Here is a 65,928-nt window from a genome sequence, read left to right on the forward strand (position 1 = left end):
AATCCTAAAACTCACAGTAAACCATTATTTTTTCATACTTTTAACATTGCTTTTAATGATTTTTCTTATATAATGTTTATGTCTGATAGATATCCTCAGAAATAATGCAACATCTTTTAAGAATCATTTATTGTTTGCTAACATTTTGAGATCAAAAATATTCAACTGAGAAAAAATCTATAAGCAGGCTAAATTTTTTTTTCTAAAAAAGTTTCTTCTTGGTAAAGCTATTAATATTTTATAATAAAAACAGTATTTCATACTACTCACTGAATATATTTCCCTCTGTAAAGATCTACAGGAAGCTAAAACTACAAATATATGAAGAAGATCTTTATGCTAGAAAAATGCAGAGAACTTTCTTTTCTAAGTCAAGTTAGTTAAAAAACAGAAAACAAAGACAATTTCTTGATCATGGCTCCATTATCAGTTTCACGTAGCCTGAAAAATGGACGCTAATCCTGTGACTGCGCAGTATACTTTTGTTTCTCCCGCCCTCCTTGCCCCTTCCTGCTGAAAACAAACATGGCTTGAGAAAAATGCCTGAAAACAGTGATCTTATTGTATGTGTCTTAGTGGAGATAGATGATTGAGAAGCACAACATGCTCTGCAGATGTGGAAGCCGTGTAATTCTGAGCTTCCTCCAGGAAAGAATGAGTTTTGATAGGCTGGAACTAAAGCTTCTCAAAAGGTGTAAAATAACCATGAATTTCCTATTGCTATGGACAACTGTTTCAGACATTTACAGCCAATTTATGCATGGTGGCTAACAGCTGTTCATAATAGTCCTGCCTTAGACTACATATACCTTCTAATAAGAGTAAAGGGTACATTCTTTACTCTTTCTCTTTTTTCAAGAAGAGAAACTATATTATAACCATGTTATTTTCGCTTAATCTCTGATTCACTAGTTAATTTGATGAGATTTGAAAGTTTAGATAGACCTTTTATAATGGATCTATAGAAGTACTACATACTTGTTTGATAGAAGTTTGAATTTGCCTCAAAAATTCATTTTATATTTTAGAAATTTAACACAAATTTGTATTATTTGCAAAGTTTGAGAACTATTCCAATTTTGCCTAATTGTAAAACCGATAATTTTAATTATATAGATAAATATGTCTAGAGATGTAACCTATATAAATTAGAACACTTGCCCAAATTTAATTATTAACATTAACAGAATTTTATTTCAAATAGAAAATTGAACACAATGGAAATGGAAAGCATTTTTATACATTCTGTTAATATATATTGTTGTTGAATGTAGAATGTCTTTAATATCTACATGGAAGCTATGTATATGTTTTGATCTAGAGAATAGTTTTATAATAAGCATACTAAAATATAGTATTAATTCAGATCTGTGTAATTGGCTTCCATCTGAGAAATTTCAATGCCATAAATAACAAAGGTCTAGCATATGTTATTCTATACTCATTGCTCAATAAGTGTCAATAGAAGATGATAATGATGATGATAGTGATGATGCTGATGATGGAGGGGTGGGGTGGTGAAATTCGTGTGCTAGTTAAACTCACTGTTTTAAATAATGTGTACCTGGTTGCACACTGTAAGGTCACATATTACCAAATTGCAAACTGCCATAGGTTTTGAAAACTTGGAACAGCTTGCTGGCAAAAAGATATAGTGAAGAGACTATTCTGTCTTCATTTTTTTATTTTTTAAAACAAGGTCTCTTGAAGAGGAAATATGTATTTAAAAAAAAACAATGTGGAAGTAAAAGTAGTTTTTTACCTTCTCTTCAGAAAAATGCTGTTATTGTGATAAATTATGTCTTTCACTGTGCTCAGTGGTATTATCACAGGGGAGAAAAAAGGCCTGAAAGCATTAAAAGAAAATTTTCAAAATTTATATATTTAGGAGAGCATGCATTTAGACCAGACCACAGACCGGCATGTAAACCATTCCCTCCAAATGAGTCATTTCAGATGACGACATTTATTTGTTGAAATCAATGCTGTTCTGGAAATCAGTGCTACCTTCACAATCCATTTTCTAAAAAAGAAGGCCTAATTTATGAGTCCTGTTTTCATCCCCAAAGTAAACTCTTTATATATTAAAACACGACCATAGTATTGATTCTCTTTACATGGTAGTTTACTTTACAAGTATGGACAAATAAGAGATGATAGCAATGGTAAAAATGGGGCAGTGGAATCCAGAACTCTATGCCTCATGCAGCCTTATCTTCAATAAACTGGTATAATTCACATTTTCCAGGAATTCCTGATAATCTTATTGTATTTCTCCATTATCCAAAATGGTCACCTCGGCAGAAACGACACAATCCAGGCTCCAATGAATCTAGGGAAGAAATGGTAAATGTTGTAAGAAAGATTAATTGATTTTTATTTTGATAATCATTGATAAGTTAAAAATTAAAAATCAATTATACCAATAAAAAGGAAAATGAAATTCCACAGAGTTTCATCTATACACAAACTAATAAAACAGCCTAGCCTAGGCAGCAGAGAAAATTAAAAAGCAAAGATTAAAAACAATATCTACAGAAAAGATGGTTGGTTGAAAAGCTTATCTGGAAAGTGAATTAACAAATAACAGTTTAGGATAAAGTACAATGTGATGAGAAAAACCTAACCAGTGAGTCAGACAGAAGACATAATTCACAACCTGGATTCTAAACTTGTCATCTTTTCAGTTCCTGGAAATAAGGTAACCTTTATTTCAGTCTTGGAATCCTCATAAATAAATAAATGATAAATCTTTTTTAGGATGATTACAATAATTAAATAATATTGGGATTATAAAAATCTTGACATAATGTGGAGCAGTGTTTGGAGAATTTTGTTAAATTTGATCATAGGTGTTAGGGCTGAATTGTGTCTCGCCCAAATTCAAAATTCATATGTTAAAGTTTTAACTCCCACTACCACAGATTGTGAGTGCATTTGGAAATAAGGCTTTTAAAGAGGTGATTAAGCTAAAATGAGGCCTTTGGGGTTGGCCCTAATCCAATCTAACTTGTGTTCTTATAGGAACAGGAAATCTCAGGAGAGACACCAGGGATGCTTGTACCCAGAGAAAAGACCAGATGAGGACATAGCAAGACAGCGACCATCTGCAAGGCAGGGAGAAAGCACTCAGGAGAACCCAAACCGGCTGACACTTCAGTATTGAACTTCCAGCCTGCTCAACCGTGAAAATGTAATTTTCCGTTGTCTGGTGTTTTGTTGTGACAGTCCTTGACAACTAATACAACATGCATATGCAGAAGTAGAAAATTATCCCAGTGTAAGCATAGGTCCATTGCGCTATGTTAGTTATTTTAAAATATCTAAGTTATATATTGTCTTAACAGAAACTTGTTTGATAATTTAAATTATTATTTTATTTGCTTTTTTGAATTTTTTAATTTGTTTTTATTTTGACACTATTACAGATGTCTCCATTTCCCCTCCCTCCTGCCTCCACCCATCCCCTACCTTCCCTTATTTTTTTAATCAAGTATTGACATGGAGAGGCCTTAAGGGATATAAAGAAAAGATACAAACGTTTAGCATTAATTATTATAAATAAATTTATCTATAGAACAAAAGCATTTTTACTTATAAAAATTACTTATTACCAGTTATCATTCACATTCCTAGACCCTGGATATCTCAATGAACAAGACAAAAAATGTTTTCTATATTTTTTATAAATGTAAAGAATGCATACAAAACGCATTTAATAGCGTCACTTTTCATTGAAATGTCTTTTTGTTTTGGATAGAGCAGGAGGTAACTTCACCTGATGATCTTATAAACATAATCATAAAGTTCTAATTATTTAACTCTGCTAAAGCATTATTTTTAACTTACCAATCTTATTCTTTATGGGTCTTAAAAATCTAAGAGGATTAAATTTTAAATATTTTCTCTGGCCATAAGAGTACAGACATTTATTAAAAATTTAAATAGAACAAACAGTAGTTTTCATCACCCCTCCACCAGTGTGGTTCACTGCTCCTGAGAAGTGAATGCACTGCTTTCGTTCGGTAAGCTCCTACATGTATCTGTGTCCTGAACATTTCATTCATGTATTCTTTTGGTCATTAATTTAACACATGTGTACTAAACAACTGCTCTGTGCCAGAGCGACATAATACACGAACCATAACTCTATATTTTGTTGATCAGAAGAAGGCAAAGTATCTGATTTGAACATGTTAGGTGTGAGGTGTGTATTAAACCCTAAGATGAAAAAGTTGAACAGGGATTTGTATATAGAGTTGTGCAGGTTGATGAAAAGTATGGTCCAGATATATAACATTTGGGAGAAAACAGTATTTTAAACTATCATGCCAGAAAAAAACCAACAAAGACATTAGTAACACTAGAAAAAAAGAAGAAGCCAAAGACTGAACCCTGAAGCATTTCAATATTAAGAGGGTAAGGAGAAAAGAAGGACCAGCGAATGTGACCGAGAAGAAGCACTCAGTTAATGAACAGGAAAACCAAAAGAATGAAGTGTCTAGAAGCCAAACAAAGGACATTTCATCTACTGGGAGACAATTTTAGTTCTGTTAAATAGTGCAGATAGATTAAGCATGATTGATAAGTACAAAGTGCCTCTTGGACTTAAATTGAAGAGGGTATTGGTGATCTTGATGAGAATAGTTTCATGGGGTAGTAGGGGAGAAAAACCTGGCTATAGTGGAATTAAAGGAGAATGGGAGAATTAGAGTGAGTATAGGCTACCGTTCCCTGGAGTATTGTTAAAGGGGGAAAAAAATGAGTGCTACTTCAGAAGGAGGTGGGAAATGAGGCCAAAATGAATTTTAACTTTTTTTTTTTAAGTGGGGAAAAACAGCATCTGGTTTGAATGCTAGTTGAGATGATCGAAAGTAGAACAAAAATTTGAGGGGAAAAGTATGATACCCGAGAGAGAGAAAGGGGATGGGACATTCTTTAGTCAGATATATGAGAATTTAAGAATAGGCTCAAGGACAGAGGATATGAGGGTAGGTGTGGAGAGGTAATCAACACTGGTGACAATCTGAAATGATCCCTTTTTGTGGCTGAATGAATGCACTATGGCTAGAATAAGACAAGTCTGGAAGATCAAGACTGAGAGGCTCATCAGTTTAACATAAGAACAATTAGTGTCTGTTTTCTCCACTCATGTTCAGCTGATTGCGTACAGAAAAGGAGTAGGAGAAAGTTTGGATTTAGGTGGTATTTTACTAGGCCATGTAGTGGCCAAGAAAGCAAAATAAAGATTTTTATCAAATTTTTCTCATCTAATATTAACCCATGAACCCCTCTGCTGTGTTATCAAATATTTTTAAACATTATTTCAGTGCTTGTAAAGAAGTACATGCAATAATATATTGAAATATTTCTCCATTGTTGAAGTGGTTTTTACTAATTATATACAACATTTTACTAATTATTGCATTTGAGAATCAAAATTGAGAACCAATTGATAGAAGAAAAGTGTCCAGAAGAGCAAAAAAAAATTGCAAAGGGATTTCAAAGGAATAAACTGTTTTAATTAAGATCTGTTGCTGTATATTATAATAAACCACTCCTGAAATTCAGTGGCTTCAAAACAACAGCTATTTATTATATTTGTTCCAACTTCTGAAATTTAGGTAGAACTTATTGGCAATATTTTGTTTCTCCATTAAAATACAACAGCTAAAGTAACTTGACTAAAAAATTACCTCTAAAATGCATCATTTGGCCAAAGATATTTTAAAGATTATAATATTTAAAAAATGAATATCTCATGATAGATATGAGTTTAAACCAGATTGAATGAGTTTTTATATATTACATTGCTTTCCAAAAATATTTCTAAAAATTATTAATTATTTTATTGAATAATTAATTTTGTTGGAATTGCTTTCCTATCTCCTTTAGGTGCATTTTGTACTTTGAATGGCCTAGTAGTGTTAATTTTTATTTATTTCCCTTTTCTTTTTTATTATTATTAAAATATTCTAAATTGTGGTTGTACCTCTGAACATAGTCTTGGGCATATCATGTTTTACAATGATATTGGTTGCTAAACAATCATCCATAGTGATTTTCTTTTATTTTAAGCTATAATTTTACACGGATATTTGTTTTGCTTTGTTAACTTTCTGTGTTTATTTTCCACATGTTGAGGGTTTTTTTAAAAATGTTTTGTTGATTTAGTTAAAGAATGGGGACTCTAAAATTTTTTTTGATAAATATACTGAGATTTTCCTTGTGACATGATCTAAAATCACTTTATATGAGGAATTTTTTAAAACTCTCAAAATAGAGTTGTATTTTCAGTGCTTGCATGTTAGGTTTCACTTTCCCCTTTAATTTAACCTAAAGATGAATTACTCAAATATTTTGCTTTATTCTAAGACTATTATACCAGTTACTTGATGAGATAAAGTTTTTACTATATAACAAAATTATTGCACCAGATTCATTGCTGAGAACCGATGTATAGCATCATCTCTTTTGTAGAATGCAATATTTTCATTTAAATTAATGGTCTGTCATTATAAAATTAATTTTAATTAAAAATATATAATTTGAATAATTCATTCATTGTAAAGCAGTATAAGTGACTTGAAAGATTATTCTATGATTTCATTGTTACTGTGGCATAGACAAGATATTAGTTTCTTAAACCTAGAATGACTATACATTTTATGTGTTAAAAGTTATATATCAGAATTTAATTTATTTTTCACTAATACTTAAAAATATTTTTAAAATGTATTAAGGCCAAAAAAGACAATTACACTCATTCACAGGATTCCTCTTCATACACATGAAGAGTCTTATGTTTAATAATGTAAGAAGTCCCTTGTGATAAAATAAATTTTTAAATATTCATGTTTTTATGACTTCATAAATTGTGCTTATCATTTTATCTACATGGACATAAAACATAGAGAGAACTATATTAATCACATAGTTAATAGCATTGCAGTCCGAGGGTGTTTACTCAAATCATATATCTCCTCCTTTGACTTTCGTTTTGCAGAATAGAGCTCAAGATTTATTTTTACACTGTTATTGTAATGCCCATTGAAGAGTATTATTTCATTCAGTTACTAATTATATTTTTTAAAATTCTTATCTAATAAATTAAATCATTTAAATGGTATGCTTGTATGCAACATTAAAAATGTCACAACTATTTGACTTCCATCATTTGCATACTAAGAAAATGACCCACAGTAATATTTCTAAAGAACAGAAGAATATTTTCCTTGTGAACATCATTAACATAGATATTTTTCTGTCTTCTTAGTATGGAATTACACTTGTCACAAAAAAAACAAATTCAATGTGAATTAAATACTTCCTCATAATATAAATAAATATATTCCTGCAGGCAAAGCTAATAGCTAATTATTCTTATAAACAAACCTCTATGATAGGATTTGTGAGGCTTGTAGGTATATTTTAATGCCATTTCAACAAACATGATTCTGTAACAAGAGAATATGCCTACACTGTGGAGATGGTTTGCTGAGTTTCCCAACTATTTGAAAAGTGAAAGATGTTTTGCTGTCTTCCATGAGACATGTTCATATTTTAACTTTACTATTATACTGTTATTTGTGAAACCCAGAGTCCTATGGTGTTGATTAAATGTAATTCCTAATTCTAAAACTCATCTCTTTCCCTCTCTATACTCCTCAGAGACCACGCCCTTCCCTCATGTAATCAGCAGTCCCGAAGGCAACAGAAGACAAGTAGTCCCAACCTGACTGACGGTCACATGGTCTGGACCTCTGGAAGGATAAAGATGACATCTTGATCTCAATTATGTTGCAGTTCCCGAGGCATAAGGTGGAACAACCCCCTGGCTACTTTCCCATGAACCAGACACTGCACCAGACGTCACAGCTGCCCTCAAGACCTAAAGAAATGACACATTACCCTTACCTCACCTCTGACCAATCAGCTCCCGGCATAGCCCTGACCTCCTAACTCTTGGTGCCTTGTGATATTGCCATGTATAATCTCTAACCTACATGCCATTGAGGAGTTCTGGCTTTTGGGCATTAGTTTCCCTTTCTCCTGGAAGAAGCCATGCATCAAAAAGTAGCCAAAATTTCTCTACCGCAATTCTCAGTATTTAGCGTTTGGCTCTGCTAAAGTCCAGTGGAGGAACTCTTTCTGTCCCATAACATTTACAATTTCATTTTTTTTTTATTCTAGTGCTAAACATCATTTTTGTTTTCAGTCTTGAGGCAAGTAGTCTATTCCCTTTAACTACCTACTACATCAGAGAGTGAATAATTTGTATTGCCATCTATAGGAAAATGATGCACTACATTTAATTTCTACAGGTAGAGAAATAAATCATACAGGAATAATAAATTTTATTAAGCTTTCATTCTAGAATTGTACTTTGTTAATATTATTGCCATTGTTTTCATCTCTTTTTAAAGACCCTACATCCACATGGACTTTTTTAATGTTATTCCTATAATTCTTTCAAAAAATCTACACATCTTGCAGATTATGTTGCCTGAAGAAATAGGCTTCTTCCACAGTATTGTAGGAAACGCATTTCAGGAACACAAGCATAGGAGGATTTGTGGTATAGTGGCAAGATTTATTGGAGCAAAAACAAAGGACTGGCTTAGGCAATTTCTCATCCCTGACCAGGTGGCTCCTCTCCATCTCCTGTGGAAGAAGTCCAGCCTCTGGGGCTGCAGGCCCACACTTGTCCCCACCAAGCTCAGAAGGAGAGCCAGGACCCAGAGCTGCCGTGCCATTAGCCCAGCGTCTGAGGCTCCAGTAGTCCATCACCATGTCTGTTCCTGTTCCACCAGGAAGCTGCGTTTTGGCCCACAGGGCTGCTAAAGGGAGAGAGTGAGACTCCGTGACTAGGCTCCTTGATAAGCTTCAATTATTTTCCCTTGGGCTTGGGAGAGATTAAGCTTTCTTTCAAACTATCCAGTCTGTCTTCTGGCTTCCCGTGGGCTTGTGTCTGTGCCCTCCCCCATCCCGTCTCTTTACTGGATCTTCCTGGGATTTCTGCCTTTATCCTATCTGATCTTTCTCCCATATTTTCCCAGGCTAGAATTAACCACTTTGTGTGCCTTTGTGGGTCCTACTGTACATGTCTCATAGTTTTGTCTCATCACCTGGCTTCTAATGTGCATGCACCCAGTAAAGGAATTCCCTCCTTATTGTTTTATTTTTAGTTTATTGATTTGAAAGAGAGAGAAGCATCAATTTGTTGTTCCTCTTACTAATGCATAACGAATGTTGGTTGCCTCCTTTATGTGCCCTGACCAAAGATGATCACTCACAACCTTGGTATATTGGGATGACACTTTAACCAATTGGAAACTGGTTTTTCCTGCCTATTAGAGGATTAGCATCCTTTTGTTGAAGGATGCAACTGTTCCCTGGAGGGCTTGTGAAACTGCCTCTTCCTAGTTAATTAGACGTCTGGCCCCACTTGCTCTATCTATGTACCTACTGTAATAATTATGTGTCTCAGTAATTGAAATCCTAATCTAAATGTATGTCAGCATATGTTATGAGCTAGATCTGTGACAGCAGATTTCTTGACAAGAATCTTGTGTTCTCCATTCACTACCTGTTTATCTTTTTGCAGCCACTAAATCTCTCCAAGTTTTGAAATTCATATCTGTAAAGTGAAATTTTTACCTAGGACCATTGTGAAGATTTAGAGAGAAAATGTATCTAAAAGATGATGTTTTCCTACATAGTAATCATTTGCTATATATTAACTACTACTTTTATTGTGGTATTTTTATATCAATAGAATTTTAAATGAAAGATAAATATACGCACATATGTGTCTTTGTAAAAAAAAAAAACAAACCACAGTTGAAGGCAATATATTCTGGATGTCACAAGAAACATCCAAACAGGCTTTACATATTTCAAGGAAGGATCATTTCTAATTGACATTTTCACAAGACTCCATGAATGAATAATACCCTTCCCAGTCACTGACAGAGATTTACAATTTTTTAAATTAAAATAAACTGTATAAATAATTGATTGGGTGACACAGGTGCACTTTCAATAATATTATTAGTATATTTTTAAATTAAAATGGATTTAATCCAACATATAGAAGACTTGTAATTTCATTCTTATTATATTCGAGAACCTCAGGTGTGTTTGAGAAGCAAAATACAATTGTTTTTAAAAGTCACCAGTTAAAAAGTACATGAAATACTTTTAGAAAACATTTCAATTGCTTGCCGTACAGATAATAACCTTCAGCATGTGGTCATGAATTAAACGCAAAATAGCATCAGGAGTCCTGCTTCAAGAAATAATTAGACCTTCTGCAGAGTCATTCAGTAAAATTACATTATTGTGTTCAACTGAGAGGAGCTGTGTAGAATTGTATTTGTAAAATATAATTCCAGGGACAGCTGGCCTGAAAAAAGGAAGAATCTTAATAATATATGTTGCTGAGGTGGTTGGTTGTTTACTCCCCATTATGAGGGTAGCTGATAAGAAGAATAGTCACTGTTGCATGGGGAAGAGAGATTAATTCAGGAAAGTAATAATGTAGCTTCCCATGCAGTTTAACTAAATTTTAAAGTGAAATGTATTGTTAGGCACGCAAGCAACAGCCTGGAGGATTTGTGCTCCCTGCTCGTAGTCCTGAAGCTTCAAATATATGTGGCCTTTCTCAGTTGGCCTCTTTCATTTTCCTAACTTCTCTCTTGTAATGTAAACATGGGGAAGATAAAGTGATTAAAAAAAAAGTTAAGCATACAAAATACTTCCAGCCCCTCTGCACAAAATATTAATCGGGGAATGGTACCACACTGAGATGCTATGAATAGATTGATAATAGCCTGTTCATATAAACCAAATGGGGAGAGATTGTATATTTTGCCATTTCAAAGTTAATTTCATTTTTTCTTAAAACCCTTCTAAATGTTCCTACCCTTTGTCAAATAGGGTGATTAATTTTATCAACATAACCTTTCAATGTATTGTAAACTCACATGTGCTGAAATAAATGTCTTAACACTCTCATGATCATAAATTATACAGATAATCACATGAAATATATAGGCTAGTGTTTCATCTATGATTTATTGTCATGTAAATTAAACAGAAATCAAGAGAAGAGGAAAAAATTATAATTGATTATTAATCCAGAAGGACTATATGTTTTCATACAATAGACAAAAGTAAGTTATTTTCTAAATGGCTTTGGTTATACAAATGAATACCAAATAAATATTTGTAGTAATCCCTAAAAATAAGAACATTAATAAATGCATATTCTACTCATTTCTTGAAAACTAAAAATATTGGGGTGCTGTACTTTTATATGTAAAAATAAAATTTGTAATTTTGAAGTAAAATACCTGAAGACAAAGTTTTACTTTTTCAGCAAATATTTTGGAGGCTTTTATGTGCCAGTGACTGTTCTATGCAGAAAACAAAATAGAGAACATTCAGGGAAGTGATATGCTCAAGTTGGGGTGAACATTGTATATTTAATATAATGTGAGCAGTGACAAGTATAATAAAGAAAAATTAAGCAGATTATGGAGATCAGTGAAGGATAATGTACAAGTAGGTTAGCTAGGGAAGGCCTCTCTAAGAAGGCCACAGCTAAGCAGAGACCCATCTTTCATTCTGTTGTGTCTTGGGGTTTTTTTGAGAATTCTGTAATATTTGTGTTACTTTGAAGGAACCAAAGCTGCTGAAATATTATATATCTGTCATTGACAGAAATGTTTTTGTTGGCTTTACTTATATAGAAAGTATGATTAAAATGAAGCAGTGGAAGATATTTAAAACACATCTTTATCATATCTCATGATCTTCTGGGTCAAGAATTCAGGCAAAGCTCAGCTCAGCTGGGCTATTCTGTTCCATGTGGCTTTGACTGAGTCCACTTTGGTATCCAGAGGCAGTTGGGCTGGTCTGGAAGGTCCAAAGTGGCTTTACTCACACACCTGGAGCTTTGGAGGGGATGGCTGAAAAGCTGTGCTTGGCCGGGATCTGCAAAAGAAGGTACCTGTATGTGCCAGTTAGACTCATAAAATCTCAGGATAGTCAGAATTTTTATTTTGCTTCTTAGGTCTTCCTGAGAGAGTGTTTCAAGAAACAGGAAGCAGACATTCTTAGCTTCTTACGGTTCAGATCCAGCACCTGCCCACAGCATCATTGTGGCTGTACATTATTGATAGAATAGTCACAGCATTCCCCCAAATTCAACAGGGTGTCATAGGCTCTACTTCTTCATTGGAGACAAAGAGTTTGAACTGCCTTTAATCTGCATGCTACTAATAAAATATTACAAAATTTACTCAAATGCCATGATCATAAGCAAATTCACCTAAAGTGTTTTGATAGTTCTGTAAGATTTGTTGCATTAATGTGTGTGTTTGTATGTTTGCGTAGTGTTTGGACCAAACCTAAAATGATATATGTGTCATAAGAATGTGTCATTTTCACATATTTTCAATAGGAGTTGTATACTCTACATCTCATAAATTAAAATCCACTCAAAGTAACATTATTTTAATTATACTGGAGGTGGTGACATGAATCTGAAATACAGCAGAAGTTAATGCGCTGTTAGTATTTCTCTTATAGAAAAGATTTCATGGGTAGTTTATTTTTATTTCTGTATTGATTTTAATATCTTTTATGGTAATTCTCACAAAAAAGATATAATGACCAGTCATTGTGACATAGTAATCTTCTTTATTTTTAAATCTCCACTTAAAAATTATAAATAGAGATCTATACAATCAAATGATGATGTCCCCATTTGATGTAAAGACTAATACATCTGCTTGAGAATACATTTGCAAGCCATCCTTTTGGTATCTCCAAGCTATTGATCCAGTCTGTGGTCTCTGTTTCTGATGGCAACTTCGACAGGCAAGTTCTAGGCATATGATTCACTCAACCAGTTTCACTTACAGTAACAGTAAAATCATCTTAATATTCTCTCTAACTGTTGTAGACCTTTTTTTAATTCACCTCCACCCACTAGATCTACTTTAATAACACAGGAAAGATCACCTAGAATAACTGCTATAGTCACAGAAATCAGTAATTTGGGGAATATTAAGGAGTTGTAATAATTAGAATCTAATGGTAGTTATAGGTTAGCATAATAAATTAATTTTACTTTCTACATAAAAATGTTTCCTCTATAATATTTATTGCCAAAGTTTGTTATGACTTTGTTAAAATAACGTTTGTTAAGTGTAGCACAGGGTACCGGATGGTAAGCCATGGTTCAACTACATACCACAAAAGAAAATGGCATAGAGAAGTGTATTACTCACATGTCTTGTGGAGGAAGTACACGGCAAGTCCCAAGGGGTCACAAGGGGAGATCAAGGCATGGCATAGGCAGGGAAGAAGTGGGGACCTGGACTTCACTGTGTTAGGGTGCTGTGGAGTTTCTGGCCTAAGGCCAGGTTGGTCAATTCAAACAAAAACACTGGTATCCTCCAGGGAGACTTATCTAAGGGGATCATTACTGGAAGGCCCTGGGACACAGGGAAGATGATTGATCCCAGTGGCTGATGGGGAAGTCACGTCAGAAACTTACATCTGCTTGCAACATGGAGGGCTGTTATCCAGGGAACGCATTTCCCTGAAGACCCAGTGTCCGTTTAAGGTGCCCACATGTTGCTTGGTCAAAGAAAATGGATATAGAGGTGGCAATACCAAGAAGTAGCTTAGCTTACACCCTGACAGATACGTTAAATAAGAACTTGTGAAAATCTAGGACAGTGTTGGGTCCATTAGAGCAGTTCTCTGAATTATCGAAATTCTGATTTGTGTGGAAAGTAAGATTTACACTTTTCCTGAGTTCATTTGAGGTTTAATGGGGATTCTAATTCCTGTATATTTAGGCAAGACTGGTGATAGCTATGTGCACTATTAACCTGGATGCAACATACTTGCTTCAGAGATTCCTTTTATTTTATACATTTGAAGTCCCTCTGGCACTAGGATCTTTTTAAACCTAATTTCTCATAATTTATTCTTAAAGTAAAGAATCTGGAAGATATATATCTGCAAAAATTGGAAAACAAAAATTCCCCCTGCATTTTTACTAATTAAACATATTCCAAAACTGACCCAAGACACTGCCATTTAAAGTAAATTTAAAAAGAAACTACTTCTTTTTCTCCTTGTGCTAGTCTCATGGACAGTCCCATTAATTCTTTAAAATATGTCTCTAAAGTGTGACCTTGGCAAGGAAGGTAAGGAACATAATCACAATCTGTTCTCTTTGAATTGGGTGGGTCTGCTGGCCAACTGTCTTTTTGGCATTCGCTGTCTCATAGTAGCCATGTCATTAATTAATAATCATTTTGTTTCTTTTCTTGAAAAGCATGATAAAAATAATATCCCTACATTTAAATGTCTGTCTATGTAATTTCCTGCAGATGAGAATAATATCTGCCTGGCTTGATTTCACTATTATGGGGATATCTTAGGTCTAGATATTTGAGAATATTTGAAAGCTTGACTAAACTTTTTTATCTTCTTTCAAATTGTTTCTCTTTTCTCTGGGCTTTTAGCATTAGGTAAGTCTAACTGGAGGTTATTTGATACCAAACAATTTTTATAGGAGGAAGTCACAGCACTGAGCAATGTATAGGAAATACTCACAGCACTGAGTGACCCTTTCAATTTACCAATTTTATTTTCCATGAACATTGAAAAATCGAGCTAACTCTCTCTGAGTGTTTCTTTGTGCATTAACTCTTTTAATCTTCATGATACTGCGATAAGGAAGATACTTTTTTTGGAGGAGGAATCATCCCCAATTATAAACAGGGATTTTCACCCAGAGAAGTTGACAAAGCCAGTAAATGGTAGAATCAGGATTCGAAGTCAGCCTCTTCAAAATCTAGCTTGCCTGGTCCTTATCTGCTATGTTGTTTTTCCTCTCTAAATTAGATTTAGGAAGAAACTATTTGTAAAGGTTTAATGGCCTCAAGATCAGACACAACAGAACCAACACATTCAAAATCGCTTGGTGGGAGTCATGATGTAGTTCTCAAATTTTCACGTCTATGAATTTTGTTTATGCTGAGCTCAATAGCTTAAACCATGTAAGAATATCTAGTGATAACCATTTTTGGTGATAGACAGTCTTCTTCCTTCTTCACTTCCAATGTGCAATATATGATTAAAATTTGGACAAAAATGTATACAGATATGTGTGTATATGTATAAATGTATGTGTATTATATATATATAAATGTATAGGTAATACATATATATTAGGGAAAATGTACTTATTTTTAGACTTTGGAATCTAATTTTCCTTTTAAGTTTACCTTGTTCTCAGGAGCTTCTAGAAATAAAATATGAATAAAGTTACATTTTGGAATTTCTTTTTTCTAAATTAATGTTCTACCCTCAGTTACTTCATAAAAACACTCCAGAAAGTGAAGAAGGGCATCCTTAAAAGGCATCTCATGTATTTCGATGTTCAATAACATGAACTGCTAAGTGGCTAAAATGTTACTAACAAAAGCAAAATTCTGATGTCAAAACAATACTTACTTTTCTTATGTTTAAAACTGGTCATAATATTTAAGTGAATTTTGACCTAACAGATATATCAAACACATAATCATAGATGTACAGTTTAATTCACTCTAGGAAATTTCCAAGATGATTTTAAAAAGTAGTTAAAGGTGTGAGAAAAATTTTGCATTGGCAGTTATTGACCATGAAAATATTTTTTAAATACAGTGATATACAAATATCAAGATAAAGTATTTAAAAATGGCTATTTCTTGTAACTTGTTAAACAGAACCTTTCTACTGGATTAAAAACTTAACACATCAGCAATATATGCTTGTTAACTGCTAGTGTGTGTTACCACACTTTACTTAAATTTCTATTACACAGTGTGATTTTTGTGCTCTAACTTCTAGAAGATTCAATTTGAAAAACATTATAACTAGATTTTTTAAAAGATTGGATGCTAGGTATGGGTGTAAAAAAGCAAGAATTTTAGAGACATTATCTTGGCAGAGCTTGCTTTGTAAGAACATTAGACCTGAGTTTGAGACCATATGTTTCTCATCTTGAGTCTAGCACAATTTCTGACACATAGTAGGCAGTTAAAAAATATTTGTTGAGTGGAAAAATGAATGAATAGCTGAATGTGCTTAACTGTTCCTGCTTAGCATTTAGAGGTTATTTTTAAAACTGTTAAAGTGACAAATATATTCATTGAAAACAGCAGAAATATTTTCCTTTCACAAATCTCCAAGGATTTTTGATAGGTATGCTAGTTCCCCAGTGTGCCAAAAGATTAGTCACTGTTTTCTTTTTAATGCAAGCACCATGGAAGTCTTTGATTGAATTTTAAAGAATTTAAGTTTGTACTTCCAGTTGTTCTTTTTGTAGAAGTGTTAATGTAAACATTGAATTTTCCATTTTTTAAATATCACTTATAATTTTAATGTGTGATGCCTTACAGTTATAAGCAGTGTTTCTTAAAAACAATTTTCTCTATTAAATACCATTTGAAAATTATTATACATAAACTTCATAACAACCTTAAGATATAGGTATTATAACTACTGCTCTTATTAAATCAGCTTAGATATGTTAAAGATCCTGCTCCAGTTTATTTGATTAAATACAGACTAAACTGTTGCCACTATGCCATAGTCTTTGGCAAAGTTATTTTTTGTTGGCACTGTAGCATGTGTACCACATTCATTGCTTTAATATATCTTAATAATTGATGCCTAAGTTATACATAATCAATTTAGAGTTCTTTCGCAAATTAATTCCTTTAAATCTAGAAGTGAAAGTACATGGCTTAAAATATCAATTTTTCAAAGTATTTTACAAAAAAATATATAATTTATTTTTAATATTTTTAAACATATAGTATTTTCTTTTACTGTATTCTTAAGAACATTTTCCCAGAGACATAAAAACCTGAAGAATAATTACAAGCTAATTTATTTTTAAGCACCAGATTTTTTTAATATTGTAAATTCTTTGATTTGTTTTGTTTTCCTGCTTCCCGAAATGCTTACATAGTCATGCCTAGATACAGGTCTAGTTGTTTATGCTATTCTAATCTTTTTTCAGGCAAAGACAAGTAACTTTTATTTTTATACTTTTTTTATTAATATAAATCTTTATACCACTAATAATTCTATAAAGAAGACTGAATTAAGGAGGAAATCTGAAACCATTATTGCTCAGAAATGACTAGAAAACACATGTATTTAAAGTACCAAAGGAACACAAAAAAAAGCTCCTATTACTTCTTCAATTGGTACGATTCAGATATGACTCGTAATGGAACAGGCCCTCCTGGAGCCATAATTGTATTCCTATTATGCCATTTGGATGCTCTTAGCTGCTTGTGTATCAGTGAGACACATCATAGCCACAAAACACATTGTTTGTTGTTGAAAACAAGAATAGTTCTCCGTAAAAAAAAGAGACAAAGGACTGCCATGTTCTCCTTTTTTTTTTTTTTGCATTTTCATCATTTTTATGAGCTGTTTCTATTTTAAAGTTGAACATTCATCAGGATGATTATTATAATCAAAACAACTGAAACAACTATATAACTCAGAGGTTACTTTTAGAATTATGGAAATGTAACAATTAATTTAGGGGGTCAATAAAAAATCCCAATTCTATTATCATACTCTTAGTATCCATGTTTTTGCTTTGGATTGCAGAGATGAATAAGTAAATTGGACATTTTAATCAATATGTAACTTATTTATGTAAGTCAATAAAATCCATAAATTTAGATGAAAGAATTTCTCTGATTGTGAATAGAGGCAATCAATCTGTATCTCAGTTCATTTACATATTTTTTATTAAATTAGAGAATTAATGTGTGATCTAAGCCCACCGTAGCTGTTCATGAGGAAAGCCAAACCACCAAGGCCATAGTAGGAGACCATGGATGCCCACTTGAACATTATGGATACAAAGGGAGAGATAATTCTTCCCTAATTTTACTTATTGGTGTTTGTAAAAGTATGACTTAAAGACTGCTGATTTAAGAGTCAGAGGCATGGATGCTTATTGGTTCTGCCATGTAATTTTGTGTGACCTGTTGCCATTTACTTCACCATATGCGGTCATAATTTCCTCATGGAGGCTATCTCATTTCTTGACTTACAACTTTGCAGTGACTATCAAAAGAAGACACTGCAAAAAGCCAAATAAATGAGTGAACAAAACATTATAAACTGTAAAGAGCTTTACTAATAGATATTTCTTATTAATAGAAAATTAAAAATTGTCTTGAGTGTATCTCATTTATACAGCATCACAGCCCCCAATGACTAATTCCTTTTTTAAACCTTAGAATTTTTCCATGTCTACATCAGGAACAGCAAATGGAATATTTCCTTGTTAAATTTATAGTTTATAGAGACAAACAAGAAAAATATGCATCTGTAATTAAATCAAATGATAGAACAAAGCCACCACTCTAGATTACCTTGTGATCTCATGTAACCAAACCAACATCAATAGTCTTATATGTGTGTGTGTATCTGTATTTGTGTGTACGCTCTCCACAGACAAGGGAGATTGTCTTTGTTTTTGTCTTTATAATAAATATTTATTACCTATTTAACAAAATATACAAATTTCCAACTCCTAGATAATCCATTGCATGTAGGAACTAATCTAAGTCAATGCTCTATGTCTTAGAGGAAACCTCTCATGCAAAGAAAATATATTTATTATCCACAGGACAGCTGAGCAGGAAGACATTATACAGAAGAAATAACTAGTTTGTCCAAAAGGACAAGTCTTAAAAATATACCTGCAATGTTATCTTATAGAAATGATGAATGACACCTTTTGTAATGGAATCAGAAGGCCGTAAGAGGACACATATCTCATAGCTACAATTTTGGGACCTATTGGGACCAGTTAAACAGAAAGGGCCAGAAGCACTTAGTGGACAGCATATGCTGTTTGTTACCACATGAAGTACTGCAAGGGATTTGAGGCTTACGCAGAAAGAGTAGAAAAATTTCACACACCTTGACTTTGTCACTAGTTGGTATTTCAGCTGCAGAGACCCCATAAACCTGTTTTCATACTACAGCATGTAAAAAATCTAAATCTCATTAATGAAATGTGACATTCAAGAAAGAAAATGTGGTATTAAAGAAATAACTGTATTTTCCAGTAATTAAATAAAATAATATATACTATTTCTTTTGCTGCAGAAGTTGAGTCAGTTTTTAAACAGAAAAATAAAATTTAGTGAAACAGATGACAAGAAACTAATTATAACTACCACATATATAGGTATTCTTTTTTTCTATTAAGAAATTGAGGAATGACAGGGTTTAAACAGTACTGAGCTTCAGCTGCTATAATGTATTACTGTCACTATCATCAACTATCTATTTATGTTGGAATGGTGTAAATTTTCTTTACCTGTTTAAAAGCTCACCATTAAATATACCCAAAAATAACACATTAGAGCTTTGAAAATGAAAGTAAGTTAATTGAATATTTCTCAGAAAAAAATTTTTGTCAACTGATTTAGTATTAATCTATTGTTGAGTTTTAAACACAACTACCTACTTTCCTACTGAAGAGTTTTGACTAAAAATAAGTTAATTTTCCTTTCTTCTATCAGCTCACTTAACACAAAATGTTATAGCGTCTAGGTTTAAAATAAGCCACATGAAATGAATAAATAGGGTCACTAAGCACAGAACCTATATTCTCAAATCTCTGGTACATATTATTCTCTGATGTTAAGAATAACATAAAACTTACATGTAAGACATATACCAAAAATTAGATAACAGCATTTTATTGCATAAACCTATCGAGTAATGATATTTGCAAGGACACCAATAAAAGCATTTGTTATTATCCCCATCATATAACTATTTTTTCCCTTATGCTTTCAAGTTCCTCTAACTCACACACGTTACTTGGAAAAGACAAACATAGTCTTAGTAACACATAACCAATACTATTTAAGAGGGAGCCTGCTTTTGCCTTCGGGCTAGTTGACAGCAGGATGGCAGGGATGAGGGTGACAGTTTGGGGGCAGCTGCCTTTAGGCCAGCACTAGAAGAAGAAGTTTTTGGGGGGAGGTCACAAAGGTAAATATACATATATTGGTTTTTCAGTGCCACTTTGCATTGTGCCATAGGTTGTTAATGACTTAGTTCCCTTAGAAATTTAAAATTTTTGAGGGCCTTGGGAGAAAAAAGGAAAAATTACCCAGTGCTAAAGTATTTAGAAGTATTAACTGTTTTTTTTTCTATATGGCTCAAGTGATTTTCCCACTGTTGTAGCTTATAATATTGAGCTAAAATACACAAGAACTTCCACCGGTATAATCAACAGAGACAGGAAAACTCAGATATGATGATGATGATACATCTAGCATATACACAGGACTTAGCATATACACAGTACTTAGCATGTGTCAAGAATTATTCTAAGATACATGGGTGGATGGAATGATATATAGATAGATAGCTTGATAAATGAACAGAAGGATGGATAGATATGACACATGTAAATATATACGTGTGTGTATATATATATATGTAGATATATATATACACACCCATGTATATATATATGTAGATATATATATATATACACACACCCATACAGATATCTACGTACATAGATGTAAGACACATGTTGTCTGAAGGTAGATTAGAGGTATAGGGAACACCAAACCATATAATCATCTTAAGAGGGAAAAACTAAGCAGGCAAGTCCATGGAATATAAAATAATTTATTATAGGATAATTTATATATAGGAAGGGAGACTTATGTCAGAGCAGAAAAGATAACACAGCAGCTGTGCAGATTATTCTTCACTACTAGACAGTGGTTACAGTATATATTTTATAGTATAGCTGAACTACCAATGATTCATAAGACAAAGGAACAAAGAATACAGTATGAGCCAGGAACCATACCTCCCAGTGGTCTTATGATGGATAATTGGTTAGGCATCACACCAACACCTAGTGTGATATTTGTTGCCATGTTTTTCTGGCTGTTTAATGACAGGAATTTTTATGGTTACATTGTGTAAGCTTACAGGGCACAGCTAATCAATAACAATGAGGTGTTGGTGTTGGCTTAGACTTGTTAGGTTACAGTCTTCAGAAAGAAATTAGGGGCCAAAGAGAGAGAGAGAGAAGCAGGAAGGGAGGGAAGGACAGAAGCACAGAGATAGAGACAGTGAGAGATAAATACTATTATTATGTCAAGTTCACAAACAAAAGACTGGCACCAAGAATCTAATTAACTTTCCCAAGACTAAACAGACTACAATTGTGGAGAAGGGATTCCAAATAAAAAATAGGAAGGCCTTAGAGTTTATATGCTGAATCTCTACATCAAATGGGCTTTTACTGCTCATTAAAACCCCAAACTTTTATAAAGAAGAAAAAGGTCAAGCTGTATTACTAACTGCCTACAAGAAAAGTTTTTGGTAAAGTTGTCATTTATTGCCTCTCATTCCAAAGTGATTCAAACATTTGATAGGCTTCAAAATCAGTTGTTGTTGAGCTTGAATTCTGACCAACATATCGCTTACTGAATGTGTGGTTTAAGATTAATCATTTAAAATTTCTAATTGATCCTCAGTTTACTCCTTTCTAAACAATAAAGAATAATAACTTCCTGTTACTATTGTATATAAAATTAAGCAAAGATTAATCCTATTGTTTGGAAAAATAGAAGAATGATAATAAATGGCATTATTAATAATGTTACTATCATCATTGTCATCTCTTTTTGGTATAATATGTGCTTTTTAAAGACAAGTTAACAATTTTTAATGAGAAAAATCTAAATATATATTAAATAATGAATAAATATACCTGCTATCTTGCAACATTTAAAGGATATCAACACTCTTACTGTTTTAGAGACTATTAGCCCTATATATTGACAAAATATGTTTTTGACCTGGCTTCTAAGCAGTAGAATTTTACAGTACTTGCGGAGGTAACTTAGAAATCACTAGTAAATAAGTAATTTCTTGAGATGCTCCATTTAAATTAATACATCCATTTTCATTGTAACCCACCAAACAATATTTCTTCACTGAGCCCAAAGCTGTATTTATGATGATATCTATTTGGCTTCCATTTAATACCTGATAAACTTTTTTCATTCAGTCCACATCTCAATTTGAATCTTTGGGTCCATCTTTAGAGACCTGATAACTTCAGTAATTAACTGTGCTTAAATATGTTTAAAGAAAACTGACATCCAGCACAAGAAACACCTTGCCTTTGAAAGATTTTTGAGGAGAGGTCAGTCTTCAGAGATTTCAAACTCTTCATTTAGATAGTCTCCAAAATCTCAATATCTCTAAACAATGTAATGTTTAATATATAAAAAGTTCACCATGTCTGATGATCTTATTTGAAAGAAATTTAATATTAAGATTACATTATAAATGTAGTAACAAAGAATCACGTTTTCTCTCATAAGAGAAAAAATTTCTCCACAGGTTCCTTACGATTTTTTTCTTGTCTTTTCCCATTTTTTTAATTAGTAATAAGAAGGATACTTAGAGCTTGTATACTTTATATGCAGGTATAAGGGTCTTAACATTTCATTAAGTTGAACAGTTATATAGTTTCTACTAATAATATTATTAGCTATCACTGATTATCTGTTTTACATTTGTTATACATTTTAATTTTGGAAAAATCTCATAAGGTAGATATTATCTCCATTAAAAATAAAGGGAAACTAAGACCAAATAGAAGTGTACTACAAAGGGCATTGTGTTTGCCCTCAGAATCCTTATAGTCTGTTAACATGAGACAAACATGAGCACAAATAACTTAACACAGGCATGCCACAAGCTAGTTCTATAAAACCCCTATATAAGAAAAATACTTTGAATGTTTAGAGTGAGGAGCACCTAATGTTGATCGGATAAAGTTGGAAGTAAATGGGCTTTGATAAAACATTAAAAAATAAGTGAACCTCTTTAAACGAGGAAATGGACAACCGAGGCAGAAGAAAGAATTTAGGCAAAAGCACAGTTATCGATGTGTAAAGCATGACTGGGAATGAGTGGATCATCATGTATAGTTTTAGTATGCAATATTTGAGGAGATCTGTTCTTACACTTTAGCACACGTCATAATCATTCAGTAATGGGCCCAAGAATTTTCATTTCTTAAACAGGTTATGTTAATGCTTCTGACTTGGGGGGCACACTTTGAGAACCTCTAGTTTAGGGTCATACAAGTTGTTAGTTTTACTTCTGAGTTACAATTAATAGAAGAGTATAAAAAAGTTTATGTTTAATAAGGCAAGATGTCTAATTTTGGCATACAAAGTTAAAGTCCTCTGAGCGAAAGGGTAATTGCTAAGCCTGGAGGAACTACAGAGAAAGTATTTATTAAAATGGAGCCAGCAGTTCATATGGCGGTAAAATGGATGCTGAGTTCTAAGGATGAAAACACTGTTGACATTGACATAAGAACAAGCTATGTGTAAGGGTTTAGTGAAAGCAACAATCAGTGCCCTAGTTGCAGTAACACATCAACAATATATCCCAAATGGAGACTAGAGCGGCAAAGCAACACCATCTGACATATGCTAGGGGAAGACCATATATAATAAGAGACCAAAGAAGAGCTTGAAGTGTCTCTATATGAAGAGCTAGTGCAAATGGTCATAAATTGGTAGAGTTCAAGGGTGTCCAGCTGAAGCAGACAAGGGGAGTTAAAGTCCACCTCTGATCCTTGTACCCTGATATCTGAAATTGAAATGAGACTGCAGTTTTTTGGAACTACATAATCACTTGTCCAGGTGGTGCATCCTTTTCTAATTCATATTTCTAGTTCAGTAGTTTATCTTTTCATTCAAGCCCATTAGGCCAAAGAATTTTATATTTCCCAAAATACGGAAAGAAAGCAACAACAATCATAGTGTTGGTACTATAGTAGCTGGTTATGTGAGCTTAAGTAGATAGTCTAATTCTTCTGGGCTGCAGTTCCCCAAAACATAGTAATCTCAAACACTCCTTCATCTCTGAAGTCTCATAATCCTGTGTTTTAAAATAAAGGAAGAGAGTATGTGAGTAGAAAAAGTCATGAGCATTGACATTGGGCAGATCTGGGTTGAAATCCACATCCAGTATTCTCTTTTGCCACATGGTTTTGAATGAACCATTTAATCTCTCTGAGCTTCAGCTGACTCATTTGCAAATAGGGGCAATAATTCTTATATCATAAAAGCGAGTGAAACTGAAGAACAATGAGTTCCAGTGTAAATATTTTCTTCAAGTCATTGAAGCAAAAGTTGTTTGTCATTATTTTTCTTCCCTTAGTAAGATAAAGAATCATACCCACCCCCACATCAAATCTCCCCTCTCTCAACCGTATAATGTTAAATCCCATAGCTAAATTTCTTTTAAAAGATAGGAAAGAAATAAAGAAAGGATGGGAAGAAATAAAAGAAGGAAAGGAGGAAGGGATGTAGGTAAGGAAGTTGTCTTAATTCTAGTAAAGAACTTTTTTTCTTTTTAATCAAAAGTGACTAAATCAAATCTTAGCAGTATATGAATATTTAGAATATATTGAGAGTTACTATAAAAACTTGTCAACAGCCTTATATAAAAAGTATGACCACCATAAGAAGTACAGGAACATTTAAAAGATAGCTGTATAAAGATTAATCGTTAAAATGTCAAATTCTCAAGAATACCCTTAAAGGTTAAAAAGTGTAATACTTTTTTTACTAGGGATATTGGAAAAATTGTGGGCATAGTGGTTCAAATTAAATTCCATTTGACTCTTGAGTCCAACAATCGTACTCCAGTTATGTAACTTTGAACCAGTTATTTGTACTCTCTCAATCTAAATACCCTGATCTATCAAATGTAAATAATACTACCAACTTCTCTAATGTGTTTGTTGCTTACTAATTGGGTGACCACGTAACAAAATCAAATTAAGTGCTCTCAGCTCAATTTTAGAGCTATCTCTAAGTATTGTCTCTTTTGAAGATTAAGACAATGTAATTAAAGTACTTGCAAACAGTAGTCATTCAATAAATATCAAAGTTGTCAATATCAAAAGATCAGCATAAAAGCACTCAGGTTACATGAACTTAAGATACTTACATGTAAATAATGTCATTTCAATTATGTTAACACACCAGGATTTTTAGCTGTGTCAAATTTATCTAATATATTTATGTTTTGTTCAAAAACAGATTCAAGGTTAAATGAAGATAAAGAATTGATTTTCTACAGATTTTGTAACTTTTGATGTGACAAAGGAGAAACATGGCCACCTCAAGAGTCACTACCACTTCTGAATGTTGGTTAATTTATCCAAATGTGTGAACACAATAACACAAGCAGTACGTACCTAAAACACAAATAAAAGTCAGCCATCTATGTATGGTCCCTGAACATTGTTTTTCAGAAATCCCCAACAGATGATAACATCTAACAAATATCCTTTTATCTTCTCAGTACTTGAAATGCAAAATTTTAGCACTTCTTTAAGTTAAAAACTATGATCCTTCCTACCATATACAAGTACCCCTGAAACACATACTTTTTAATAGAATATTGGCTCGCTCTACTTGTTCTCATTTACAGTAATGATTTTGATCACCTGCCTCTCCTGACATAACTGGCCCCATGATCCAGGAGATCTTTTTATTTTACATCATCTTCCAGAGTTTCAAATGGAAGATTTTTATAAGTTAAAGAGAGAGCATCTTTTGTGAAAGAATGTAGGGTCTCTTTTGTTGCCACCTACTCATCAAGTTTGTCATCCAAAGCTACATCATAGCAGAAGGTTCCAGTGATTGCAGGAACTTCTGGAGCTCTGACCAAACTGCCCATATAGTCATCTTTGAATGCCTTATCGCAGCCCATCATCATAGCACGAGAACACCAAGCCTTATTAACTTCCCCTGGATCACAATCTCTGAAAGTAAGAAATTTAGTTTCGTAAGACTTGGTCAAGGGCTTATACATATCCTACATCTGTCTGTTTACAAGAGCCAGAATGGACTTCCTGTTATATCAATGGCATAAATGCGTGGCAAAACTATAAGGAGTTGAAATGTTTTTATTTTTTGTGAAATGAGTGCCAGGGTCAGTTTTCCCAATGTATTTATCAATCTTCTCATGGCAGGGAGAACGTGATAACTGCCTGTTTTTTTCTCATTATTAAAGACATTGTGCATTTCTATCAGTTTGGTCGGTGACAGTTGAGAAGCTAGTAATGTTGCTATAGATCCCAGCAAGACCCTCTACTGTGGCAGGCTGCCAGTGCCCAGTCTCCAGAACCTCATAGCCATTGCCTCTATCACAGCCATAGAAACCTATGCTCACAGGTCCTCCACTACCTCCCTGCCCACAAAACTTTCTCTGCTTCAACAGTCACCACCCTCTACCCTATGGCCCTAATCAGAAATCAGATGACTTACTCCAGACATGACTTTCTCTCTGTTGTCCAGCACCAATGGTTTGCCAAGCCCTCAAATGTCCACTGTCAGAATAATTCCCATGAGCTTCAGCTCCCCTCCAATCATATTCCCACCACTTTTCCCACTTGTGTTACTGTAGGTACCTCCTACCAGTTTTTTCTATGTCCAATCCATCCATCTTATATCCCATACTCCATAATGTTCTGGAATATTCTTTCTACCATTGAAATAAAATACTGTCATTCCAATGATTACAATAATTCATTTAAAATAAAATTCTGTTTTTTTATTTAATCTGACATTGTTCTCATTTACTTCTTTAACTTCAACTTGCCTTTAGGCATTGCCAAACCACTTGTTATTCTGTGAATGTATGCTGCTCCCTCATGAGTATTTAAATTCCTTGTTAGAACTCTCCTGTAGGGACTAAGAACAGGGTCCCTGGAGGTACTCTGCCTGGATTTAAATTCTGGCTCTTGTGCCTGCTGTTGACCTTGGGCAATTCTCTTAACATTTTTGTGCTTTCCTTGTCAAATTGGGATAGTCATAATGCTTACTCAGGGGATAGTTATAAGAATAGAAAAATAATACTTGTGCTTGGAACAGTAACCGACACAAGCACTGTGTAAATGTCTGTTAAATAAAGATTTTTCATTTTGCCTGTTATATTGCTTAACTTGCACAGCCTGCCTGACTTTGAGATCTCTCCACAAGCATTTCTTTTGGAACAGACTGAGATGCCTGCCTCTACTTCTTTATCTTTGCCCTATCACTGTTACAGTGTTGACATGTCCATATTTATGACTCCCCAAACAGTGTCTGAGAAGAGAGGCTGTTTCTCCTTTTCCCATCCTCAGCATTTAGCACAAACTCTAAGCAGTACCCCACTAGCTGTGGCCTGCCATTATCTGTTTTGTAGATGAATAACATTTTATGTCTGGAAGTTTTGCTTAGTCTTTTTCATCACTTGTTCTTCTTGAGTGCACTATATTTTAGAGATCCTAATTAAAAAATATATATTTGAAAGGCCAAGCCTCACAGTACAATAAATTACAAAGATGTAATCTGATTTTAAAAAGAGACTGAGTCAAAATCCAATTTTATCTGGCATTCTACCTTGTTGTTTTCACGTAGAAAATAAGTAGCACATACCACAAAATAAAGTGAAAATTTACAACCAACCAGCCATATATACTGAGATTGTGTGTTGTAGGAATCAGAGCTAAACACAATGAGAAAACATAAAAGAAAAAAAGAAAGACATAGACACTACTTTAAAAGATGGTTAGGATTCTGTGGGTTGCAGAGCACACATCTACAAGATTATTTAAGAGGGAAGGGGAAAGTCAAGGGACATATAGCAAGGACTCATGGACAAAACCAAAGGGGAAGAGCTGAGGGAGGGAAGGAGAGAGGGGCCAAGGGAAAGTGGTGGGGGGGAGGCAGAGACAAATGTATTTGAAAAAATAAAGATCTGTAACAGGCTGTCATTCAGAAAATAAGCAAATTAAAACAAGGTAGTGTCCAGAGGTATAGAGCCCATAAACGGAATTAATCACTAGGAGAGAAGATTTGAGTTCAACAATGAAATATTTTAGGAAGATAAAAGTTTTAATTTATGTTATAAAAACAAAGACAATTGTAAAAAGATTTGAATAGAGAAGGATAAAACAGCTAAGGGAGATGAATGGCACATTCAAAGTTATGAAAGTGAAAAGAGGACAAATGAACTGAAAAAGAAAAGCTTTTTGAAGGATGTAAAGCAATTAGAAAATTCTCTCCCTGTATATCACAAAAAGGAATTAGTGAATGTGCTACAGAGTGTTTTACCACACAAGCATTCAAGTAAAGATGAGTGAGGTAAAATCATTTTGTAAATAAAGATATAAAAATATATCTATTTTTATAATGCTAGTAGTGTTACTATAAAGTGTATAATAATAATAATTAATAATTATTATTAATTATTATTATTGATGATAATGATGAAGACTACCATTATGTTAATAGGCTAGGGAAGCAAGATATAAAGACCAATAAAGATGTTACCTAGATAGCATTATTTATATACTTGAAAAACTGAACACCTAGGTGTTTAGCATTAACTATACCAATGAATATGTTATTTGTTTCCTGATAAAAAGAGCTTCAAAGGCAAATAAACAATTTCTCATCTTTTGGTCTCCAAGTCACTCTTACACAAGAGAAATTTGATGAGTTAAGAGTAAATGCATAAGACACATGTGGATTACATTTTCTTTTAAAATACACAAGTATTTACAAATTAAGGAGAAGAAAACATGTTTGACACAGTGTATTTTTATGAAGCCAAATCATAAAGAATAGAGACAGTTTCAGATTGTAGTATGACCTTCAACATTGTTGTGTTTGTCTATTAAATTAATCTAAAAATAAAAACTACTTTTAACTGGGAAAACTGAAACAGTAAAGCCTACACCAAAGTATGGATTTATATGAACAATATCTTAAGGGTTTCATTGAGTTTCTTTCTTTTCTTTTTCTTTTTTTAATAATCTCCTCTTCAGAGATGTTCAGACAAATGCCCATTGTATGTGTCATACTCCATGTCTATTCCATTATTTCTTCATAATGTCTCTGGTTCATGTAGTAGAGGAGATAATATTTGAGTAAGTGTAAGAAAAATGTCAGAGCTGTACCCTTTAATTGATTCAGAATTATTCTTGAGTCATTTTTTAACACTTTGGGCCCATACTTTAATCTCTGCTGATATATTTGCTGGAAAGACACTTTCTAAGGTAACATTGTGTTCCTGTAAATAAACCTGAATTGTTGTGAAACTTGAATAGCTGGGTTATTTTAAGATTTCCTGGTGGTTAAGTCAAGCGATGGAACTCACACGATGATAGGTGTCCATCCTGACAGCCTGCAACAGCAGGTAAAAAAGAATCAAGAAGTGAGAATGCAAAAATTGGTGTCTTTACTTTTGTTTTTTGCATCTGGCTAACTTGGGCCCTCTGGTCAAGCATGCCACTTCAGTGATTTGGGGTCATTGCTTTGTTCCTTTTGAACCAGAGTTATTATAATGAGCATTGTTTTATTTCTTAAATGTTCCCAGTTATTGTGCATTGCCATCATCTCTCTCTTTCCTTTTATACCAACCACGAAGCCCTGTCAATTAATTTTGTACCTCTTCTCAAAACCATACTTACTTTTCTCTTCCCACTGCCAGTTTACAAAAACAGGTCCTTATCTCTTGGCCACTGAACTGCAGTTTTAAAAAGGAAAAAATTAGGCTCTTCTACTTCAAATGTGCCTCCGTGGCCTGGTGGCAGCAGCTTAACATTTCTGAAGCAGATTTTTTTTTTGTACTACTGTTTTACTTAATATTTTTCAATGACTCCCTATTGGTCAAAAGCAAAAATCTTAAACCAGAGTCCTAGAAAGCACTATTTACTCAATAAATATTTGTTTAATGAATGAATTTATTTTTCTTGTTTACAGCCCTCTAAAACCTACCTTACCCCAAACTACTTCCACTACGTTTCAAAGCACACAAACTCTCTTTGGTAGGCAAAATGACTCTCCAAAAGTGTCTATCCTCTAATTGTTGGGAATTATTAATATATTATAATACATGGCAAAGACTTTGCAGATGTAATTAAGGTGACAGACTTTTAAAAAGGGAGAGTAGCCTGGATGAGTTTGGAAGCAGATTCCCCCCGCGGTGTCCTGATGAGAACCCCGTCAGCCAGCATCTTTCCCTAAGCCTGAGGGAAAAGGTGAAATCCGGAGCAGAGAAACCCACTGATTCTATAGCAATATATGTGCGCTGTTTTAAGCTAAGATTTTGGTAATTTGCTACAGAAGCTACACAAAACTAATACATTCTCTAGTGCACTATTGGTGGGAATTCAGCCTGGTGCAACCACTCTAGAAAATGGTAGGCAGTTTCCTTACAAAATTAAAAATGGAACTGCCTTTTGAGCCAGTGATTCCACTTCTGAGAATATATCCAAAGAGTCCCAAAACACCAGTTCCAAAAAATATATGCACTTTTATGTTCATTTACAATAGCCAAGATCTGGAAGCAGCTTAAGTGCCCATCAGTAGATGAGTGGGTATAAAAGCCGTAGTACATTTACACAATGGAATACTGCCTAGCAGTAAAACAGAAGGAATTCCTGCCTTTTGTGACAGCATGGATGGACCTAGAGACTCTTATGCCAAATGAAATAAACCAGTCTGTGAAAGACAAATACCATATGATCTTACTTATAACTGGAATCTAAACAACAAAATAAAGGGCAAAGTAGAATCAGAGGCATCGGAACAAGGAACAGACTGATAGCTGTAAGAGGAGAGAGAGGAGGGCAGAACTGGAGGGAGGAGGGAAAGAAGGGGAAGGGGTTAGACAAAGAACATATATGCATCATCCATGGACATGGACAATGGTGCAGGGATTGACCGTGGGACGGGGGTGCTTTGGGGAGGGAGGTAAAGGGGGGAAAATTGGGACAATTGTAATAACATAAACAATAAAACAATTTAAAAACTAATACACACTCATGTACATCATCCTTGAGCTGTGCGCATGTGTGCCATTTCCCCGTTACCTCTCACTGCACACTATTTACCTATGACGATAATACACTTTCTATATCACCTCCCAAACCAACTCTAATTCAAAGAAACATCTTTTTTAAAAAATTGTAATGGGTCACTAAAAGCAAAATATTTTAATTAATTAAGATTTGAAAAAAAGAACATACTTAGGAAAATCTCTTTGGTTTCACCAAAAAGATCAATATAGCTTTTAGTTAACTTCCTGCAATGTAAAAGATAGACTTGATTTATGACCATAGACACTATTTTAAAAAAAGCACAACATTTTAAACCAGTGCTTAACAAACCTAAATATGCATGTATAGCACCTGGGGATTATGTTAAAATACAGATTCTGATTCAGTAAATCTAAGGTGGGACTGAAAATTCTACATTTTTAGTGAGCTTTCTTTGCATTTTTTCATTTACTTGCTGGGTGACCGTAAATAAGATCATAGGAATAAGGGAAATGCTTCTTTTTGTGCCCTATGCCACATCCCCTTGGCCCACTCGAATCCAAAGTGCATTTGTCATAAATACAGCTTAGCACACTCATCACATTCCACACAAAACAGCAACTACATTTCTCTGCTGCTCTGTTACAGCAACTCAGGCAATACCAGCAAAGCAGCCTATAAATACAGAGTTAATGCCCAAGGGCCAGTCTATCAATCAGTGGAGCTCAGGACTTGGTGACGAAAGTCCCAGGCTCTGGATCTCCATTCAGATGTACATTCAATGCAGCTCTTTACTGAGAGTGAGGCCCACAGCGGGGTTGAGTTCCAGTTGTTTTCAGTGGGAATAAACACTTTTCCCTTTCCAGTAGTCACTTCACCCTTCCTTTCACTTCTGCTTCCAGGGATAACTTTCCAAAGAAATTCTCTTTTCCTAAGTCCTATATGAAGCTCCATTTCTGGTGTCCCAACCACTTATAGTCTCACCTGTCTTAGAATGGAAAGGAAAAGCAATTGCTTATGGAGTGGATCTAATGCTTGAACTGGGTGGGGGCAATGGTGATCTTAAAGATCATGGAATTACCTGACTTTTTTTTATTTGCACTGGAAACCTCAGAGAAAAAGAATGAAAGACTGAAGTCAGCCCCCTATCAACTCGGGGAACACGGGGAAAGTCAGAGGTCTCCATGGTCATTTTTAAGGAGCTTTAATTTCTGAAGCTGGGGGTAGACTTTGCTGAAATTCAAACCCAGGATTTAAAAGGAACGGTAGCAAAATGAAAAAGGAGATGCAACGTTAGGCTTTAGTGGGTCTTCTATGCTAAAATTATGGCAAAAATACAAAATAAGTAGGAGCTTGAGATCGGGGATGGCAATACTTGGTGCACCAAGAAGACATGCATTGGCAAGGAAGACTTAGCATCTTTGAGAAGCTCTGTGAGGCTTTCCTCAGTAGCACAGAATTAACAGGAGGAGAGATGCCATGTAAGAGGCTCCTAATGTTAAAGATGACACTCTTCTAGAATAGCAAAAATCAGGTGGTGGCACCTAGCCATCTGAAACATAGTAAACGTAACTACCGTAAAGCACAGCAATACTACTATGGGATAAAAGGAGTCCATCACCTACAGGGTTCTGTGATAATGGCTAGGAGACTACAGTATATCTAGAAATAAAATTAATGAGTAGCCAACAAGAATGTTGCTTAATATGTATAAAGTGAAAAAACTCAAGAGTTAGTGGGCTAAGGCTTCCATAAATCTCTGGAATGAAAATTACTATTCCTTGCACAGTTTCCAGACCTGGGTTAGCTTCAGACACCAGGACCTAGTGACTAAAAAGAAACTAGTTCTCTTAAGTAAAGACCTGTCAAGCCACTAAAAGCATATACTAAATGTTACACCAATCTCTCTTTGCAAGGACCTTGTACCACAATTACTGCTTATTGATGAATGGGAATATCCAAGATCTTTCAAGCGGTGTTGAAAACTGAGACTTACCTGATAATAAAATGAAAGTGACCTTTATCCTTGGTATATTATTGCAAGGCAGTAAATAAATTTCTGTCCAAAAGCTACCTTGTAATGGATCTAATCTCTCCATGGACTCATCCTGGCCATTTTCCAAGATCCTAAGTTTTAATTCAAATCATAAATATTTGGAATCTGGTAGAATCCTCACATTAGACTTCTGATCTGCAGAATAAGCATATTAAAGTGAAATATCAGGAGCAAACCTGAGGCTACCCAACCCTTACCCATTCAAGGTAGTGAGTCAGAAACCATGCTACCTCCAAGGTGGGCATGTGTAATCACAAGATCATAGATAATCAGAGTATGTAAAAATGACTTCTTTAAGGTTTAGCCAAGGTGCTAGTGTGGGAAAGACACCTTATGTGGTTAGGACATTACCTTCTATAATGCAGTATTCAGTATAATAGCTGCTATATGATGTCTTGTACCCAGTACTACAGTGCACAGGTGTGGGAATCACGTTGAAAGAAGGATTGACCTCTCTCAATATCCTTCCCAAAGACACATTAGAGAGCTTGTGCTCCTCATTCCTGCAGGATTCAAGTTTTTGAACCCCAGAAAGAAAATATTTCTTCTAGGGGACATACTAAGGGTTTCTCCAAATGTAAAGCTTCATCTCTTGCCTAGTTATTTTAGGTTCTTCATGCCTATCTTCAAGCAACCATGATTGTCCTGAGTTTCTATGGTCACTGTCATGTAATGGATACTTGGATAAGTGTGTCAGCCACTAAAGGGGACCACTGAAACATCTCCTGCTGTTTCTATGCTCACGAAAATAACAAGAAAAGTCATTTGCAGCAATATTTGCCTGATAAGGACCAGAGCAATCAAAGATTTAGACGCTTAAGGAATGAAGGTCTGTGTATCTTTTTCAGACAAGCAGTGTATACACCAACTAGAGAGCCAGCCAGATGTGAGGCGATTCTAGAATTGGTGGGAGAGAAAGGAGATGGATATCATTTACAGCCTTGGGAGCAGGAACTGCAGCTTGCTCTACCAAACTTGTTTTAAATTCTTGTTTTCTCAAGTGGCTGTGGCTAACCTCAACTTTGAAGAGTTAAGAACAAGTTGAACTTCATGTGGGACAGTAACATTTCTGAGCCTGAAAGGGGAGGCTGCAGTAGACAATACAGGACTCTGTGTTCAGCCCCCTAACTAACCTACAATCTCGGCTGCACTTGTGGAGAGCTCCCATGCGCTCCGGCAGCACCCCACCTCAGGCACCTGCTTCTCCGCTTTTCTGCTTTAGAGATTCTGTGGAAGTTATGAGACGCTCGCTTACTGCACACAAGGAAGGCAGCTTGGAAGTGTGTAATGATTAATACCCTTAGGGTACAACTCTCAACAACAAAGGACAAGAATTACAGTAGACACTCCAGGTTCAGAGAAACAATTCTGAAGGTCCCCAACAGGACTAAGTCCCAGTGCCCGCAATGGTAATCCACACTTCACTGGTACCTCTTCCTTCCGTGGAATGCCATCTCACACAACTCACTCTATCACATTGTCTGTCTACTCTCATTACTTCTACAATAGCTGTATTAACAAACATGAAGTGTGTCTAGGTTCCTTCTTCTCAGGAATACAGGAAGCTGGATAAAACCCTAAAAGAAATGCTATACAGCTTTGCTATACAACACAGTTTTTCCAGTAGCACCTACCTGAATGCAATGCTTTTAAATGTATAAATCTAGCATAGCCAGACATGGAGTAAAACTTTTGTGTGAGATTAAGGTAGTTAGAGCTTAAACTTTGAAAATTATAATATTCCAGATTCAAGGTGACTCCTAATAGATTCCATTTAAAACATAACCACTTATCTCAAGAAAATGAACCTGAATAAAATTATAAGTAGGTAAGAGTATGAGTAGGCATGTTATGGTTAATTAATATGAAAGAGTCATTTTATCCGATGAGATATGCCTAGTGAATAAATATGAATAGTTAGAATCTTTTATGAAACTTCTAAAGAAATTATTTCTTTATGTATTATTTCTGCATATATTAGATTCAAAGACACCAAGAGAAATGCTGGGATCACAGAATGTTAAACAGGAAGGATTTTAGAGAGTGCCCAATTCCATATTTTGCCTTTCCATCTTTCTTCTTGCCCAGAGAAAGTTATGTAGCATTAAGGTTAAACATAGACTCTGGAGTCAAATAACTTTGGTTCTTGGCTATGACCACATTAGCGAACTTCTCCACATCTCAGTTTCTCAGCTGTGCAATGGAAATGATAATAGGAGTATCTAAATATAAGGCTATGGGAGATTTGACTGCCTTAATACATAGAAGACCTTAGAATAGTTTGCTACACACTAAGAGCACAGTAAGTTTTATAATCTTTTATTTTCTTCTTCAACTATTTATTGAGCACCTAATGTATGCAATCATTGACCAAATACTGAAAATATAGAGAGACTGTCATGGACTCTGCCTTCAGGATGCTGAAAAATTAAGAGTAAATGAACACAAGATTGCAGAAGACACCACAAGTGTGAATGAACAGATTGCCATGGAGCAGTCTTTACAGGTAAGATGACATTTTAACTATCTCTTGAAGAAAGTAAGAGCTCTCTGGAAAGTTGTTGGCTACTGCTGCTGCTGCTGCTGCTAATAAATAGGAATAAGTAATACAATCTGTATTTAGTGACTGGCACATTACTGGACTCTTACAATAAGCCAAATGAATAGTAGTATCAATATGCTTTATTCTGTTTAATCCTCAGGAGGCTTCTATGAGTTCAGTTTTATTTTTATCTCTAGACTTGAATTTAGGAAACTGAGACCAAGAGAGATTATGACATTTTCTCAAAGTTACATGGAGAGTAAATGGCAAAGTTGCAAAGTGAGCAGTTTAAGCAATGAGACAAACAGTGGAGAGCACACTTAAGTGTGAAAAACAAGGCATGACACTGAATGAGAAAAATTAATAGTGGCTTGAGCACTGAATGCTCAAAGTGTTAAAGATGATGGCAGATGATGAAGAATCTTCAATATTTTGCTAAAAGCTTGAAAGTAACACAGAAGAACCCAGTAGGAAAGGAGAAGCCTGTGGAAGTTTCTGAGGGGAGAAACAAGAGTAATTGCTTCCACTAACAAGAAGTTTATATCCATCCATTGTCTTACTTAATTCTGCCAACAGCCTGTGACCTACATAGTAGTGTATTTTTGACACCAAAAAAGTAAGCTTATATTTAATTCTGTAGTTGGTGCACTTGAAACATAGCTTAATTGGAAAAGAAGGTAAGAGAAAGGAAATGAGGAAATCAAGAGTGACTGTGGTTTCTGGGATAAGCCACTGAGTGGGAAATGATAACACTAAGGGAGATTTACAGGAAAGTTTTATGGGTAGAGGAGAACAGAAGGAATCCCAGTTTTGCATAAAGACTTTGCACTGATTATTGGACTTCCTAGTAGAAGTTTAATATTTATTTATTTATTTATTTATTTATTTATTTATTTATTTTTAGAGAGAGGGGAAAGAGAGGGAGAGAAACATCAATATGTGGTTGCCTCTTGCACACCCTCTACTGGGGACCTGGCCCACAGCCCAGGCATGTGCTCTGACTGGGAATCAAACCAGCAACCCTTTGGTTGTCAGGCCGGCACTCAATCCACTGAACCACACCAGCCAGGGTCAGACTTCCTAGTAGAAGTTTTAGATGGGCAGTTGAAATATGCATCTGACTTCAGAAGAGAAGTTAAATAAGAATGGCAATGCAGATTATGATTTAAAGGTATTAATGCACTTTACTCTTTTTCTTTTCTGCATAGATAACCATCAAACTCAATGATCTGAGGTCCAGGGCCATAGACATCAATGGGGCATGAGAAGATTAAAGTGTTTTGGAAGAAATGCAAAGAGAAATAATAGGAAAATAATTAGCATATTGGTAATATTTTATAAAAGAGAAGTCTTAATTTTCAACATAAAAAAACTAAAAACTGCTTTGATTTCTTTAGTTTTTATTTACTATATAAAGGGCTAAACTAGGTGTTTTCTAATGGAGAAAGAAACCATGATAACTTGAGGTTACCTACAGGAAGGATGATGGCACTGTGACAAGTGAAATAACACTTCACCCTGACTGTGAAGGCAGGTCAGAAAATGGATAGAGAAGGGGAGAGAGGAAGACTGACTTCTATCTCAGTGTTCCCTCTCTGAATTGGATCTGGAAGTGAGGAAAATCTGTTAGGAGAATTTGAAAAAAGTACCAGTTCCAAGGACTGTGACTCACTCCTTCAACTGAGATCATTTGGGCCGAACTACTCTGCTCTGTAAACTGTGTTCACATGAGATAGCCCAGTTAGTAAAGAAGGTGGAGAAGCAGAGTAAGAGAATCGTGGCGGACACTCTCGGTTCTATAATGGGGAGACCAGGTTGGAAGTCACCAGGTCTGTGGGCAGCCTTGCTGTGGTCAGATACGGTGCACTGTTGTCAAGGCCAAGAAGATACGTGGCCAAGAATCATACGTGTTAGCCTTCTGAGACTGGGAGCAAGATGAACAACCAGGTGGGAGATGGCTGTGCTCCTAGAAGAACTGTAACTTCCATAAGTTCAGAATATAAAACTTTAATTTCAGAGGCACGTAAGAGACCCAACCACAAAGTGGGCAAGACTAACAGAGAATATATCAGTTAGTATATACACAGGAAACAGAGGGAGGTCAGCGGAGGCCGATCTAAATTAAAACAAAGCTAAGAGCCACCGTTAAGGTATATGAACTCCATCTTCTACCCCTGTTCCCAAAACTCAACTTCTTAACAAGTGAAGTGGGAGGAGGAGAAAAGCTGACCCCAGTTTCTATTTATTGTTCCTATTTTTCACTCCGATTTTTGTTTTCCACTTTTATTGCCTCTTGTGGTATTAAGTGAGCATTTTGTATTATTCCATTTATTCTTTCTCTCTTTTCTTAGCATATAAATTGCACTTAAAAAAAAACTTTTTAAAAATGTTACCTTAGATTTTGCAATATACATTTACAACTAGTACAAGTCCACTTTCAAAGTATCATACCACTTCATGGGCAGCATGACTACCTGAAAATAACAATATAATCCTAATCTCTTTCTCCCATCCTTTGCATTATTGCTGCCTTTCATTTCAGTTATACACATGCATGCATAGTAAAAAAATATGTGATGTATATATAAACATATGATTGAAGCATTGTTGCTATTTACTTGAAAGAAAACTTATCTGTTAGATGAATGAAGAATAAGTAAATAAAAGTTTTTAATTTACGTTCAATTATTCCTTCTTCAATATTCTTTCTTTTCTTATGTAGGTATGAATTTCTGACCTGTATTATTTCCCTTTTCTCAATGGAAGTGTTTGTTGTTTAACATTTCTTGTGAAGCAGGTCTCCTGGCAACAAATTTCCTCAATTTTTGATTGTGTGAGGAAGTATTTATTTCTCATTCACTTTTGAAAGATAATTTCATAGGGTATATAATTCTAGATTAGTGGGGTTGTTTTATTCCTCTCCCAACATTTTAAATATTTCATTCTACTCTTTGCTTGCACTGAATCTGATACTTGCTCTGTCTCTTCAAATTTTGTTATTTTTTTTCCTCTCTCTCTCTTTTTTTTTTTTTTTTTTTTTTTTTTTTTTGCCTTTTGGTATACGGTGCAATTTATCTTGAGAATTGGACATGACATACCGAGTAAAAGGAACTGCTATAAATAGGCCTTCAGTTTGGTGGTGGTGATAGAGGGAAGGGAAATCTTCCATTGTCCTATAATTAGATCTCAGTGTTTTAGTGAACGTGTGCCTCTGGACTGTAAATTTCACAAGTGTTTCTCAGTGTCTTTCTCTCCCCTTTGGTGGGACAGAATGGGAAGTGGGGCTGAAGTTGAGTCCCTTTCCTCCTGCCACTTAGGCTTGGTTAAAACCCCAGCATGTTAGGCTCTAGTTAAGTAAGTGTCCTCTGAGGGCCAGCCTTGGGGTATTCCAAAACAGTTCCATTTCTCATCCTCCTAAGGAAATACTGAGGGAATTTTTCCAGATATTTACTGTGGGACTCTGGTCAAGCCCTGGAGGTAAATTTCACAACATTTTCCCCTCCTCCCTCTATGACAGAGTCCCTCTGGGGTTTTAACTCTCAGATTTGTCCACACTGAGTCTCCAGAAAATTTTCAATTGCAGTTCAGGCTTTCTTATCACAATGTGGTTCCCTTCCATTAGAGGTTTCTACTTGTGAGTTTCAGCTCCTTGTAAACCAAGACTCCCTGCATTTACTTGTTTCTCCAATCTTAGAGGAAGCAGCTTGACCTGTGGTCTTCCCTCTTTTACAGACAGACGCAAGAGGAGTGGCTGATTTTCAGTCTGTTTGGTTTTTTCTTGCTAAGATGAAGTGGCAATTCCCAACCTCCTTAAGCACAGAACTGGAAACAGGATGGGGTGGTAATTTCTGATTTCGAGACGTGCAGAGCCAGAAACTGAAAATCCATCCATGCTCTTTTTCCGTGTGTGATCAGGACTCAGAGAGGGGCTAATATACTTGTGCATGCATGGTTGTGGATAAGAGGGGAAAAAAATGTCACAACAGCAAAGCATTATTCAGGCACTTAAGAATTAGAAATTAGAAAGTAATTTGACAATATTTTTTAATGCAAGAGGACCCTCTTGCTGGGAATTGTCAGGGAGATGCAGGAGAGGACACGCCCTCCCCTGTCGCAGTAGGTCTCTGGCCATCTCTGAGTGTGAGGAGGAAGGAACCCAATGCATTACCCCCAGAGGATAACAGTAGAATTGATGCTGCCCTCACCGTTTATTCCAAAGCTCTCACAGACTAAGTGCTAGATAGAAGGGCTGACAGTACAGGGGGAAAAAAAATACCTTGGATTTTTCTGAGGAGAAATATCTATTTGAAGTACATATGACTCATAAAACCTGATATAAATATAAACATAAAAATTTCTTTGATATGGTTATGACTCAAAGGCATATCATGTTAGCTGTAGCTTCTATGGAGGAACTATCTTACAAAAATCTACACTGGGCACTTAAGATGAAGAATGTGCCAAAAGAATGTGTTTATTTCTTAGAGGGTCAGATAATGGGAGGCTACAGATAGCTAAACGAGAGCAGGCTGTGGTTAGTGTAAATTCAGGTTCTTTCCTTTTGTTCTGAAAAAATATTTCCAGGAACTGCAAATAATGTTGAAACTTCCAAAAGCCTCAACTGAGCCAAAAGTTCGTAATAATGCCTGGACCATTTCAACTGCTACAGGTTTTGCAACTATGCTGTCAGGCGTCCCAGGATGTTCTTTCAAACTCCCTGGGCGGTAAGTGGTAGGAGTGGGTGTAAAAAAGGAACAAGCTGTGAAGGAATTTAGGATTTTCCTTCCTGTTTCTTAAGCAAGCATTCAGTTAACTGCAAAAAGGAAAAAAGAATTTTATTTGAAAATGTGAGCAATCTTCTCATCAGTGCTGGCTTATAAAATTGAGACTTTGGCTACTACGTAGAATCTTAGAAAAGGAGCTACTTCTAAAGACACTCTACAGAGAATCTTAACGCTGGACTGAGGTGAGTATGACCCCGTAAACTAGGAGACTCCAAGATCTTATTGAGGATAGTGAATGGTAACAAACAAACAAACAAAGCAAACAAACAAACCCCCCCCTCAAATTTATGCTTCCAATGGTGCAATATGAAGGCAAAAAGCATATAATAAATGTGTACATTATGATATGGGCTTTTACATGATACCTCATTTAAAGTAATTCTTTAATCTATGTATATGAAATAGAACTTACTGTCCAGCTTAGGGAGCATAAAAAGAAATCTAACTAACGACAGTATAAGATTCAATATTCACTAAAAATCAGAACCTGGATTCAAACCCACTTCTGCCTTGCAAAAGAAAATAAAAATGAAATTCCACTTTCCAACTAATCTGTGCTTCCTGATAGGGCCAAACCTGTATTTTTTGAAAAATATACAACAGAAGAAAAGGCCACATAACAAAGAAATATTAAAGACCAGTACAATTGTGAGAGTGTAGTGTACTTTTTCCAAGATCTTATGTTTTAATATGCATTTATCTTATAACCAAGACCATTTGGGTTTCTTATTATATTATTGGTTTCATGTTGTTCATTTCTTCTTGAATAAGTTTTTCTCAAAACTCATTGATTTCTTATTTTAATTTGATTTGTTTGGTCTCTGCACTGATATTTACCTGTTACCCAGAAATTTCTATTCGGTTCCCTGAATCTGAGTCATTGATTCCCTATTTTTTTCCCCCTCAGATTCCTGCTTTATTTGCCAGAGTACACTTTTATGTACTTCTTTAATGAAGGATTTGCAGGTAAACTATTTGTGTTCTTACATTTCAAACATGTCTTTATTCCTAATATTGATTAATAGTTTGCTCAAGAATCTCAAATTTTAAAACCATTATTCTAGACAGGCATGTTCCATCACTTTCTAACATCCAATGATGCTTATGAGAAAAATGATGCACATCTTAAAATGGATCCTTTGTCAGTAGTTGTTCAGTTTAGCTTTAATTTTGGTTTTGAATCCTCGTAGCAAAATGTCTTTCTAAATTGTGATGTTTCTAGTTGTGTTGTTTTTTTTTTATTAAATATTGTTTTTTACTTAAGAAATTCATTTAATCTTAAAAGCACTGTTTTTGTTTTTCTTTTTTCTTTTTTTTTTCTTTTTGCCTTTAGGAAATTTTTGTATTGATTATTTCCTTCTCTTTTTATTAATTTCCCACTACGGCTGTAACAAATTAACACATACATAGTGGCTTAAACCGACACAAAGTTATTATCTTACATTTCTGGACCTTAGAAGTCTTAAAATCAAGGCGTCTGCAACCCAGTATTTGTTCTGGGTGCTGTAAAGAAGAATCCATTTCCTTCTTGTTTCCAGCTTCTGGAGGCTGCCTGCCTTCCATGACTCATGGCTCCTTCTTTGAATCAGTCAGACTTCAGCTTCTGCCATCACATTCTCAGGCTCTGATATACCTTCCATTATAAAGATCCCTGCAATTGCATCGGACCAACCTAGATAATTGAAGGTAATCCACCCATCTTTAAAACCCTTAATTTAATCACATTTGCAGATTCTCTTTAACCATATACAGTTAAGTATTCACCAGTTCTAAGAATTAAGGCAAAGACATCTGTGAGAGACCCTGTTCCGTCTACCACACCTTCCAGTTTTCTCATTCCACCTTTATGGAATCTGTTTCACAGATGTTGACCTTCCCAGAATGATTAACCGTGTCTCTAATGCTGTTCTCTTACACTTCTGTCTCTTTCTCTTTTTGTGTATGTTCTAGTAATTTTCTAGAGTTTTTCTTCAAGTCCTTTTTTAACATTTTATATTAGTCTTTTTTTTAATACATAACAACTCATATTTATTTTATGAAGTTTTCTTCTATATTGGCTCTAAACTTGGGCCTCATTCATCTGATTTATCTTTTGAATAACTTCACCTGAATTTTATTATTCAGAAATTAACAAAATATTCATCCTGATGATAGATAGCTTCACTTCTCTCAACCTTTTTTTTTTTTGTCATTTGTATTTCTGTATTGACATTTCACTGAATTTTTAGGAAGGAAATAAAATAAATATAGGTGTTCTGTGCCATAGCTTGCTTAACTGAAAGTTCTATAAACCTGAATTTTATTTTAACATTGATTTACAAATAACGAAAGATCTCCTGTGATGGATGGAAGAAACTGTAAGAAAAGCTCCTCTAAGAAGAGAAATAGAGGCAATTAAAAAGGCAGATGAGTAGCAGTAATTGCAACAAAATTAAAGAGAAAACTGTGAGAGAGTCATTCTAGCTGTGAGTGGACAGAAATTTGGAATGTTTGGGGGGAAAAAAACACATTACATTTGAAATGAAAGCTAAACTAACTCAGCACATTAAGAAATAGAGACCCTCTTAATTCTAACTACCAAGTGAGGAATAAATTTAGAGAATGTGTATAAATGGAAACTGTGATGGTCAATAGTTAGGTTTTTACTATGTTGAAATGTTGAAAAATATTTAAGGATATAAATTTTAATCCAAATAAATTGTTTTAAGTGATGCAATAGTTAATGATCTGTGCTAAGCATTCAACAAATTACCACAATGTGATGCATGAATATAACGAGTATTTTTGTCATTAATAAGTATACATAATGCAGTGTTTCTACATTGTAGGTATAGAATTTGTTAGATTGGGGGTGTGGCTCAACCTTCACTCAGTGCTCTATTCCACTTTATAAGAGTCAGTCACTGCAGATAAACTCTGGGCATCTTTACTGACAACATGTAGAACTCCAGCTTGAAGAGGGAATCACTATAGAACAGGATCTCATGTCAGCCATCAGAATGCCAACTGTGCTAAAAACCAAGGATGTGGAGGAATCTATGACTCCCTGAATTGTTTTGGGGCAAGCATGGCTGCCAGCGTCCAGCACACTGATGGCCAAGAACATAACATAGCACCATCCAAACACTCTAAGCATGTATCAAAACTTATCTACACAAAAGTGCTCTCATTCAGGACTAGAGACAATGGATAATAAATGTACTGATTTCCTGTATTTTTCAACTGCTCTCAAAGTTCAGTCATTCTACTCAGGTTACCAACTATAAATTTAGAATCTGCCTCATCTTTGCCCAGTCCTTGCCACACAACTACATATTTGGAATATCTAATGACGTGAGTTGGTTTAACATGGTGGTTATGGGTGTGCCCCTTGGGTCCAGACTGTCTGCACTTGAGTTCTGTTTCCTCTGTTTTCTAGCCCTGTGTGAAAATATGTTGCTTAACCTCTCTATGCCTCTGTTCTCCTTCTGAACAACCAGGATAATAACAGAATATATCTCTTAAGATTATTTTGAGAATTAAGAGGGCTGATATATGTTAAGCTCTCAGGGAACTGGCAAGAGAGGCCATCGTTCATAAATGTAAGTGTTGTTATCTGCAGTTTTTCATCTCTCTTCCTTCCGGAATAAAAAAAAAGAGCTAATAAATAATGTGACAATTTTTTAAATATAAATAACCATCACATTAATAATTGCTTTGTTTTTTGTTTTATTAATCATGAAGATGATTGACATGAATGAAGTACTTCTGTGATGTTCTTGGACAGCCAACAACGTTGCCAACTCATTCCCAACTCAAATGAACCAATAAAGAAAGTCAGACCTTGTTTAGCCCCTTCTGTGTAGCTTCTTTAGTGTGGAAATAGAAATGGACCCCATACCCCAAAAGCATTTATGAAGCCAAGCACATGTTTTCTACTTACAATCTCTTTCTTTTATGTTTAGGTTCTCATCTTCTTTCTGCCTGTATTTTCAATAATGACCTCTGTTCTTACTTTCGAAGTCATAGGGTTAAACTACTTTTTCATTCTTGCTCTGAGAGTCGCATTGCATTCCATTCTCTTCTTGGAAAGGGCCTCTGCCCTTAAGTGAGAGGTGAACATGAATACTACTGAGTCATGATAAATGTTGAAACTTAAGCCCACAGGATTTTATCTTTGAACATATTTTCACCCTAACATCTTGAAAATATTATATGATGCAATAATCTCCACAAGTATTTTTTAAAACTGCTTTTTCATTCCAAATGTACCATTCCAAATGGGACTTCAAGTTATTACCATCATCATCATCCTAGAAACTCCTACTCTGTGTAAAGTGCTTTAAAGATATTGTAAATACTGAGAAGCGTATCACAGGATCTTGTTCACAGAGATGAAGAGTCTATTTGGGGAACTTGTATTAGTACAGAAAGATTACATTCCCAGGCAAGATTAACTATGTGGTTTATAATTGCAGCTGGTAATAAACACTACACAGAGAGTAAAAAATGGCTTTAAAGGATCTTAAAAGATGAATAAGATGGAGACAAGGGAATTGAGTATAACAGAGTCCTCAATAGGTTTACAGTGAGCAAACAGTGTGGAGTCTGGAGGGCATGTGATATGTCTGACACATAATATAAGAGGAGACCCCAAAAAACCCAGAATTATCTTCTGGAGGGTGAGCCCTTTATCGCACAAGTTTCCCGCACTGGGTAAGTGTTCTGGGAACCCATCTGTATCAGCGTACCAGGTAGTATTGTTGTGAGAGGCTGCACTTGGCTTCAGTGAATTTTTCTGAAGAGTCTTTCAACCCATTTGCCCATTTCATGATGAGTGATTTACAAGCTCACCTGACCATACCGCACTGAGTGTTCGGCAATTTTTGACCAAAAATATCATGATCCCCATGACCTTTCCTCCCTATTCACCTTATCTCACCCCAAGTGATTTCTTTTTCTTTCATCTGATGACAAAAGTCCTCAAAAAGAAACATTTTGCCAATGTAGAAGAGGTGAAACAAAAAACAGCAGAAGCACTAAAAGACATCAAAATCAGTGAGTTCAAAAATGGCGTTGAGCAGTGGGAAAGTCTTGATAGGTATATTGCATCAAATGGAGAGTACTTTAAATATGACTGAAGTTTAAACATGTAAGAATGAACACACAATTTTTTTGTAAATAAATTCCAGTTATTTTTTTAGTCCCCCCTCATTGGACTCTTCAGACCCTATGAGAAATTTTAATATGGGATTATTTTCTTCTATCTAGTAAAAGCTTCAAAAGTTCATAATCACAAAAAAGACCTGTACATCAACAAAAACACAATACGCATGATGGCTATTAAATGAATAGTTTTCTGGCTGTAAATAGTTTTTTTTGTATATCTTTTCTCCTCTCCCCTTCCTTTTTAATAGGGACCTAATGTTCTAAGAGTCTATTTGACTTTGGTAAGTTATATGAGACACAAACCAAGAATGCCCTTAATTAGCTTCCATGAAAGAAAGATATGAAAAAATCTAGAATGACTATCACCTGAAGAACCCCAAAATGGAAAAGAACCTGAGTGATGTGCCCAATATGAAATGGGTGCCAGTGTTTCTGGAAGTGCCTGTACTGGGCAGCTAGTTTTGATCTATTCATGGAATAGCCATGCCTCTGGTGTGCTGGACTCTGTTCTTTTTCTTCTTTTCTTCAACGGTTAAAACAAAGCAGGAGAAATTGAGTGATAATCAGAAGAGGAAGATCGTGTCAGTATTGGTATCTGTGGCCTAGGTTGGTTTTCCATTGAATGACTGGAAGTTACAATGTGGCCTGATGACCAAAAAAGACACCTGACTCTTCGAATCGAATTTGCAGTCCGGGCCCAGGGGAGCAGGATTGCGCAACACCAGTCGTCAGTTGGTCAGGTTTGCCAAGACAACCGGCCATGAGAAGGAAACCCCTCTCTCCCAGCTCCTGTTTTTTGTCCCAGGATGTAGCATTGCCTACTGCTAATGAATCATTAGGACCGCCTCAAATGTACCCTGACAGCTGCAGAAGATTTTGGTAACAGCCCTAATTTCACTTTCCCTTCCATCTGTGTGCAGATGGTTTAAATTTGACTCCTCAACAACAGAAAAAGTATCCTACCAAGAAGCAATTACTATGCTTCCCATTAAAAAGATGACAGGATTGTGATTTGCAGAAGTCTTGTAATTGTGGATTATGTTGGGAGTTTGACATTCATTCTGGACATGGAGGTTTTGACATTATTTTGCGTTGGATTGCTAATATTTCATTTAGATTTATTCAAACTGTCAATCATAATGACATAGAAAATAGTCAGAAATGTCAGCCATAATGCTGATAATGCTGAAGGAACTTGGTTCTTTCAAAACTATTAACACTGCTTTTATTTTTATTTTTCAAAACATCTTTCAACTACAACAGGATGATACAACACCAGAATGTTTCTGTTTATTATGGCCATCTGGATTTCCTTTATTAATTATATAATTCTTATTTCTCAAAGTTTTTCTTCTGAGAATTGCAAAACAATTTAAAGGTATTATTTCAATATTCATTATACTATTTTTAATGGTTTAAACAGCACCATTTATTATATCACAGTTTCTGAACATCAGAAATCTGGATGTAGCTTAACTAATAGAGCATTAAATGGAATTCAATGTTCATTATACTTACAGAAGATTATCTCAGTATGAATGACATGACCAAGATAATTTAGGCAAAATAAAAATGTAAACAGAATCTTAGAGTATTTCAAAGAATTACAGAATCTTGGAAATGTTATAGCCTTAAAGTCTCTACTTTGCTAAGTGGTGAGCTCAGGTGCCAGGAGGGTTAGTCATGTCCTCAGTCACACCTTTTCTTTGCCACTGAACTAGAAGGAGGTGACAGTTCTCCTGATGTTGAATTCTGTCCTCTTTCCACATAACTTTTCCTACGATGTCATTTTGATGCCTAAATCCCACATAAGTCATTCTGCTTAAGTCAATTTTTTGTAAGGATTTCATTTCTCTCTAGATAAAAATCTCTGAAACAGAAGGAATTTCATTTTTAATGCATCGAAGCAATGTTTTAGCACTTGCTCTGTGCACAGTGTCATAGAGCTTGCCAGTCAAAGACACAGTCTATTATGTTAAGAAGCATATCATTCTCTTGGTAAATTATTTTGGGGAATCAAGGCTATCTATGCATGTGAAAATATAATTAAGACTATAAGGAAGTATATATCATGAAAACTGAATGACGCGGCAGATATTAGGAGAACACAGGGTTTGTTGTTGTCTTTTTCCAGGTCTCTGGGGATACTTCTGAGGCACACTGAGCTGTGTCCACCAAGAGAACAGCTCCTCTCTGCGAAGAGGAGGGGGGTAAATTAATGTCACCTGCTCATCTTCAGTAACAGTTCTGTTCACTTGGGCTTAATTGTAGATATTTCAAAAACATATTTAAATGTAAAGTGACTTTAGAAAAACATTTGGTGTTAATGTATTTATTCTAATAAACTTTACATTAGAAGTACAACATTTAATATGTGAGGAAAAAGTAATTCTCTAAGTGTTTTTACCAGAACTTTCTGATCTGTGATTGTGAATTTTATGCATCAGCTTAGGTAGGTTACAGTACCGAGAATGTGGTCAAACACTAGCCTAGATGTTGCTGTGAAAGTATTTTTTAGATAAGGTTAACATTCAAGCCAGTAGACTGTTAAATAAAGCAGATTACCTTCATGATGTGGGTGGGCTTCAAACAAGCAGTTGAAATAAATGTTCCTTTCATTCAGCCTCTGAGGTTCGGTCATTGTAATCTCAGCCTAACTCTTCTACCTTATCTTAAACAGGTCTTGAGAGAAAAAAGGCTGTTATTCCTCAAGAAAGAGGAAATTCTACCTGCAGTCTACCTTCGAACTCGAGCTACAACATCAGCTCTTTCCTGGACCTCTACTTGCCAGTTTATGCTACTATTTTTAGACTTGAATGAATGAGTGAATGAATACATACATACATACATGAAACACATGCATGCACCCTATTGTCTCTGTTCCCCTAGAGAACACTGACTAATACTCCATCAATCTACAAATCTAATAAAGTACCATAATCATAGGCTGCTCAAAAAGAGATCCGTCTCAGTGTTTCGACAGAAAGCACAAGAGTGACATGGAGGTCAATAGAGAATTATCACTGTGAGCATTTGACTACTGCCTGAGACTGTGGTGGTTGGAATATTCTCTTGAAGGCAGAAAAATCCTAATACTACTGGAAGAGGCAGGTTAGTCTGTGCACTAGATTCAGAGATAAATTGTACCTTTTCTCCATATTTATTGGCTGTATGTTCGAAGTAAGTCACTTAAGCTCTCTGAATCACAGGCTCATTATTATTAAATTGTAATTAATTTTAAAATTATAAATTATGTATACATATGATAATACCATATATGTCTCTATGCATAGGAAAAGTACTTTAAAGTAATTTAATTACTTTACTGAATTTTTTTAAATGTTTTATTGCTTATGCTATTACAGTTGTCCCATTTTCTCCCTTCACCCCCTCCACCCTGCCTGACCCCCACTTCCATAGTCAGTCCCCATACTGTTGGCCATGTCCATGGGTCTTTCATGTGTGCTTTTTGACTAATCCCTAAACCTTCTTTCAGTCAGTTCCTCACTTCACCCCTCCCCTCCTGGAGCCGTCAGTCTATTCTATGATTTCATGCCTGTGGTTCTATTTTGTTCATTAGTTTATTTTGTTCATTAGGTTTGTCTTATGAGTGAGATCATATGATAATCGCCTTTCATTAACTGCCTTATTTCACTTAGCATAATAATAGTCTCCAGTTCCATCCATGCTAATCGCAAAAGATGGAATCCTTCTTTTTTCTGCTGCATAGTATTCTATGTATAAATGCACGAGTTTTTTAATCCACTCATCTGATGGGCACTTAGGTTGTTTCCAAATCTTGGCTATTATGAATAATGCTGCCATGAACATAGGGGCACATAAATTCTTTTGAATTGGTGTTTTGGGATTCTTAGGGTATATTCTTAGCATTGGAATTGCTGGGTCAAAATGCAGTTCTATTTTTAATTTTTTGAGGAAATTCCATACCATTTTCCACAGTGACTGCACCAGTCTGCATTCCCACCAACAGTGGACTAGGGTTACCATTTCTCCACATCCTCACCAGCACTCGTTTGTTGATTTATTCATGATAGCCATTTTGGCAGGTATAAGTTGATATTTCATTAGGGTTTTAATTTGCATCTCTCTGATGGCTAGTGATGTTGAGCATCTTTTCTTTTCTTTTCTTTTTTTCTTTCTTTCAAATGTGAATAGATATTTGGTTTGGGAATCCTTTGGAGAAGTTATTGTATCATTTCAATTGGATGACTATTGTTGAAGAAATAAGTCTGTGGTTAGCTTATAGGCTTTCGAGTGCAAAGAAGAATTTATAACTTACTGTCTTCTTTTAGCTCAATGATTTACATATGTAAAAGCACTCGATAAATATTTGTTATTGTTGGTTGCTAAGGCAAAGAAAATATTTACCAAGCATTTTCCTGCCCCCTTTTCTTTATGTTCTTGCAGCTGGGTAGAACCATGTGAATAGTCTGAGCCAATTAAATATAAGCAGAAGAAATACATTTGTCAAATTGAATGTGTAAAAAGAAAAAGAAGTAGAATATAAAAAGAGTAATTGTTGTAGATGTTGTAACTTCAGGATGCAAAGCCCTCCTTATTCTGAGCTGTAGAGTGCTAAGTGGAATAGAGGCTCCAGTCAACCTCTGTAGTATGAGTGTGAAACAAATGTTTCTTGTTTTAAGCCTGTGATGTTCAATGATTGTAACCTCAGCCTAACATCCCATTTTATCTAAAACAGTGATATGCCATGCTTATCATTAATAACAACATTCCAAAATAGATTCTTCAAACAATCATTATATTAAGTAAAAGATATAGAAGTATCTAAATAATCTGTGATGAGAAGAAAAAATTATGAAGCAGTTTGAACTAAAAAGAGTGGTCTTTTTTTTTTTCTTTTTAACATTTTGTTTGTACCTTGTTTTTTAAAATTTTACTCAAGAAGTGTATGTACATTTTATTTCAGGTAAAACTCATGCTAATACTCTTTATAGTAGGTTTAATTAATTTCAAGGAAACTACCATATATTAAATGGGCTTGATATTTTTAGTTATAAGACCTTTTATAGTACAAATTTATAAATTTAGTTTCTGAAAGTTAAATATCATTTCCACTGTTACTCAGACATCATTGCAGAATTGGGATTCTGTCAGAATCTGAATACCAGACCTTTTTTAAAAATATACAATCTTTATTCTTTTTTTCCATTACCATTTAGTCCCCTCCAGTATTTTTTAATTACCAGAATTTTAGATATTGAAATGGCTCTAGAGTTGAATTTGGACAACAAAGTAGTTTCAATCATCTCTGATGAAATTTAGAAGTTTCTCAACTTCCCGCCAAGATGGAAGCATAGGTAGATACACTTCGCCTCCTCATAAAACCAAAAGAAAGACAACAAATTTAAAAACAAAAATCAACCAGAACTGCCAGAAAATCAAACTGCATGGAAGTCTGACAACCAAGGAGTTAAAGAAGAAATATTCATCCAGACCAGTAAGAGGGGCAGAGATGGGGAGGATGTGTGTCAAGGCAGCAGCTAGGGGATCTGGTGGTCCCACATTCATGTGGGGATAAACTGGGAGGAACAACTAGGGAGCAAGACAGACCGCACAACCCAGGATTCCAGTGAGAGAAAAGAAAGCCTCCAAGCCTCTGGCTATAAAAACCTATGGGGGTTGTGGCAGTAAGAGAAACTCCCAAACTCACAGGAGAGTTTGTTGGAGAGACCTGCAGGATCCTAGAATGTACAGAAACCCACCCACCTGGGAATCAGCACTGGAAGGGCCCGATTAGCTTATGAGTAGTGGGGGAAGTGACTGAAAGCCAGTGGAGAGCAGAGCAAGCAGCATTGCTCCCTCTGGGATCCCTCCCCCACACACAACATCACAATGCAGCAACCTGGGTTGCCCCACCCTGGTAAATACCTAAGGCTCCGCCCCTTCCATCATAATGGGTAGGCAGAGACAAAGAAATATGGCCCAAATGATAGAACAGATCAAAACTCCAAAAATAGAACTAAGCGATGAAGAGATAGCCAACCTATCAGATGCACAGTTCAAAACACTGGTAATCAGGATGCTCACAGAACCGGTGGAGTATGGTCACAACATGGAGGAAAAAGTGAAGGCTATGCAAAGTGAAATAAGAAAAATATGCAGGGAACCAACAGTAAAGGGAAGGAAACTGGGACTCAAATCAGTGGTTCGGAGCAGAAGGAAGAGATAAACATTAAACCAGGACAGAATGATTAAACAAAAATTCAAAAAAATGAGGAGATGCAGAGGAACCTCTGGGACAACTTTAAATATTCCAACATCTGAATCATAGGGGTGCCAGAAGGAGAAGAGGAAGAACAGGCAATTGAAAACTTATTTGAAAAAATAATGAAGGAGAACTTCACCAATCTGACAAAGGAAATAAACTTCCAGGAAGTCTAGGAAGCTCAGAGAGTCCCAAAGAAGTTGGACCCAAGAAAGCACACACCAAGGTACATAATAATTACGTTACCCAAGATTAAAGGTAAGGAGAGAATCTTAAAAGCAGTAAGAGAAAAGGCGATAGTTACCTACAAAGGAGTTCCCAAAAGATTATCAGCTGATTTCTCAAAAGACACCTTGCAGGCCAGAAGGGTCTGGAAAGTATTCAAAGCCATGAAAGGCAAGAACCTACATCCAAGATTACTCTATCCAGCAAAGCTATCATTTAGAATGGAAGGGCAGATAAAGTGCTTCCTGAAGGAAAAGTTAAAGGAGTTCATCATCACCAAGCCCTTATTATAAGAAATGTTAAAGGGACTTATCTAAGAAAAAGCAGAAGATCAAAAACTATGAACAGTAAAATGACAACAAAATCACAACTATTAACAGCTGAACCTAAAACAAAAACAAACTAAGCACACAGAACAGGAACAGAATCACAGAAATCAAGATCACCTGGAGAGTTATCAGCAGAGAGTGGGCAGGGGGAGAATAGGGAAAAAGTCATAAAGAATTAGAAGCGTAAATAAATAGTTGGTACAAAATAGACAAAGGGAGGTTAAGAATAGTATAGGAAATGGAGAAGCCAAAGAACTTACATGTATGACCCATGGACATGAAGTAAGGGGGAAGAATGGTGGTGGGAGGGGGGTGCAGGACAGAGGCAGAGAAAAGGGAGAAAAAAATGGGACAGCTATAATAGCATAATCAATAAAATATATATAAATAAGTAAAAAGAAATTTAGAAGTTTCTCTAGTACCAGTAAAACAATTTACATAACTCTAATACTAGTGATATGTAGAACTATGACTGGAACATAATAAAATTTTAGACCATTGTGAATAAGCTTTATACCTTGAAATATTTAAGCCATTTTCTCTTCTAAAGTATAAATAATTTTTAAACTCCGAAGAGTGAATTTTTTTAAAGTTTAAAAGAGAGTATCTTTGACCTAAGAAGAAAATACCTTAATTCCTTATACTTTCTAGAAATTATAATGCTGATATATATTTCTAATAATAGTCATTCTAGATATTAGTTTTAAAAAGCATATACAATGTAATGTATTAACTTTGGTTTGCAATAATTCAGCTGGCCACAGCCAGTTGTTTTCAATAAAGATTACCGATTAATAATAAACTGGGAATGAGAATCTAAAACATCATTTATAATCAAGAAATGTAAAATGGTGAAATGTTTCCTTCATAAAATATTTTATACAAATACAATCTCAACTCTCTCTACAAGAGTAATGGAGTTTCCAAACTAAATAACAAAGACAAATGTGAAAAAATATCCTTTGAGTCAAAGCAACGTCAAACTTATTTTCAATTAATACCTATAATAAGATTTTATGAATAAAATATCTGTGACCTTAAGTTAGGCCCTATTAGTGGGAAAGAACAAGCAAAAGTCAGATACCAAGGATAAAAATCAAAAGACAGGATGGCTTGTATAGGCAAAAGATGTGGTTATTTCTAGGTAAGATGCCCTCAATATTAATTGGGTGACAATTTAAAGATTCTACCTGAAGAAATAATAATAGTTTACATGTGCATAGCATTCTAGAATCTCCAACATGAATTAACTGGGAGAAATGTATTCATCATGCACTACCAATAAGTCATGTAGGCACAGTGTTCAGCGCATAAAGAATTTTAAAAATTAATTAATTAGATGTTCTCCTTTAAAAAGCTAACAATAAAATGTTGAGATAAAAATATGAAAATAAGAATGTCTACTTTAAATTAGGTACTTAGATACTAAAGAGCTATGATCTTATAAACTTTTGTCCAAAAGGGATGCTGCATTGAAATATGAAATTATTTGAGAGAATAAAATGAGAATTTCATTTATGTTCAAGTCCTGTCCCTGAAACAAGTGTTGATGCAGGAATCTCATCCAGAGAGAAAAGGATGTTTTGACTAAATGAGGAGGACAAATCCTAGTGTAAAAAAAAAGAAAATCAAGTTATTATTGGGGAAAAATTATATGTGCTAAATCAAACTCATAACATAGAGTCAGAATAAAGTCTACATTAAGATTAATTTAGTGTTTAGAAAATCAAGAGTAGAAATATGCTTTCTATGAGGGGTCATTCATTTAGGATGGTCTTCATAAAAGTACTAAGATCTTGAGACCTCTTACATAGGACAGAGTAAAAGCAGCTTCTTCAGGGATTACGCAGATATAACCACATTGACTCTTACCAGAGAAAACTGGATACACTTTCCTATTTTATGGAGCCCCTGTGAGATAAACCCATGTCTGAATTATTTTCCTCTTTGAGAACGGACCTCAAGGTCCAGCAAACGGCAGGAGTAGCTGTAACTCCACAGACTCAGCATATAACATGCATTAATAGTAATATGTCTTAGGCACTTGAGAGCTATGCTAATTATCCCTTATAAACTATATTACTCTTGCCCTCATCCTGTAGCTCAGGTGGGAAGGTTCATTGCCTACTGGGGTGGTCAAACCTGCATTTCTGAGAAGTCTAAATTCTATAAAGGCCTTGACTTTATAGGTTTTTATATTAACTTCCATTGATCTTTACTATGAAATATGGAAGTAATAAGATGCCCACTAAGAATCCTTTAAATTCCATACATATTTCTTTTTGCCACAAATTAGTAGCAATCTATTTTCCCTTTGATTTTGTAATCTTCCTCTATCCCTGATGGTTCACAGACAGGAGGAGCTCAAAATAGCCAGGTATTAAATCTTACTCCTTATTTAATAAAATAATTATATTCCCTGGTTAAACCATTTCTTCATTAGCAACTAAGATCTCTTTAGAAAAACAATGATCAAATTTGCAGGAACCTAAAGCAAAAACTTGCAAAGTGGGTTGTTTGTTGCAAGGGAGCCCCAAACACATACCATGAGCAACCCATGCTTATGATGTATATAGAGGGTCAATTAAAGAAACATACATATGTGGCATTTATTGGTGAATAACTCTCAATAGAGAGAAGTAGTACAGCATACACTGTCTCCTAAACTCTCATTATTCCACAGATTAGGCAGCAAAAAGATGGCCTGAATGCACCTTGGCCACTCTTCCGCCAAAGGGGGCATGCCGAGACTGAAAAAATGGAAAAGTAACTGATGGCATGCCAAGACATTGAATGAACCCAAGTCCACACTGAATCACAGATTTATTATATGGCCTGAGAAGGGATAGGAAACACCTACTTCTAGTAAATGTTTAGAAAGGTATCAAGGTATCACTGAGCCCAGGTACCATTACCGAGGATGCATAAAACAATCACCCAGATCTGCATGTCCTTGAAACACCTTCATGCCTGAAGCACAGACATCAAAAAGGCCTTCTTGTTTCTCTGTAAGACCTTAGTACAACTGAGTCATCTCCCTGCTAAGACACCAAAAGGGGAGGAAAAAAACGAGTCTCCAGGGCCATCTAGACTTGTCATTATTAGGTTTATAGATATCAGTGACAAGGGTCACTCCCACTTCCCTGACTTCGTTCCCAGACTAGTGCATTCTGAAGGGGGCAAAGAGCACAGTCCATTCGTCACTGTTTCAAAGCAAGCTGAGCAAAATTTGTGAGACCGCAAAACCAGCTTTGGAGGGTGTTTTCTCCCAGGTGGCCTCAACCCTGAATTTTCACCCACTCCACTATTCTGCTAGGTCACCTGTGCTTGAGTTAAGTAAATGTGATGGATGTGGATTCATTGCCCTATTCTCTGGCCGTGAAATGAGTTTCTCAGCTAGAAGGAATGAGATGTGGGAAGCCACGGCGATGAGTAAGGCAGGCGGTCATTGCATGGGCGGCGCTGTTAGAGAAAGAAGCCCGGTGAACGGGTGAGGCAAATCCACTTCTGAAATGTGTATCTATTTCTATACAGATAACTTTGGTTCCCCAAGTGTTGTTCCTCCTTCTGAGAGATAAGTTGCAGCAACTTAGCTTTCATATTGGAGGGACTATTCCAATGTACCCTTAGAAACCTCTCTGACAGGGCGGAGGCTGGGATTTTTATTTGTTTTATCTCCTACTCCCTACACACAAGCAGCTTCCTAGGCATTTAGGACATTCTTGCTACTCCCTCCTCTCCAGATTCAAACAGCCTCAAAGTCATGGACCAGTGGGATGTTCGTAGGAATATCCTGATCAAGGTCCTGTAGACTCTATTATGACAGAAAAGAGGAAAGCTGAAGTAGCCCCAAAATATGGCAGTGTTCATAACTTATATAATATGCATACACTAGACCAATGTCCCTAACGAGTGCAAATGAGCTGTTATGTTTTTTATTCTCTTGAATTTTTGTGGAGAGGGGAAAAAAAGCACTTTGATAGCTAGATTATCAACTGCTTGCTAAATTCCATAGGCTGCTTTGATTTCTTGTATTTAATCCGTATGGAAGAGTAGTTACAATTGGATTCATCACCTGATTAAATTTAAAGTGGTCTACAGTCATTCCCTAAGATCCCTCTTGCTTTTCACAGGTGAGTAAAATGTAGAGGACCTAGGAAGCACCTAGGCAAGTACTGCAGGCAAGCTGCACTGTGTTCAGTTCCTCCAGAGTTGAGGTTTTGTTTTTGGTCCACTACTTACCAAGAGCTAACATAGGGCCTTTCTTTTCATAATAGCCAATGCAGGGATTCTGTCAGTTTCTTACCCCAACTATGTAATTAGGGACTGGGAAAATAATATTTTATGAATGTTTATTCTGTCCCTTGGACCTTGTAACCAATTCGCCATGCCCCAGAACCCTAGAAACTAAAACACTCTGAATGGCAGTTCATCCTTACAGCCAGTTGTGGTCATTGAGACTCCTTACCATTGATGGTTAAGTGCTGGCATCTGGCCTCTGTCTCTCTGGAATCCCACAATTTCCATCAAAATCACGCGTACCACATCAGGGATGGCAGCTCGCACCATCATCCCAATTCTGTGATCACAGCCAACACCAAATTTTCAAGGATTCTGCTAGTGGCCTCATAAGGCATTTCCCAATGCCCCAGGGATGGGAGTATTTTCTGTAACTTTCAGGCAACACTGTCATAGGAAGGAAACCAAGTTGCATTTTAGTCTAATATTACCAAATTTGTAAGTCTGGTGATTCCTTCCTCTAAACAATTACAGGGACGTTCTGGCACCTTGACCTTATTAAACATGGACCTTTGTAGAATCCATGTAGTAAGTCAACCAAGCAAACTGTTAGGGCCATTTCTAGCCGATCAACTGAGTACGTTAAACCCTGTATTCAACACAAGTCCAACCTAACTTCCCATTCCATCCCCTCAGTCTAACATATACATGCTTCTCAAGTTCCAAATGATAAAGATGAGCAAGTTCTCACAGCCCATGCGATGTGTAGGCTTCTCCTGAGATAACTAGTGATTCCACCTGGGTAATAATGGAATCTGACACTGGTTTTGCGTCTAGAAGCAATGAAGTATAAAGTAGGTAGATCATGAAAGAAGATCAGTTTTCCAGAAAGAGGAAGGGAGGTGTTTCAACTGGCAAATGAATTTTGGGATTCTATCATGAGATTTATTTAACTATGGAGATCCAGGTTTTCCAGCTTAACCTAAGAACACCCAAATATTTCTGCCCATGTCTGACTGAAGAACCTGGCAAAGCTGCCTGACACATCTGCTTCACAATTCTCCAAACTGTACTATAAGGTTTAGTCCTGGCCTTCATCCATATCTACACTGTCTCTATAATCAATTAAATTTTTTCATTTAAAAGTTCCATGAAGCTCTCTGTTTTTCTACTTGTACTTTGAGCTAAGAATTCAAAACTTCGAATTGATTTTTTTTTCTTTTTGGTAAACACTTCAGTGCTGTCTCAAATACTTTCTAACCTCTGCAATACTTGTAACCATTGTCATTGCCATAGTGGCCAGGTTCAGCGGATGACTTAGCTCCTGAGAGCCCGGATACGTCGGGTCCTAGTGATGCCACTGCATACCATGGATTACTAAAATTCTCCTTTATGCCTGCAAGGGGGTCATTCCTATACTCAAGCCCTAACATGGGAATAACTCTATGCCACAATCCATTCTTGAGGATTTGTTTCCCAGGACCATTCCTTATAGGTAAAAGTGTATGTGCCACATTCCAGCCAGGTAAATAAATGGAAACCATGCTGAGTACTATAATGGCAAGTTCTGTAATGGAAATTGGTTTCACAGTGGTGGGAGAGCTAAGGAGATGGTGAAGCAAACCTGAGATTAGCAACATCAGGGAGCCACTCCCACCCATAGAAGCAAAAAGCAGAAGCTCTATTAAGGATACCAGAGGCTAAGAGTACCTGGCAGGATCTGAGAGTGTGGCAGGAGCTGAGGCCACAGAGGAACTGTGATCACTGCTGAAGACATAGCTGCTACCAGAAATGTCCAAAGTGGAGAGTAGGAAAACCGTCCTTGTTTCTTCCTACCTCCTGGTCTCACATACCAATCTCCTGCCAGTGCCAGGGGTCAGTCTTCCTATGATATGGACTATAATATTGAAAGATGCATAAGAAGATCTGATAGCAGACAGTCCCCAGAGTTGCAAAGAACTAGGTGTGGTTAGCCTTTCCAATACAGGTAAGTTTTACTCAGGTGGAGAAACTATTCCTTCCTCAACCTTGGGGTAGACCGCCGTAGCTGCCCAGTGAGGAGGGCATTGGGCTCCATGTGACAATCAACCTACAACATAGCAATTAGGAGAGTGAAAACTGACCAAGAGTACATTAGGACATTTACTAGGAGGAAGGAATTGAGGGAAAACAGACATTTATTTATGAGATATAAAGGAAATTAGATTAATTTGGCAAAACTTTTGACAGAAGACAACATGATAGAAGTCCACACGTATGGTACAGCCAGACCAAGAAGGTTCAGGATGGTTTTAGAGCATAGGGGCTGTATCTATTTAACTGTTTTATTCAGTATGTGAGATGGCGTCATGAGTAGGTAGCAAATGTTCTAAGATTATAATGATAAATTGTTATTCTAGATGAAAGTGTGAAGGACTACAGGTAATTACATGAAATTTAGACACACAGAAATTAAGTATTAACAAATGTTCACTGACATTGAAATTTATTCAGTTATTAGTTTCCCAGTGGAAGCCATAGAAGCCAACATGGATTGTTAAAATTAAAAAAGACAGCCCTGGCTGGGGTGGTTCAGTGGATTGGGTGTCGACCTGTGAACCAAAGTGTCGCTGGTTCAATTCTCAGTCACGGCACATGCCTGGGTTGTGGACTAGGTCCCAAGCTGGGGGTTCATGAGAGGCAACCACACACTGATGTTTCTCTCTCTCTCTTTCTCCCTCCTTTCCCCTCTCTCTATAAATAAATACATAAAATATTTTTTTTTTAAAAAGAAAGACAAATCAGAAGGATCTTGTTTTTTAAACCATGTAGAGCCCCAGCTGGTATGGCTCACTAGATTGAGTGGCAGCCTGGGAACTGAAAGGTCACGGTTCAATTCCCAGTCAAGGCACATGCCTGGGTTGTGGGCAAGGTCCTTATTTGGGGGCATGCCAATTGAGAGGCAACTAATTGATGTATCTCTCTAACATTGATGTTTCTCTCCCTCCTTTCCTCTCTCTCTGAAAATAAATAAATTTAAAAAATAAAACTATGTAGAGTTAAGGGAGTAGGGGGCAAGGCTGTTATGTCTTTAATGATACATGTTCGTTACTTTGTCTACAGTGTTGGACATAATTAGTAATAGGAATGCTGTGTTGTTGTTGGGTTTTTTTTCCTACATTTCTATTTTCCACCAGTGAGTAATTCAAACCAGCACATGGAACACATGGGATGAGCAAAAAGTCTAAATTATACACAGGTTTGAATATTGGCTCCTTGAGGGATAAACTGTGTTAAAAATACAATTCCAGGGATTCAGATTCCTAAGGGAATTGTGTGACTCTTTTTTTCCGCTTCAGATTACATAAATGCTATGGCATTTGTTGCAAAGTGATTCTTTGGAATTTTTCTTTGTTCTACTCTGTACAACATTACATTACTAAATTTTTATAGCTCGGACTTCCATTGACATCTGAAGTTGTCAAATAACCTTTTCCAATTGTTAGTCTTTCCAAAGTGTTGTAGCTCTAGGAATATATTAATTCTGATGGCTAAGTAGGTTATAATATTATATTTAAAGAGAATATATGTAAAATCACAGAACATTTATAACTACAAGAAAACTTCTGGTCAAGATGGCAGCATAGGCAGACATGGCTCGCATCTTTGCAAAACCACGTCAAAATTACAACTGAAATATAAAACAACCATCACTCAGAACCATCAGAAATCGAGTCGAATGGAAATCTGACAGCAATGGAATTAGAGAAACCACATCCATCCAGACTGATAGGAGGGCCGCAGATGCAAAATGGGCTGGTACCTCACCCACGTTTGGTGGAAAAAAATTTGGGAGGGGTATCTTGGGAGCAAAGAGTCCTAGACCCACACCAGGCCCCCAACTCTAGGGATCCAGTGCCAGGAAGGTAAGTCCCCACAACTCTTGGCTACAAACACCAGCAGGGATTGAGTTGGTGGAAGAAACTCTGGAGCCCCAAGCAGTTTCTCTTAAAGAACCCACACATGGACTCACTCAGACTCACTTCCTCCGAACTCTAGCACTGGGACAGCAGCTTGAAAGGCACTAGTGGTATACAGGGGGGAACAGGACTGTCTGGCAACAAGGGGAGCAGAGGCCATTGTCCCTTTTCTAAATTCTCCCCTAACTCAGAGCTGGCAGGCTGCTGCCATATCTGAGACTCTACCAACCTGGCTAACACTGTTTGACTCACCTTGGAGATCCCCAGAAGCTCTACCCAACCCAATTTATGAGTCCACACAAGCTACCTTTTCATATGAATGGCTGGTCCTTGTTCATGTTTCACACATCCTAAATCCTCTCAAACAAGCAACAGCGGGCCTCAGTGAGCCCCAGGCCTGGCACTAGCAGCAGCCAGCCCAGATTCACAGCTTGGCCTTGCCTGGGAATCTCCAAGCCCAGCACAAGTAGCAGCCATCTCAGATTGCTTTATAGCTCAGGCAGAGTGGCCCTGGGCAAAACACAGGTTGCAGCAGACCTTGGCCTGGACCCAGGACCAGTGCACCCTGTGGACAGCTACTGATCACGTTGGAATGCTACCACCCTGCCCCTGCACAACTGAACCTCCATGGAGGGTGGAGGTTGGTGTTAAGTGGTCACAGCCAATCCTTGCAGCTGACTGGCCTGGGTAAATCCCTCCCATTGATCTGCCAAAAGCAATGAAGTTTCAGCTATTAGAGGAAGGTGTACTCAGCTCACATGAAGGGCACACCTCGAGTACCTAGCTTGGGTGATAGGGGAGGCTGTGCCACTGGACCCTACTAGACACCTACTACATTAGGCCATACTACCAAGATAGGAAGTCATAGCAGCTCTACCTAATACATAGAAACAACACAGGGAGACTGCCAAAATGTGGAGACAAAGAAACATGTTCCAAATGAAAGAACAGATCAAAACTCCAGAAAAAGAACTAAACAAAATGAAGATGAGCAATCTATCAGATGCAAAGTCCAAAACATTGATTATAAGGATACTCAAAGAACTTAGTGAGGACCTCAGCAACATAAAAATATTCAGTCAGAAATGAATGATACAGTATTTGGAAATAAAGAGCAATTTACAGGAGAAAAAAACAGTAGAGTGGATAAAGCCAAGAATCAAATCAATGACATGGAACATAAGGAAGCAAAAAAACAACCAATCAGAACAAGAAGAAAAAAGAATACAAAGAAACAAGGATAGCATAAGCAGCCTCTGGGACAACTTCAAGAGGTCCAACATTCACATCATATGGGTGCCAGAAGGGGAAGAGAAAGAGCAAGAAATCAAAAACTTATTTGAAAAAATAATGAAAGAAAACTTCCCTAATTCGGTGAAGGAAATAGACATGCAAGTCAAGGAAGCACAGTGTGTCCCAAATAAGATGGATGCAAAGGGATCCACTTCAAGACACATCATAACTAAAATGTCAAAAGTTCAAGATAGAGAATCTTAAAAGCCTCAAGAGAAAAGAAGTTAGTTACCTACAGGGGAGTTCCCGTAAGACTGTCAGCTAGCTTCTCAAAGGAAATTGCAAGCTAGAAGGGATTGGCAAGAAATATTTAAAGTCATGAAAAGCAGGGACCTACAGCCAAGTTTGCTCTACCCAGCAAAGATATTATTTAGGATTGAATGGCAGATAGAGTTTCCCAGGCAAGAAAAACCTAAAGGAGTTCATCATTACCACACCATTATTACATAAAGTGTTAAAGGGACTTATTTAAGAAAAAGATCAAAACTATGAACAATAAAATGGAAAGGAATACAAATCTATCTACAATTAAATCTAAAAAACAAACTAAGCAAAGAAGAAGAACAGAGACAGAATCATGGCTATGGAGAGTGTTGTGATGGCTGCCGGATGGGAGGGGGTGTGGGAGAATGGGTGAAGAGGTGAGCAGATTAAGAAGTACAAATAAGTAGTTACAGAATAGCCATGGGGATGTAAAGTACAGTATAGAAAACGGAGTAGCCAAAGAACTTATATGCAGGACCCATGGACATGAAGAATGGTGGGGGGACTGCCTGAGGGAGTAGGGGGTGGTGGTTGGAGGGACAACTGGAAAAAAAAATCAGGACAATTATAATAGCATAATCAATAAAATATAAAAAGGTAGATGAAATAGTTAATAAACAGTTAAAAAAATAAACTAGAAGCCTTAGAGATTGTGTAATTTTATTGTCCCAAGTTTATACATGAAGAAAAATACCATGGAAATTTAGTCATTTTTTTTTTCCAGAAGCACAAAGGTTGTTAATGACAGAACTGGGAGAGGAATCCATTTTTTTCAGGTAATCTATGACAGCATTCTTTCAGAAACGTTTCAGTTATAAGTAAAATGTCATTCATATGATATAGTTCTGGTTTATGGTCATAAATAGTTGCAATCATCATATAGTCTTTTTTAGTCCTGAAAGAAATAACTGTTTTGCTTCTCAGCTTTGTAACATTCTTCACTGTTCTCAGCTTCAGGTTATTTGCATATAAATTCTTCAGTTCAGAGTCATTTTACAAACTGTTTTTTCCTTGTTTGTCTATAATGAATTCCTTCCAAATTTTTTTCAGCTTTCCCTTCTGCCTCCCTCTCTAAAACTGAAGCCTTTTTAAATCTTGGCTATTCAGTGTGGAACTCTCTTATCACCTTTTAATTTGTAGTTTAATGGACTGCAACAGATAGGAACCAGAAAACTAAAAATGCAATTCCTGCCTTGGCCAGTGTGGCTGAGTTGGTTGGATTGTCGTCCTGTAAACTGAAATGTTGTGGGTTAGATTCCCGGTCAGGGCACATGCCTGATTTGTGGGTTTGGTCCACCGGGCATGCAATTGGTCTTTCTCTCTCACATCAATGTTCCTCTTCCTCTCTCTCTCCCTCCTTTCTCTTCGCTCTAAAATCAATGAGCATGTTCTCCTGTGAGGATTAAAACAAAAAAGCAAAAAAACAAGGCCGCACACCAGTGGTAGGTAGGCCTTCCATTTTTATCATGAGGGGCATGTTTAAGTGGCACGGGCATAGGCAGACCCGCACTGAGACTAAAGCTTCGAGGCCCCTTATTTGCACATGCCCTTCCCAAAGCCTTCAGATGGATCCTAGCATTCATACGTTTCAGCAAGTTTTTCAAAAATAACCTATTTTAACTATAATCGGGCAAGAGCGTTCTGTATTTCATTCAGATACCCTCTCCGTCACATTTGCCCCTCGTGCAGTGGTGGGGATCAAGCTATGGGAAGCTGAGTTGGTAGATACATTTAGTTTGATTTATAACATTCTCAAATCCTTCCAGGTATAATTAAATAATCACGTCCTAGTGTATGACTAGCATCTGGTAATAGTTCAACCCTTCACTGTACTGATTCAAAAGGGGCCAAGAACATATTACTCTCCGAACAGGTCCTATGAGTGGTCCACAACCAAATGGAGGACGATAGTGAAAAAGAAACACATTTAAAATGTAGATAAAAGTTAGTTGTTGAAAGAGTAGTATGTTATATTATACATATGTTTTAAGCAGGTAGTCAATACAAATTAACATGACTTTTTGGATTTTGTGTTTATGGTATCCATCAGCTTTTCCATTTGTTCGTTTTGATTTCTAATTCTAAAAAAGATTTAGCGTCATACATAATTTAGGATTTATTTTTGTATTCTTTTTTTCTTAAAATCTCCCCTCCCCTCCCCCTTTTATAAGTTTTAGGCCCAACAAATCCTAGATCATTCTCTGGGTAACTAACTTTCCAAAGTTAATCTTTTCAGGCTTCAGGACAGCCTGATCCTGCTTCATTCTGGGAGACTGAACTCAGCAGGACTGGGACAGAAAAGACTTATTATGAGCAACCAAGAAGTCAAAATTGGTTAAAAACAAACAAAAAATAAAAATAAAAAAAACACACCTCTTCTGGAAAGTGCAATAAAAAGATCAACACCAGAGAACTTGAATTCTGTTGACAAGTCTAAATGGATCATCATGGATCCAGAAAAAAGACAAGTTCAGAAGGCTCACGCGCCCAAACATACAGCAGAGGGCAAGGAGCAGTGGTTGCATCTAAGAATACTTCTCTGAAAAAGTTGGCATTTTTAAGATTTGTTTTTATGAATGCCCACTGCCTAAGGCGGGAGCGGGGCGGGGGGCGGGGCGGGCGGGAGAGTAGTTTGGCTTATTTTAACTAGTCAGCACAGACACTATAACCACTGCCAATTGTCAAGGGATAGCTTTTAACATCCGTATGACTTCAAGGCCACAGCCCCTAGGGATTGAAATCGCTACTTTATTTTACTTACATTAGTACTGTTAGGATATATAATTGACCCTTAAGGGAAACTAAATGGAGAAGGAAAAAGTAGGTTATACAAACACACGCAATAAATTCTGGGGTCCCAGAAGCAGGGAGATTTTTCCTGCTCTATTTTCATGGGATTTGAGGGAAGATGATAATGGGGTTTCTCTCTTCCACAAATTTATAATAATCTGATTTCTGATGCAGACATTTGACTGGATTTTCCAATTGCTCATCATGATATCTCAGTCATAAAATTAGCTGACCAGTAATTTATTTCAGAGGCACAGCTAGCTCATTCGTGATATAAGGAGTTAAGATGCCAGGTGTCGAATAACCCAGGGTAGGGTCTTTATACTCTCGCTTACTTACATTTTATATGGTAATGTGAGCAAAGAGTAGGCACTCAATATTGCTTAGAAGATTGAGAGGCAACTTGGTAGAGTGGAAAAAACAAAAACAAAACTTGAGCTTTAAAGTTACACAGATTGAACATTCATTCCTGATTCTGATTTGGGCAAATTATTTAAAATCTCTACAACTCAGTTTTCTCATTTGTAAGGTGGCCATTAGAAAACCCATCTTGATGAGTCAGTCGGAGAAAGATAAGTACCATGTGATTTCACTTATATGTGGAACCTAATGAACAAAACAAACTAACAAACAAAATAGAAATAGACTCATAGATACAGAAAACAGACTTACAGCTGTCAGAGGAGAAGGAGGTGGGGGTGGGAGGCTGGGTGAAAAAGTTGAAGGGAATAACAAACAAACAAACAAAAAGAAGCTTCTTCTTTGTTTTTCAAAATGTTGATCAACATAATATAATCAGTGATTTCAAATTAAAGTGTTAGTGGAAAAAAAAAAGAAGAAAAAACTCACTTTGTAAAGTTGTGCTGAAGATTCAATGCTGTGATTTTTGAACATTTCTTTTCACGGGTGCCTAATAAACTGGGACCATTAGTAATCGATACCTAAAATCCTAAACTTCCTAGGAAGTTCAGAATTTAACAGGCTTTTGCACATAATATCATTTGATCCACATACCTACACTATAATATAGATATTACCATATT

At 35.9% G+C, this 65,928-nt stretch overlaps 1 pseudogene; it reads right to left on the reverse strand.

The window, feature by feature from the left end:
* Positions 1 to 25,689: 25,689 nt before the first annotated feature.
* LOC129079842 (39S ribosomal protein L39, mitochondrial-like) lies at positions 25,690 to 60,698 on the reverse strand (annotated as a pseudogene).
* Positions 60,699 to 65,928: the final 5,230 nt, after the last annotated feature.

Source organism: Pteronotus mesoamericanus, unplaced genomic scaffold, assembly GCF_021234165.1.
Source record: "Pteronotus mesoamericanus isolate MK-2021 breed Mesoamerican mustached bat unplaced genomic scaffold, CSHL_Meso_final contig_82, whole genome shotgun sequence".
Lineage (NCBI taxonomy): Eukaryota > Metazoa > Chordata > Mammalia > Chiroptera > Mormoopidae > Pteronotus > Pteronotus mesoamericanus.